The following is a 72,089-nucleotide window of genomic DNA, read 5'->3' as shown; positions in this document are numbered from 1 at the left end:
ATGTCTAGGTGTTCTACAAGTCTTGAGAGCAGCCCATTTGGAGGCCTTTGCCTACAGAGTGAGCCACATTATCAGAGAAGTGTCAGCCTTGGGGCATGGAGGTCATCTCGAGCTCATCAGAATGGAATCTGTCATGGGTGCAGTGTGGATCTGAGTAGTAAATCAACATCTCAGATCATGCTTCTGGGACAGGAGAGGCAGAAGGTGGCACGGCAGGTAAAGCTTGCTCACAGGTATCACAAGAGTGCGAATCTCTCAGGCCCACCTGGAGCGGTTATTGAGTTGGGCTCATGAAAGACTTGTGGGCTCAGGAATCCAAAGCTGGCTTGCTGATGCTTGAAGCATTCTCTATCCCTGGAGTCCCAGGGCTCAGAGCCCTGCTTTCCTCACCAGTGCTCGGGGTCCAATGAAGGTCCTCAATCGTGGGGCGACTACAAAAAAGGATCCATAGTGTCCTTTCCCTTGGTCCTTTGGCCCTGTGCACGGATGGAGGTGTAGGTTCCATGGAACTTACTGCAATGGACCAGACACTGTTAAGGGCTGCTGAGATCTGATGTGTACTGTAGTTCAAGTGGTAGAGCACCAACCTTATGCAAACAAGCTAAAGGATACCACCTAGGCTCTGAGTTCAAGCCCCGGAAAACACACACACACACACACACACACACACACACACACACACACACAATCACACACGCACACACACTCATGCACAAAAAAAGCACACAAACAACATCCTTAGCAGGTCCCAATGGCTCAAACCATCAATCTTAGCTACTTAAGAGGCTGAACTCTTAAGATAGCAGCTTGAAGCCAGCCCAGGCAGGAAAGTCTGTGAGACTCTTCTCTCCAGTAAACTACTAAAAAAAGATGAAAGGTGACCTGTGGTTCAAGTGTTAGAGTGTTAGATTTAAGCAAAGCAAGCTCAGGGACAGTGCCTAGGCCCTAAGTTCCAGCTCTAAGACTTTTTAAAGACACCGTTTGCCTCTACCTAACCCACAATAAGGACATAAATCCAGATTTTGGTCACCCTGGATCTCATTTCCACTCCAGCCACTGAAATTATTGTGTCCCTGTGAGAAATAGTATTCTTTTAATGTTTCATATTAAATAAAATCAGTCTACTGAAATTATGATCTCTAATTTTATAGGAGTAGCATTCATGATCAGCTCATTCAACTGTGACATTGATAACATTCCATCATTATTCCTATGGATGGGAACGAGTCTTTTAGGATCTCCCGCCATCTGGAAGTGGCATGACTGGGATTCCATCTCTAGACCTATGTTCCAGGACCATGGCTTCCCCAATAGGCCGCCAGACTTCAGCAGTGCAAGATGAAGTACCCTTTGGAGCCATGTCATTCAGACCCAAATGGTCACAGTGCAAAGGAAGAAAATGTAAAAACGCAATCATGCCACTTTTTTTTTTGGTTGGTCATAGGGTTTGAACTCTGGGCCTGGGCACTGTCCCTGTGTTCTTCAGCTCAAGGCGAGCACCCTACCACTTGAGTCACATTGCTACTTCCAGGTTTCTAGTGGTTTATTGGAGATAAGATTCTCACGGACTTTCCTGCCTGGAATGGTTTGAACCGAGATCCTCAGATCTCAGCCTCCTATGTAGCTTGGATTACAGTTGTAAGCCACCGGCGCCTGGCTCCTCCACTTTTTTTCAGTGCATATCTTTTCTCCACGCAAGGCCTGGATGTCTAGGATCCAAGGATCGGCTATGGCTCAAGTGGCTGCACCCCAGCCTAGGGTGATGGAAGCTGAGGCAGAGTTGCCATGACCTGAGTTCAAGACCTTGCTTCACAAAAACAAAAACAATAACAAAACAAAAATAATTAGCTCCCCGGCTTGCAATTCACGCCCTTTATTCTACCAGGCTTTGGATTTGATCTCAGGGTCTGGGTAACTCTGTAGCACTGTGGACTAAGGGGAAGCTCACCATATTTGAAGACAAGAAAGTCGGGCCTGGTCCCTAAGCCTGAATTCAAGCTCCAGCCCTGGAAAACATACTATTTATATATGTTGTAAAGATAGGGTTTGTACTTACCTATAGATGTTCAGTCCATATCCTTTTTGTTGTGGTTATTGATTGTATTTTTGTTTTATTCAATTATTTACCCTTTATTGAATGTGATAGCATGCATTCCATTTATTATATTGATGACATCCCATCACATAGTATCTAAACTTGTAGATGTGTTCTCCATCATGTCTGACATCCAGGACACTCAGAGAAAAGGAAAACAGGTGTCACACTTGGTTTCTTATTCCACAATCCAATTGTTTGCAGTGCTGGAATCTGACCTCAGGGCCTAGTAGAGAACCAATTCATGAATGAATGTGTCAACACGGCAACCTCTAGCCAAGGAAGCTGCCAGGCAGTTCCCAGACCCTGACATTGAGCCACAGGGGTGGACAAAATGGCCATACATTGATAGGCAGTTGGCAGTATGCCAATAAATATATATTTGTATAGAATTCCACAGACATCTACCTAGGATTCAATGACATCAACTACATCCCTACCAACTCTTAGGTATTTATTATGACCCCATTGAAGGAATAGTATGGTTTTCATGCTTAATAAACCATTCATTAAGATCAATCAGCGTCCTAGGATCATTGTGTCCCATTTTAGATTAGACCGATGCCTGCAGAAACTTATTATATCATGAGTTTCCAAACATTCCATCATTATTCCCATGCATAGGAACTAGTCTCTTGGGCAATCCCCCCATTGGTATGTGTCAGGACCAGGATTCAAAATCAGGGCCTATGATGACATATGGGCCTGTGGCTTCCGTGAAATCCACTAGACTTGCCCAATGCAAAGTGAAGTACCATTGTAGCTGTGTCATTCAGACCCAGGTTGGTCAACATGCAAAAGAAGAAAATGTAAAATATCCATTCGATGGCTAGTTTTCTGTGAGGGTTTTTTGTTTTTCTCCTGCAAGGCTTCAGGGCCTAGGATCACAGGATCGGCTATTCACCCATTACATCTCACCAGCCTAAAGTGATCGAAGCTGAGGCAGAGTTGCCATGAACTGAATTCAAATCACTTGGTTGGCAAAAAAAAAATAAAATTAAATAAAAAATAATAAATAATAAACCACCCTAGCTCAGAATTTGCACCATTTTTCTGCCACAGCTGGGATTCCAACTCAGATCTGAGTAACACTATAGCACTGTGGGTGAAGGGGAAGCTCACTATCCTTGAAGACTACAAGGTCAGGCCTGCTCCCAGCTGTGGCAAAAATCATATGCCCACCTATTTTAAACATAGGATCTCTATTTACATACATGTGTTTAATGCATCATGATTTCAATGTAGTTATTTTTTTATTGTGTGTCTTAGTCAGGGATGCATTTTGTATTTTATTGATTATGATCACAGATATAACTGTGCTGGCAGGGATGACAACTTATTCCCATGTCTATAGCATTGCTTAAGCCTTCTCCATCTTAGCTGAGACACAGAACTTTCACAGGGCAGGAAAACAAGTAGACAGATTAGATTCTCACATCTGCATTTTTCTTTTGGCTGTGTTGGGGTTGGAACTTAGAGCTTAGCAGACCCAATAGGAGAAAGGGTCAATGTGAGGATACCATGTTGTGGGCAAATAAAGAACTAAGCTGTTCCCAAGACCTCAGATCCAGCCCCTGGAGTGTGAGGGAGAGAGCACAATACTCATCCATTCATAAGCTGAAGGTAGTCTGCATATTTGTATACAGTAGGAGAGATGGTGACCTGTGATGGAATCCAATATACCTCATGACTACCGATTCTTGGATCTTTCCCGATGCTTCAATTTTCATGACTGTGATGATTATGGTCAAGCTTCATCACTCTTCATTAAAGATAACCGATACCCAATGAGTCTTGCCTATCATTTCCTACTTGCATCCTGCAGAAAGTACTCATTCAAAGATGAGATTGATGGAATTCCATGACTCTTCCAAGTGCCAGAAATGAGTATCTCAGGATCTCCTGCCATTCCCTCAATGGAGGGGGACACCGGGATTTGACCTTGAGGTCTCCGATGTCCTGTCTTTCTGGGCTTCTCCGAGAGACAGCAGACATTCAGCCACTCCAAGTCACCTTCACTCTGCAGGCTGCCGATTTCAAACCCAGCATGGTCACCATGGAAATGAAAAAATGAACATAAAAGCGCCAGGTGAACTTCCCGCCACTTTTTTGCCACTCGCGGCTTTTTTTTTTTCATGCAAGTCCTGGGGTCCTAGGATCCGAGGATGGGTTGTAGGTCCAGAGGCTGCAGCCTAGGATGATTGGAACTGAGGCAGAGTTGCCACGACTTGAGTTCAAGCCCTGAGTCTGCTTAAAAAAAATTACGAAGGAAGAATCCTAGCTCAGAATTCACTCCATTTTACTGCCAGAGCTGGGATTTGAACTCAGTTCTGGGTAGCTTTGTTCCACTGTGGGGGAAGGGAAAGCTCACCATCCTTGAAGAATACAAGGTTAGGCCTGGTCCCAGGGCCTGAATTGAAGCCCCAGCACTGGCAAAAATAATATGCCCACCTATTTTACACATAGGATCTCTATTTACATACATGTGTGGATGCATCATGCTTTCAGTGTAGTTATTCATTTTATTGTGTGTCTTAGTCAGAGATGGATTTTGAATTTTATTGAGTATGATGACAGATATAACTGTGTTGACATGGATGGCAACCTATTCCCATGTCTATAGAGTTGCCTATACCTTCTCCATCCTAGATGAGACCCAGGACTTTCACAGGACAGGAAAACAGGTGGAACGATGGGCTTCTCACATCAGGATTCATGTTTCGGTACTGTTAGGATTTGAACTCAGAACCTAGAAGGTCCACTTGGCAAAAGGGTCAAGGTGAGGACACTGGCCTGTGAGCAACTGAGGAGCTAGGCCATTCCCAGGACCTGACATTGAGCACCAGGGAGGGCCAGGATAAGCATAAATTGATCATTTAAACATAGGATATAAATTGATATACATGTGTGGACAGCATCTTGTGTTCAGTGCACTTCTCCTTAATTTGTGTCTAATTCATGGAGGTATTGTGTATTTTACTGAATATGGTGACAGGTATCACTGCTGACATGGATGAGGACCTGTTCCCATGGTTATAAGGTTGCGTATGCATTCATTCTCCATCCTTTCTGAGACCCAGGACTTCCACACGAGAGGAAAACAGGTGCAACAATTGGCTTCTGACATCAGGATGAAATTTTTGTCAGGGCTGTCATTTGAACTCAGGTCTGTTTAACCACATTGCACTGTGAGGGAAGGGGAAGCTCACCATCCTTGAAGACTAGAATGTCTGGCCTGGTCTAACGCCTGATTTGAAGCCCCAGCACTGGATAAAATAACAAACCCACCTTTTTTAAACATAGGATCTCTACTTCCATATAGGTGTGGTATGCATCTTGCATTCAATGTAGTTATATTTTGAGTCTTACTCATGTAGCTTTGCAGATATATTATGTACATCATACCTGACACCTAGTACTTGCACAGAAAAGGAAAACAGGTATCACACATGGAATCTTACACCAGGAAGAAACTTTTTTCAATGATGTGACCTAGACTAAGGGCCAAGGAGGCCCAATTCATGAATGGGTGAGTGTCATCACTGAGACATTAGCCTATTCAACTGCCAAGTGGATCCCAGTACTTGGGATCAAGCCCCAGGTCTGGCCAAAGTAGCAATAACTTTCTATGCAGATGATGGTATGCAAATAAATATAAATTTAGATATTTAGAAAGTGTCAGAAATCTATCTGGTATTCAGTGACATATACTACATTCCCACGGAGTCTCAGGTCTTTAGTGAAGACTCCATTTAATCAATAGTGTTCTTTTAATGAATAATTAACTATGAATTGAAATCAACATGTGTCCTGTGATTATTGGGTCTAATTTTATGCTAGACTGATTGAGGAACTACTCATCCAACCATGACATTGATCACATTCCTCTGGTGTTCCTAGGGACAGGCAATAATTTCGTAGGTTCTCCAGCCCTTTGTAAGTGGCATGACCGGGATTCAAACTCAGGGTCTAGGTGTCCAGGTTGGCCTATGGCTTCAATGTCAGCCCTCCAGCCTTCAGCAATGCCAGGTGACCTACAGGTTGCAGCCTTGCCATTTGGACTGGGGATGGTCACCATGAAAGGAAGGGAAACCCGAGAAACCACTAACCATCCGCAGTTCACAGCTTTTTTTCGATGCCAATTTTATTTTGCTTTCCTGTCATCCCCTGAGGCTTAGGATCCCAAGATGGACTGTGGGTCCCGAGGCTGCACAATCCCAGCCTAGGGTGATGTTAGCTGAGGCAGAGTTGCCACAACCTGAGTTCAAGCCATGTGATTTGCAAAAAAGATAAATAAATAAATAAGAAAAACCTAAAAATATTAAAAGGACTAATTAAGCTCTCTGGATTGGAATGTGTGCCCCTTTTTTTCTGCCAGGCCTGCGGTTGGAACTTTGAGTCTGAGTAACTCTGGTGCACTGTGGGGAAAGGGGAAGTTCGCCCTCCTGGAAGGTAAGAAATTCAGGATAGTTCCTATATAAAGAAGGAGAAGAACAACAGGAATGGTTATATAAAATGCTCCCTACCAGAGAACAAGTTAAGTATATTAAGAGTAGATGAGGCACAGCTCCTAATAGTAGGTGTATAACATAGCAGGAATTATTAGATATCTCACAGTCTTAACTTTCAATATCAATGGACTTTAAGTTCCAATTAGAAAACATAGATTAGATAGTAGTATCAAAAAACAAGACACATCCATCCATTGTCCACAAGAGATACATTTTATTGACAAAAACAAACGTACTCAAACTGAAAGGCTGGAAGGAAAAATTTCAAGCAAATGGACAACATAAACAGGCCATAGTAGAATTACTAACATAAGATAAACTAGAATTCAAATTCAAATTAGTAGGAAGAGACATTATATTTTGATAAAGACAACATCAATTAAGAAGATATAACCAGTCTAAATATCAATGCCCTGAATCCTGGACCACCCCACATCATCAACCAAATACTACATAACCTAAAAACACTCCTTAACCCATTATTGTCATCCATGGATTGGTTATACTGGAAAATCTCAACCAAGAAAGTGAAGACGTAAATAACTACATTGACCACCTAGCCCTAATAGACATCTACAGAATATAAATTCAGTATCAGTTTATACATTCTTCACAGCCGGCCATGGAAGATTCTCCAAAATAGCACCTATCCTATGTCAGACAGAAATTCTGTCCAAGTTGAAAGAAAAATTAATTTAATTCTCATATCTTGTCAGACCACAACAGAATAAAATTAGAATTAAACAGCTAAAGCAAAAAAAAAAATGTCAAACCCATGAAAAGTGAACAACACATTGCTGTATGACCAGTGGGGCACTGAAGAGATTAGAATGGAAATCTGAAAGTTTCTGGAATTTAACAAAAATGAACATACAAAATACCAGCTCCTCTAGGAGATATTAAATGCAGTACTTAGAGGAAAATGTAAAACTTTGAATGCCTACATCAAGCAATTGGGGAAATCTCAAATCAGTATTTTAGTTATGTACCTTAAGCTACTTGAAAAGAGGAACAAGTCCAAAACCAAGTAGAGAGAAATAAATAAAAAAATTAAATCAGAAATAACTAAGACAAAGATCAACAAAACAGAGCTGGTTCTTTCAATAAATTAACAGACTTGACAGACCCTTACCAAAGCTGACTAAAAAGAGACCTTATGTAGATAGAAAGATAAATAGAAAACATACAGATTGGGAGAAGATTTTTAGTTGCTCTGCAACACAACAATGGCCTCATATCTCAAATATTCTTAGAGACTCAAAAGTTAACCCTTCCCCCCAAAAAAAACAAATCCTCAAAGTAACTACAACCCTCATAATATAAGTGGGCTTAAGATTTAAAGAGAGACCTCTCAGAAGAAGAAATATGAATGACCGATAGACACATGAAGAAATATGCAACATTTCTGGCCATAAAAGAAATGCAAATCAAAGCAACATTGAGATTCCACCTCACCCTAGTTAGAATGACCATTATGTAGAAAACTAATAATAACAGATACTGGGCCAGTGTGGAATGTGGCCATAAAGGAACATTACTGCACTATTGGTGGAAATGTAAACTTGTTCAAATACACTGTAAAGAAGTACAGAGTTTCGTCAATAGAGCTCCCCTATGACCCAGCAATGATGGATCAAGAAAATGTCATAGATATTCACAACAAAACTCTGTGCTTCCATCAGAATGAATGATATTGCCCCATTTGTAAGGAAATAGAATCATTTGGAAACATAACAAATCAAATAAGCCAGACACAAAAAATCATTGGCTACATGTTTTCACTCATTTGGAAATGAGCTCCAAGAAATGGATACAAGATGATTGTATATTGAACTGTTTTTAGTTATTTCTATGTAGTTTTTACCCTTTGGTTTATTCCCTGTAGTCACTGATTTTGATTTCTTTACCCTTTGTCTTATACATATTAATCTGATTTGGGGAAGGGAAGGGAAATCACCGAAATGGTGGGACAAAGATTAACCAAAGCAACGATGATATTCACTAGACACTATGTGAGAAATGAACTTTACAAATTTGTGGGAGTGGGGTGTCAGGGTTGGGGGAAGCAGGAACAAATGGGGAAGGGGTAACACTGTTAAAATTGTAGTAATTACTTATGTAACTGTAACCCACCCCTCTGTATATCACCTCCCTAAAAAAATACCAAAACAATAAGAGAACTCATCCAAATAGAGAAAATTAGAGAAAAAATTGAGACAAAACAACAGATATAAGCAAAATTGAGAAGGTTATAAGAGAGAACATTGAAAACCTTATGCCAATCACCTGGAGAATCCTGGAGAAATTGATGCTTTCCTATACTCGATCTGAACTAAGAAGTAACACATAAGAAGAAATGAAAATGAAATGTCAATAAATCACTTCCCATTCCAGAAAAATCTAGGACTCAATGATTTTATTATGAAATTAAGGCCTGCAAAGAACTTACAATACTCAGATCTAACTCTTCAATGGAATAGAAAGGGAAATAGAATAATCAAACACATTCTATGAAGCTAGAATTAGACTCTTCCCCAAATCACATAGGGACTCACCAAAGAAGGAGAACTATGAACCCAACTGTTTGACAAGCAATGATGCAGTACTTCTCAATAAAATTCTCACCAACCACTTTCAGCAGCTAACAAAAGACATATTGTATAATCAAATAAGATTCATCCTAGGATATATTTGGATTCAATATTCTTGTCAATAAACATCATACAAACAATCAGCAGAAGGGACAAGAAACACATGATTGTCTATAGGGATGTAGAAATAGCTTTTAACAAGCTCCAATACCACTTTATGATTAAAAGGTCTTAGAAGCTAGGAATACATGGAACATTCCTCAATATAATACAGAGCATGTATATGACAGAGATAATTAGCATTTACCTATCGGTGGAAGCATGAAGACATAAAAATCAGGAATGACAAAAAGATGTCCATTCTCTCTACTACTCTACAATATGGTAGTGGACTTTCTAGCAAGAGCAATACGCACCAGCAAAACAAAAAGGGGATACAAATAGGAACGAAGTAAAATTATCCCTTTTTACAGATGAAATGATTCTGCATTTAAAGGACCCTATAGCTTCCTCCCTCAAGTTAGTAAATGTGATGTTAAATTTCAGCAATGTAGCAGGGTATAAAACACACAAGAATCAAGATCTGGGCTGAAATCCAAAAAACAACCTCATATGTATTAGCCTCAAAATTAAATTAAATCTAAACAAAACAACAACAACAACAACAAAACTAGAAAGTAATTACTTTAACTAAAAATGTTAAAGACCTCTTGTCTGAAAACTTTAAAAATCTAAAAAGGGAAATTGAAGGAGTTTCAAAGAAATGTAAAAACTTTTAATGCTTCTGGTTGACAGAATTAACATGACAAAACCGCAATACTGCCCCCAGCAATTGACAATGCAATACTCATCAAAATCCCAACAATATTATTCAATGCAGTAGAGAAAGCAATCCAAATTTAATATGGAATTACAAACTTACAGACGAAACAGAAGGCTTTCAAGTGAACTCATGGGCCTTTAGTCATCTTAAACACACACACACACACACACACACACACACACACACACACACACACACACAGAAATTCTATTCACCCATCAGAAAGGATGACTTTTCACCAGTCTTAAGGAAAATGAAATGCTTGGGAAAATTATATTAAGAGCATAGAGAACGAAGTGCAGACTCAGATCAATACAGGTTTCATGGATTCATTCATTTATGATAGCTAGAAGATGCCCACAAATCTACAGGTAAACAAGACAGATTCTACCTAGTCCCAGTTAGAATGGCCATTATCAAGAAAACTAACAATAGCAAATGCTGGCATGGATGTAGCCAATTGGGAATTGTATTACACTGTTAATGGGAAATTAAATTTGCTTAACAACTGTGGAATACAGTACGGAGTTTTCTGAAAAGACTAAATATAGATTTCCCTTAAGACCCAGTAATTTCTTCATGGGCAGTAATCCAATAAATAACAAACAAGCTCACATGAAAGCTACTAGCATAACCATGTTCAGAGCCGAGGCCCAGAGCTCAAGGAATGGAAAAAGTTACCACTGCTGGGTTTGTCTCCACAAATATGAACCTTTTGACATAAGATACCAAATAATTCTATTTGCAGTAGCTAGGATAGGAATTAAATGTAGTGGGTGATAAAATAGCTTCTTTGTTGAATGTTAGGAAAAGATGTAGGTAGTCCACGAAAAGGGAGATTTTTTTTTGTTGGTCAAGGAGCTTGAATTCTGGGCTTGGGCACTGTCCCTGAGCTCTTCAACTCAAGGTGAGTGCTCTTCCTCTTGAGCCACAGTGCCACTTCTGATTTTCTGATTTTTAAATGGAGATACGAGTCACAGGGACTTTCCTGCCCAGGCTGTCTTTGAACCGCAGTTCTTAGATCTCAGCTTCCTGAGTAGCTAGGATTACTGCTGTGATCCACTGGCACCAAGCTAAAAATGGGGGATTTTTAGAAAAGAAAATCCACCTCTTCACCTTTGTGTAAACCTCAGATATCATTATTAAGATACTTCAACCCCAACTCATTTCATCAGACATTTGTAAATTTTCTCTTTTCCTTCATGTAAGAATACTGCAGTCAATATCAACTCAGCTGTGGGACTAGATTAATTGTATGTAAATTGGTAGCACCTAAATCAAGAACTGTTACATCAAAACAAATGAAACCCTCATTTGGAATAATTATTTTCTCTTTTTATTACAAATCTTTGCTTGATTACTTCCTAATGTGATATTGGACCTCCTAACAGAGTGATGACATTTTCTTTCTCTTCAGCAGTTGTCCTTCCACATGTGGTCGATTTCCATTGATAATTCACTAAGCTGACATCTAAGAAATTGTGCATTTCTGGAATTTGGTCTGCTGTCGTGTTCTTTCATACACAGGCTTTCTAAGATTTATTAGTTCTAGAAGAAATTCTACTTTCCAATCTTCTAATGACCAATTTCAGTCTCTCTCATCAGTCTTTATGAACCTCTCTCTGGAGTCTCACTGCAGTCTGCCTCATAAAAAATATATTAGTTATTAGCTAAATGACTCTCAGCTTCTGTTTCTTGCCTGACTTCATTTCATCTGTGATAGCAGCCTGACTGGCTGTGCTTACTGGAGTTTTTTTGTTTGTTTTGTTTGTTTGTTTGTTTTAGAGGTCTAGGATTACTATTCAAAGTAGTAGCTTCGTTGGGCCACAGTGATCCCTTGACCTAGATTCAATGGGTTTTTCTCCTAAAGATACAAAGAACAGCTGACTAAATTCCTGTTTTAATTTTCTAAAAATGAGGCAATCTGGCATCCTTGCCAAGCCATAAATAATCCTCTATAACTACTTACAGAAATGGTCTATCAAATTGGCTTTTCAGGGTTAACTGTGAAAAATGTTCATTTCCAAGTCACCACCATAAAACTGATCACATTCCTCAGAGCAGACTTTTGGAAGGAAGGTTCCACTTCCTTCCTTATCTTATGATAGATAAAACCATAATATTCTACAGTTGTGGTCAGCCTGGAGCACATTTCCCCAAGAATATTCTGTTGTGTAAAAGAGGACCAACTATCAAAATAAAGGTGAAAATACTTGTCTACTACAGAATGATTTATCTTGCTTATATCCATTGTTATTTTCATTACTTCCAACACATGAATAATTTATATTGGAATTAGAAAAGTGGCAAAGGATTAATGGAATAAACATTCAGTTTACTTTCATATATCCAATATATTTAACCTATTATGGAAAATTAAATTCAATTGTAGAAACAATGTTAGAAATATAAAATAAGCCTCAATACGTGTAATCTGGCAAACATACACCATCTACTCAGAAATTCAGTCTCTTTATAAATATTTATTTGGTACAGAATAATAATAATTTAATTAATGCATATGACTTTTATGTGTCATCTGAAATACTCCTCGTGTACATAATTATATGTAATTTTATATATGTCACCTACATAGGAATTTAACATGCATGTAGAAATCAAATTTCCATAATTTAAACTAGATGAGAGGAATCATACCCTCATGTACTGTGTAGTGTAAATTTTCCCACAGTGCTGAACCTTTCCACCTAATACCGAGTCATGTGCAATAATTTATTATTTGATGTTAAGATGAGTGCTAAGTGTAGAATGCACTTTGAATTATTACAATAATTCCCAGAATTAAAGCAGTAATGATACATTATTTGCTTATATTCTAATGTTTGTCAATTTCACTATGCATGAAATATATTATCAAAATTAGTTTCACTTACTCCTTTTCTATAGCTGCTAAAAGTAAAATTATATATTAAGTATTAACATTAAGAAATCAATAATAAGTAATCTATTATTAAAATGATATAGTACTAAACTGTGATTTTAACCATAGTTCTAACAAATTGTGATATAAACAACATTTAATAGAATTATGGGTAATATTTTTACACTTACCAGCTTGTTATTTGTTTCCTAATTGTGTCATTTGTTATTTTTGGTCCAAGTTGTCTCTTAATTGATTAGTTTTCTATTTTTTCTCTATTGGTTTGCTGATTGTGCATGTTGTTTTCCCTTTTTAATGACTGACATGAGACTGAAAATCTGTATGCTAGTTTATTACTTGCTATGTTAAAGTAAAATTACTGCTCTCCACAGCTGTTCTAATCTTTGTATAGTACAGTATTTTCCCCAGTTCCATATCCTATATTGCTGCTCTCATGTATTTTATTTTATTTTTTATTGAAATTTTAGTGTCAATTTAATGTACAAAGGGGTTATAGTTACATAAGTAAGGTAATGGGTTCATTTCTTTTATAACTTTTTCCCCCTTCACCCATTTTTCTCCCTCTTCCCTCCAAACGGCCCCTCCAAGATTATTTCCAACATGTTGTCTTGTGTATATCACTGTTGCATAGGTTCCTCCTTTGTCCTTTGTCTCACCATTTTTTCCCATTCCCTTCCCTAGTTCAGATCAACATATTTACAATACCTAGGGTATTAAAATCAAATACAGTGACTACAGGTGATAAACAATAGTTGGGGAAAACACAAAAGGATGAAAAAGAATCACATAGTACATTAAGAACAACAACGAAGAACATGTGTTGGAGTTCATTTCACATAGAATCACCTTATATGGTCAAATGTACATAGCTATAGAGCTATTCTGCTCATCCACTAAACTTATCCTTGATATACACAATAATGTTTGCCTATTACCTAGTAATCCCACTTGTGGGCATTTAACCAGGTGACCACAAGCAAGGCCACACTAAAGCTACCAGAACAATTATGTTTATCACAGTATTATTTACCATAGGTAAGATAGGGAATCAACCCAGATTCCCCTCAGTAGTTAAATGGATCAAGAAAATGAGATGCACACACGCACACATGGAATACTACGCTTCCATCAGAAAGAAAGATACCACCTCATTTGCAAGGAAATGGAAATTCTTGGGAAAAATCATATTAAGTGAAATAAGCCAGACTTAAAGAAACATAGGTCCCATGGTTTTCCTTATTTGTAATAATTAGTTAACATCAAGGATAATCTCATGTATTTTAATTTGACATTTTATTCTATGTTGAGCATCCAACATTATTGCTATATTGTTTGTTATTATTTCTGCAAATAGGCAGATATATTTTTTTAAAAAATGTTATCCATTACTGAAGGAAGAATATCTAAAAGAGCAAACCCTACTAGGAAGAACAACTCCTACTTACTTAGCTTCATTCCTATGTAAAACCAGTGTTGTCCCCTGTATCCTCATGTCGTACCTTACAACTCTATTCCTCATCATTCTGTATATCTACTATCTTCTACATTGTGATCTAAATACCCCAGAAATTCCACTTTGCTTTACTTTAAAAAAAATTCTCTCTTAATGTTAGAGGTTGGTGTGTGTGTGTGTGTGTGTGTGTGTGTGTGTGTGTGTGTGTGTGTGTGTGTGTGTGTCTGTGTCTGTGTCTGTGTGTGTGTGTACAAAAATCAAAAGACAACATTTTTCCTCATATAGAATACATCTTTGAGGCATTCTAAGTTGTGGCTAAAGGGAGAAGTCTCTTGCTATTTTAAGGATGAAACAGAAAAATATATTTGTGCATGCACACAGTTGCTTTATTAATCTGTAGTTGAACACTGAACTTCGATTTATATCTTAGCTGTTGTTGTGAATAATGTGAATAACAATGAACTACAGATATGTTTATGAGTTACCCAGAGAGAAATAATTGCATGATTGGTGGTTCAGATGATATTTCAACTTTTCCTTAGAAAATGGCATACTACTTTCTACAAGGAGAATACTAACCTGTATTTTGACAACGAGTGTAGAAAATTTCCTTTTCTCCACACTCTCACCAGACAATATTATTATATTTTGAGTTTTTTTTAAAGGGAAGGTTTTTACCGTGTGCAGTACCTAAGACTGGCCTTAGACTCAAATCCTTTTACTCCAAACCCCTAAACGCTTGGAATTACAAGCCTTTACCACCACATCTGGTTCCTTCGTTTTTTTGATAAGAGTTATAATAGTTATGAAGTAGTATCATAGTAATTTTGAATTACATTTCTCTAATGACTTCTGTTCACAAAGCATTAAGCCAGCATAGAAGTTTTTTTAATTTAATTTTATTTTATTTGTGAACATACTGTACAGAGGAGTTACAATTACATGGGCAGGATAATGCGTACATTTCTTACCAAGCATTGCAGCCTCCTCCTTTGTTTACCCTTCACATCCCTTCCCAGCCTCCCCCCTCCCTCCCAATCCCAATCCTTCTCCTTCCCCCCTCTCCCCCCCCCCCCGCACCGACGTTGTAAAGCTCGTTTTGGACATGACAACTTGTACTTCTCATTGTTGCAACAGGTCCAACCTGTTTTATTAAATGCAACTTTGTAAATCGACTGGCGATATTCAGGGCTTTTTGGAAAACATGTCTATTCAGAACTTTTGTCCATTAGTTATCAAGTTTCTTGTTAATCTCATCTTTAATCTATCTATACAAAATCAATAATTAATTCAAGGTAGTAGAAAGAAAAAAAATAAATTGCTAACATTTTTCAATTTCAATAACATGATACTGCTTAAATTATTTTCTGTTTATGCTTGAGACTCAATTTAGTTAGACCTTTTACAAGGCTATATGTGTTTTATTTATTTTACGTTGATGGTTCTTTCTAAACCTGTGTGAATAATTTCCCTTGGTTTCTTTCTGTGTCATGTGGTTCAGATTTCAAAATGAAGAATAAATGGAAAGAAGCAAACAAAAAATACAGTTCCTCTCATCTTATGATGCCTCTACAAAAATGAGGAAAGAGTTCCTCTTTCTAAGGACATATGTTAGAATATCAAAAAGACAATTCATTCTTCTAGGTCTTCCTTATCTTTGTGATGTAATTTAAATGATGTAAAACACAATATACTGTTCAGATATTTTTATGTTTTATCAGGTTTGCACATCTTCATATGGTCTTCAGCTCAGTCTACAACATTCCTTGATGATTCTCTCCGTGATAGTATTACACTACGAAAACATGAGATAACCAGTTTGATTTACAGCATGAGAAGTTATCCACCTGGCTTCCTTGGAAGCAGAGCATGGTCAATAGATAACATTACTTCTGGTTGCTCACTGCATGTAATGGTTTCTCTAATACTTATTGTATTCTATTTAGGATTTAAAAAACCCTTGGCTCAACTCAAAGCTCATTCATAGAAGTTTATTTTAAATATTTCATGAATTTTATGTCTCTTAATTCTAAAGATAACATTTGTTATAAAACTAACGTTATTATCATTTTAGTGTTGGGAAAAATTGTAATTAAAGACAGTAAGTGCATGGCCCAAAGACACACGGTGAGGAAGGAAATGAGTCAAAGTTTCCAAAGGTCTTTCAGCAATACAAAAAAGGTAGGTCAAATCTTTATATTTTCTTACTCTCTCAATTCAATAGTCATATTGTCCAAGAAATAATAGCATACCAAATATTGCCCATGGTGATTGTTTTCTGTCACATTTTGTATTCAACACAGACTGTGTTGGTGACATTGGGTTACCATGCACAGAGCTGAGCCGATAAATTGAGATCCAAATAGAGGTAAATTTCTTCTGTCCCACAGTTCCATTATCCTTTTTAAAAAGTACTGAAACTTTTAAATATCATCCCTTACTGTCTTTTAAGAATCCGAAAACCAAATACATTCACACATAACCACTCCTAAAGGCTTTCAAAGTAGGAGATTATTCTGAAAGCCTTGTATTAGTTGGTCACACCTGTAATCCTATCTACTCGGGATATTTACTCAGGAGCCTGAGATCTGTGGATAACAGTTGAAAGCCATTCAGGGCAAAAAAATCATGAAATTATTTTTCAATTTTTTTTAATGAACTAGCAAAGAGCCAGCAATGGAGTTGTAGCTCATATTGTAGCTCAACAATCTAGAGATGAAAGGCCTAGCAAGACCTTGAAACCCTGATTTCAAACTCTGAGCATGACAACACACATGCATATGTGTGTGGGTGCACAAATGAGGTCACACGCACATACACATTTATTCATATTTGCTCCATTCTTTTACTCTCTCAATTCAATATTCATATTGAATATTGGGGTTATATTTACATGAGCAAGGTAATTAGTACATTTCCTAATAAGCATTGTTATGTCCTCCTTTATATATCCCCTACCATCCCTTCCCTCCCACATCCAGAATTATGCTCCCCTCCCCCTTTCTCCCCACCTAAATTTTAAAGTTCGTTTTTCAACATAGTGTTTTGTGCATCTCATTGTTACAATGGGTCAAACAGTATCCTTATTTGAGCATTTTTTCCCCTTCCCATCCCCAAATTAGAGAAGCGTACATACAAGATGTAGGGGAACCAACTTCAAATACAATGAAAACAGGGGTTATAGCGTGGAGAAGGAACATATAAAGAAACCGAAAAATGACATAGCACATTATAAGTACGTTAGAAACAATAGCAAGAAACAAACAAAAAAAAAAAACTCGTGTCCTTATCTTGGTGTTCATTTCCCTTAACATCATCATATCTGGTCGTATGCACATAGCTTTTGACCTATTCTGCTTATCCTAGACATATATTCATTATTGAAAATAAGGGAAACCATGGGACCTATGTTTCTTTGGGCTTGGCTTACTTCACTTAATATAATTTTTTCCAAGCCTTTCCATTTCCTAAGAAATGGGGCGATGTCATTCTTTCTGATGGAGGCATAGAATTCCATTGTGTATATTTACCACATTTTCTTGATCCATTCATCTACTGAGGGGCATCTGGGTTGGTTCCATATCTTAGCTATGGTATATAATGCGGCAATAAATATAGTTGTGCTGGTAGTATTAGTATGTTCTTGTTTGTGATCATTTGGGTAAATCCCCAAAAATAAGATTGCTGGGTCATATGGGATCTTTATGTGGAGTCTTTTGAGGAACCTCCAGACTGCTTTCCAAAGTGGTTGAACAGTTTACACTCCCACCGACAATGCCGTACGATTCCAGGGTGGGCATATGCCCTCCAGCATCTGTTGTTGTAAACATATGGAACGATCCAGGAATTTACAGGTTATCCATGTGCAGGGGCCATGATAATCTTCTCAGTATCATTCCAATGTTAGTGTATGTGATGCTGAATTGAGTACAGACCATTTTTATATAAAAAGTGTAATTAATTTTATTAAACTAGAAAATTCAACAAAAAATAAGTTCAAAATAATTGTCATGAAATTTTAGAACCAAATATTTCTTACATAAACACACATTTAAATATAAAGTCTAGATTGATATGTCAAAAACAAAATAATTCAAGATATTTGTTGTTCAAGAGATTTGTAGGAGGAGGAATTCAATTATTCTATTCAAGGCACCTGTCATAATGAACACTGCAGCAAGTGTTACGGTTTGTTAAAAGTTTTAATGTTTTACCTATGTTTAATTTTGGGAATTTGCTTATATATGCCAAAATTAGGACTGTTTGGCAAGTATAAACTTTTCTATAAAGTATTTAAGATTTATGGTAGCAAACATATACTACTAATTATGTACATTTCAGAGTTTATAGAAACTTTATTAATGAGAAGTTGCAAAGTCTTTGTGTAAAGAAGCAGAGTGAAGAGTTAAGACTTTAACTACACAGTTTCTTTTATAACTTTAGGGATTCCTAACTTTATTTGTTATCGAGAAACAAATGATGATGTAAGCCATAAACAAATGATGAGATGAGCCATAAATGGTAATCTTAGTGGCTAATTTTAAAGACTACTCATATTCTATAAAACTCTTTTTGAACATCATAAACTGCCAGAGCCTGCAGGCAACGAAAGGGAATCCAGAATTAGGGGGCCAGGACGGAAAAATAAAGACATAAGACAAAGGATGGGGTCGGGAGGTCTGCAGCTCAAGACTAGAGTACCGTTTATTTTTAACTCTCCTTATTATATACTACTAGAATTCAAGAGGTAACCTAAGGTCACCATAGTGCAGAAAAAGAAGGAAAATTTTAATAAAAACAAGGTGCAGATTGAAACAAGACAAGGTCAACTGATAGAAAGTAAAACTAACTCTACAGATAACAAAGCAAACCTGGGCACCCGGTGCTTTTCATGAAAGCCAGTTCCTTGTACGTGCCTTCAAGTGAGCACAAGGGTCAAGATGACCTTGGAGCTTTACTCTCGGCTCCCAACAATAAACTTAGCCAGAGTTAAATTTACAGGAATATGAGAAAATAGTAAAATCTAATATGCCGTACACTTCAAAGACTGAAATTGGTTTGTTTTTTATTTTTTAATCATTAATATTTTATTATTGCTTTCCTTATTTGTAGAAATTTTTTACTTGTTGTAATATAATACAACATTTGTAAGTCATCATTAGGAGGTCATCATGGAGAAGGTTACTGGGATGTCCATACCATTTTTTTATATGTGCATGTGAATTTACAAAGAGGAAAATTAAGAATAAAATATTTATTTAAAAATGAACAAATAGAGTCTGAATCAGGAGTGTTGGTAAATGTAAACACCTAAAATCTTAGCCCTAGGCTGACACAGCATTATTGCAGAATTGAGGCCACAAAAGTGAGATACTGTGTTTTGTTTTGTTTGGTTTTGTTGATTTTGTTGGTCATGGGGCCTGGGTTTTGTCCCTCAGCTCAGGGCTAGCGTTACCACTTGAGGCACAGCACCTCTTCCATCTTTTTCTGCTTATATTGTGCTGAGGAATCAAATCCAGGGCCTCATGCATGCAAGCCAAGCCCTCTAACACTGAGCCACCTTCTCCACACCTGAGAAACTGTGTTTAAAAAAATAATTTAAACAATATTTGCTTTCTGCTTTGGGTCATATAATGAAATATATGAATATCTTTTTATGTATTTGTGAATTGTCATACTTCTAAATTTATACTAACTTCAGCCTCTTTATCCTTTACCAAGTCATGAAATATCTCTAAGAATTTGTTTCTGTGAAGATTGTTTTTCCATTTATAATTTCTTCTGCGTCATTTTTATTTTTATCAAAATAACATTATATTTCATGTTGATGGGTTATCATACATCAAATATAAATATTCTCATACTGCTCTTGTTTATCTGTTATGCACTTTAAATATTATGATATTTCTCTCTCTCTTTCACTCTCTCATTTCCTCTTTCTCTTTCATGCTCCATGTCTGCTACTTAGAATTTCTGCTGGTCTACTATTATCCTTAAGGATCCACTGGTTTTGTGGCAGCATGATAGTGACCATCAGTTACTTTTGCATTCTTTAAAAGTTATAAAAGTGACGTGATATTATTCTTTGCGGTTCTAAATGGCAAAACACCAGATCTCACTTTTACTACTATTTATATAAATCTTATCTCATAGGAATCATTGGGATAAATAAGATACTTTTAACCTATAACCTAAAAGTACTTTTTCTTTTACAAACAATCTTCTTCTTTTATTATCAGTTAGTAAATTCCTGTAATGAAAACAAAGCTATCCTATGGAAAGTAGACAGAAATTGTTCACAGGGATGAAAAACAAAGGAATGGGGGAAGTGAGTACAACGGATGCACATCATACAGCACAGATCCTCAGAGCAATTTATCTTGTACACTTTGTGAGAATGACAATGTGCTGGTAACTATAGAGTAAAACACTGAACAACTGATATATATGCACATATATTTATATGTGTATATTTATTTACATATGCATATATGTGTGTATATGTTCTTATATGTGTACACATGTATGTTACTATTCACAAACATACATATACACATGTATACATGCACACATGGAGAAAGACACATAATTACAGCCAACACAAGTTTCACAAGTTGTTGAATATGCCTTACACGGAATGCTTGGAACAATATATGCTGAAGATGTATTTGTCCCTAAGATTTCTTTACCACTCCTCTTATCTCTTAAATCGGGTGGTTTTAGAGAGATTTGACTGGTAAAATGCAGTACAAGTGATAGCAAGTCACTCAGAAATCTCAGTAAGTATAAGTCATATGGTGTCTCCCTGCTCCTCATGGAATGCTTGCTCTGGTAGACACTCTCAGCAACCAAAGCAGCAGGAGAATATCCTGGTAAAGAATAAAGTTATAGGGCTTTAAATGGCATGCTTCCTTGAGCTCGTTTCCAACAGGCAGCATCAATTCCTAAGCAAAAGAGTGAGTCCTCAGAAGACTGGATTCTATATATATATTTAACCAACCCACGTGAAAAGTCCTATGTGAGAAATGCTGACTGAGGTCTTGCTGATTTCCTGGTCAAGAAAATAAGAAAAAAAGAAAGTATTTTTAATGTATTAAAGTTTGAGAATAATTTGTAACCTGTCAATATATATGTAGAAAAAAATTATAAGAACTGACAAAGAATGATGTTTCATTTATGTGCTCTTAGATTGGTGAGTGATTTTAGGTGTGTCTACACAAGTAGAATCAGCATAAATCAAGCTAGCATTACTTCAATTAAGATATAAGGAAAGAATACAGGTTGACCCATTGTAACAATGAGATGTACAAGACACTCTGTCAGCGGGGGGGGGGAGTGAATGGGGGAGTTGGGGAGGTGTGAAAGAAAGAGATGGTAGGGGAAAAACAAAGGAGGGGGTAACAGTGCTCAAGAAAAATATGCTTGTATCATAGCTATGGTAAATAATGCTGCAATAAATATAGTTGTGCTGGTAGCTGTAATGTGATCTTGTTTGCAATAACAAGTATATGTCTGAGTCAAACAGAAAAGGTCAGACAAGTTGATGTTAGGGAAATGAACCCCAAGATAATTATTTAAATGTATTTTTTTCTTTCACGGGATTGTTTCTAACATATTTATAAGATGATTTCTTTGTTGCTTTGTATGTCCTTCCCCCATGGTATAAACCCTGCTTTCATTGTACTTGATGTTGGTATAATTTGTGGAGGGGAATGGAAAAAAAAACAAATCGTTTAAATAAGGATACAGTTGGACCCATTGCAACAATAAGATAAAGTCTTTACGTCAAAAAACGAACTTTACAAATTTGGTCGGGGGGGGAGGATCAGGTGGGGGGGAGGGTATGGGAAGGGATAGGAAAGGGAAACAAAGGAGGGGGCAACAATGTTTGATAAAAAAATGTACTCATTGTCTTGCTCATGTCATTGTAACTCTTCTATACAGTATTTTCACAATAAAAAGAAGGAAATGTACCCATTACTTTACTTATGTAACTGTCACCCCTCAGTACATTATATTTTATGTATATACACGCACACACACACACATAGATAGATAGATAGATAGATAGATAGATGACAGATAGATAGATAGATAGATAGATAGATAGATAGATAGATGACAGATAGATAGATAGATAGATAGATAGATAGATAGATAGATAGATAGATAGATAGAAGGACAACTTCTGGACTTATAAGAAGTTGTAGGGGGCGGGGGGAGGCTGGGAAGAGATGTGAAGTGTAAACAAAGGAGGAGGCTGCAATGGTTGATAACAAATGCACTTATTATCTTGCCCATGTAATTGTAACCCCTCTGTACAGTATGTTCACAAAAAATAAAAATTAAAATAAAAAAAGAAGTTGTATTTGTCACTCAATATCAGTAAAGTATTGGTTTTAGGACCGGAGGTATATTAAAACTTTGGATACTCAAATTCTCTACATGAACACAGTAAATTATTTACATTAGAATCTGCCCACAAGCTAGTGCAGTATAATTGCTATGATAATTTTTACTGCATTCTATGTTTGTAATGAAAAATAATAGTATATGCACTATCAACAGATACAAAATTTTTCAAATAAATTTTGTCTGCAGTTTGTGGGTGGAATTGGGACAGCAATTTTGAAAAGCACAAATTTCATCACCAAGACCGGTCTGCAAATTATAACAAGGAGCTAATACAGCATCATTGAATAGTATGGAACTCCACGTAGAAGTACTTGAATTGAGACATTATCAGAAAGTGTAACAACCCAGGGACTTTTTTTTTATTATAGTGAAAATAATGTACAGAGGGGTTACAATTACATGGGCAAGATAATGAGTACATTTCTTATCAAGCATTGTAGCCTCCTCTTTTGTTTCCCCTTCCCATCACTTCCCACTCTCCCTCCGCCCCCCTACCCAATCCTCCTGGCTACCAAAGTTGTAAAGTTCATTTTTCGACATAACGACTTGTACATCTCATTGTTGCAATGGGTCCACCTGTATCCCTATTTAAATGATTTGTTTTTCCCCTTCCCCTCCACAAATTATGCGGACATCAAATACAGTAAAAGCAGGGATTATACTGTGGGAGAAGGATATCCAAAGCAACACAGAAATAATCTTATAAATGTGCTAGAAACAATTTTCAATATCTAGTATATGTCTGAGTCAAGCAGAAAAGGTCAGATAAGGTGATGTTAGGGAAATGAACCCTAAGGTATGTATTCAAACCCAGGGACTTTTTAGAAATACAGCTGCTAGTTCTCTGAAGGAGAGTTTTCAGAACACTTATTGAAGCACAAATCAGAACCTCAGTGAAGTGTAGATGGTTTTCCCTCAACTTTCTGACATGATCAGTCATTATTAATCAACATGTAGCTCATCTTGAATAATCCTCTAATAACGAAATGTTGATGGAGTGTTTATATGCCGAAAACGTGGAAGGCTAACTTTTTCCATTTTGGACAGTCTGTATTCTATGATCCAGCAGAGAGAAAACTAAGTATCAATTTACAACCTTCTGAATAATTCTGATTCTGCCCACATCAGTTATTTATCTATACTTGTGCCTGAGTGAGATGATTTTAAAAGAATTTAGTCATTTAAAATTTAAATTTAGATATGGAATGAAATTAGTTCCAATGCATTACATTACGATATTTAGCAACAACTGAAAAACCTAAAGGTCTATACGAATTTTTTAATGGAATGAAGGGATGTTGGAATTTGGTACTCTACAGTTTAAGCAATTTGCAAAAAGAATTGGCAAAATAAAATTTACATTTGCAGAAGACTTGACACATTAAAATTTGTATATTGAAAGGAATACAAGCCTCAACAATATGTTAATGCTATCCTCTTATTTATCTTTAAAGGTTTATGCTTCTGTTCTCTTAATAATAAAACTTCAAAAAATTTATTTTTACCTAGTTGTGCAAAGGGGTTTCGCTTCATCATGTCAGTGTTGTATAAAGTGTATGTGCATTTCAATGTATAGTGCATCTGGGTCATTGTCAAACTTTCCATTTTTCTTCCTTCCCTTTCCCCAACCCCACCTATCCCTATCCCTACTTATAGTCTCACATATGTATATTGAGTGCTATGTGTACATTGACTATATTAGTCCACCATTTCCCTCTCCATTATTCTGCCCTACTCCCTTCAAGCCCAGATCCCCTTCTAAGACTTGTTTGAACTTCATGGTATTTTGTTAAATATCTCTACCTTTGGCATTTGGCTATGGGCTTGCCACATCCACTGTTCCATGTTAGACCTACATAAATGTGTATATTTCTCTACATTTCTTATGTCTGAAAGGCCAAGATAAGTCTCCTTTACTATTCACCTTCTCTCCTAAAGTTAGCATTTGACCTTCAGGGCCATCCAATAGTGCTCTTTTTTTCTCTACACTCTTAAGATGGAAGGGAAATAATTTCCATGCTCTTAGCATTATGGTGCCATCATGAATTTTCATCACTTATTACTTTAGCAGTCTAAATTTAAAGTAATATTTTCTGCATTATATTCACACAGTTTAAGTGAATATCAAGGGTAATTTATGTAGTATTGGATGATCTTCAATTTCTGATGATAGAAGCAGGAGTCAGTTTTAATTATGCAGATAACACTATTTATTGAGCCCTGTAGTCTAAATTTTTAATAAATTTCGAGTTACTTTTTATTAATAATTTAAAAAGTTTTATTTCAGTATTTGAAATGCTGCTCCAACTATTTTAAAAGTTTCACAATAAGTTAGACTGAACTTTTCCCCCATTTTCCCCACTAGTTCAGATTGTCTCCTTTGGCTTTATTGTTTCAGAAGCCAAGGGAAGAGGATAAACAGAGAGATGATCATTACTCGTGTATCCGCTTCCTTTTCTGTTTCTTCTATTCTTGCTCAGAGGAAGACTGGAGCAGAGTGATGCTTGACTTCACCATACAAGGAAGCATTCCTGGCATGTCAATTATTGTTTCTCAGAATCACTTAAACCGCTTACTCTTGCCTTCTCTGTAACAGTAAACTAACTGTGGCTAACTTGCAGCAGGAGGAAGCACACTAACAAGTTGTTACCTGTAAATCGTTATTTTATATCTAAGCTTACTACTACCAAATATAGAAAGCTTTGTCTACATAAATGCAAAGGTACTGATTTTCCAACAATACCTTAGTAAGAAGTAGACAATTCCACTCAGCTACCCCCTCCTCTCGTATCCTCCCTTCCACTCCCTTCACCTCATTTACCCAGCCTTCCCTAATTATTTCTTTGTGTCTCTCTCCTCCATATTCATCTTTATCTTCTTTTTTTTTTCTTTTCCATTAGCAAGTGATTTGGTTTATCACACGACATATAAATAATTGAACAAATATTTCTTTCTCCTCTTTTTGTGATTTATTCTTAAGAAGTGACTTCTAGATCTCTCTGTTCTATTCTAGCTCTCTCTGCTACCTAGCTCTCTCTCTGTTCTTTTCTAGGTCTCTCTGCTCTCTCTCTGCTCTCTCTCACTGCTCTATTTTAGCTCTCTCTGCTACCTAGCTCTCTCACTGCTCTTTCCTAGCTTTCTCTGCTCTCTCTGCTCTTTTCTAGCTATTTCCTCTCTCTTTCCTCTCTTTCCCAGCTCTCTTTCATTCCCAGGCCTTTCCCAGCCACGTGGAGTTCCAATCTTGCCAGGTCCCAGCAGGTCTACTGAATAAACCTACCCCTTACCTGAAAAAAAAGTTAGTTCTAGCAGAAAACCAATGGCTTACATTTAGATACTGGGTAGGTTCAAATTTGACAATTGCAATTCAAAGCTCTTCCAAGTAGACAAACCGAAGAGATTCTTTTCTCAACTTGTGGTAAAAGGAAGAAGTGAAGTCATGGCCCAGGTGGTATAGAGCAAACATTGAGAATTAAAGCCCAGATAGAACTCAAGGCCAGGAGTTCAAAGCCCAGTATCAGCATAATATTAAAAAATGAATCCTTTGTCCTTGAAAAGGGATATTTCTCCAAAAATTCATACTCAGGACAATTTTCAAGGTCCAAGACTATTTGAAAGTCTCTTTCACATATTAAACTGATTCAACTGCTTGATTCACATTATGAAAAATAGGAGTCAGACTTCACATTAGAAAGTATGCCCACTGCTGAACAATTCTTACAATTTTTAATATAAAGGAAGCATGAGAGCAGAATTCACCTCACTTGGTTGAGTTAGGTTTGACTCACTGACATACTTTTCCAAATAAATTAGGGACTGTTTACATGTAAGGAAGTCTATAGAAATGGTTTTCTAGGAGAGAGAACGAGCTAGCTGCTGTCCAAGTTTGAATCAGAGTAGTTTATTCCTATGATATGGTAAAGAGAAGCTCATCTCATAGAACACTATGCAGACAGTAATTCCAAAGGATTAAAAACCCATGTCTATGTTTTGAACGGCCAAGTTTTTACAAACAAGAAAGTTTTCTGAGCCAAGAAAATATAAGTTAGAGCAAAAGGAACTATGTTAAATATAGTTAATGGCTGAGTGACATGTGTAATCACAACCAATCTATAAAATTTTCATCATGCCCTTAACAAGAATCTCCAAGATAGGTCTTGCTAAATCTGTCATAGAGGACTGGGTTTATGCAATTGTCAGTTTTGTTTAGGGACCAATATCTTCTACAGTCACTTGGGTTGCAAACCTCTCACATCACATGCAGTGTTTAGAGACAGGTGCAGTCTTGTAGACATCTACGAGATTTTTGTGCCACTGTGAATATTGATCGTTTCTCTTCTTGTAATTATACATGTCAGTGTGAAGTCCTTTCATGTAAGAAAATGCTTAACATGTTTTATAGAAATAGGTTGACTTTAGACCAACGAGTTACTCTATGCTGCATTTTTATTTACTTTATATCCAGAAAAGCTAAATTCGTACCTTATGATTTCCCTTAGAATTTATACACAGGTTTAAGCTCTGATGGGTGACAGATAAAGATATAAACATTTATTAACAGTGGCTAAATTTTGGCTGAGGAATCTAGGTACAACTATACTCATGCAGATAGGCCTCATAAGTCATGAGACCACGATATCCAAATGTTAACCTATGCTTCCTGAAATCATGCTTATGAGATTTTGTGTATTATAAACAGTGGTTATTCTCATGTTTTATAAACCACATCATTTCATGGGTTAGGAATTGAAATGAGATATTATACTCAGAACAAAATTTAAGGAGGCATCCAAAATTAGTTATCAATATATACATCATTTAACACATTGTTTTTAAAATGCAAGATAAAGGAATTAATTTATGAAAAAATAAACATTTACAATAAATATGGAATCAGTATGACTTATTTTTCTTTTATCCCAGTTGCAATATGGCTTGTATGATGACTTTTATGGTTATATGTTTAGTTAGATCTTGATATTTAGTTGGAGAATTTATGTTCTTTGATTTATTCATTTGTCAGATCCGAGGAAATGAATTCCATGCCAGAGTCAGCATCCATAATACAGTTGTATTCTACTACTTTGCCAAAATTTCAAATCACCTCGAGTAGCTTGGGTCTTTTTTGGATCTAAATAAATAGGTATGCAATTTTGTCAGTACTAGATTTTGACCACCCTTTATTTAAATAATATTTTCCAAAAACTTCTATTCTCTTTTTTCATGAGATTTTTAAATTCATTTATATAATGTGCTGATGTTGTCCTTTAGATAACCCACATTCAGTCTTCTATAAGCAGTGTAATTTAGAGTACTTTTAAATTATGTACACTCATGTGCACTTCTCAGATTCTATTCTTTCCATATTTTGTTGTTGTTAAGTCCGTAGTATTTAGTTCTCATTATGAATATTTTGGACTTACTAAATGCATTTCTGAATTTTTAAGTATTTCATGATCTTTTTGATTTGATACTGTAATATTTTTAATTTAAATATGTGCAGATCTTACTTCATATACAGTTACATTCATTTTAAACAATTTGATCCATTCAAGGGATTTGCTATATTAGGTTCATACAGATGAATTTAATTACAAATTAACAGAACCTTATTTTTGAGAGACAGTTATCCTTATAGCTCTACTCAAATTAACATGTACTTGAATGTTTTGTAGTTTAAAAAATAAACTGGGCACAACATATTTTTGTTTCTGGGCAAGTTTCAATTTGTTTGTTGTTTTTCCAGCTGTGATGACTTCAACATATATGTGCATTTTATTTCAATTGTTTTGTGTCTATATTTTGTTTCCTATAACAGAAAATGCAAAAAGAATCAGTGATTTAGGATTTTTCCCAATTGAATTCTAAGAGAGAAGCTTGAAGTTTTGTGGCACCTGGGAACAGGGAGGTCTTCTTAGTGGAGTGGTTAGCAGAATAACAGAGACGTTGTTTGACGTGATTTGAAGTCTGCCACTTCTTGCCTCACTATTTCCAATGGCATTACTTCAAATTCTTTAGTGGAAAGAAAATAATTTTGTCTGTATGAACTCAGAATTTTTGGTTTAATTGAGACACACTACATATTCATATTTGATTTTAACTCTAAAATATTTTTTCCTTAATTTAAAACCACAGATGTGAATTTATAATGCTAAAATAGCACCTAGAATTTCTATGAAATGGTCCAAACTACTTTCACTTCACACTATATGCAATATACAATGTAATCATAATAGTGTGTGAGATATAGTGTGTAATAATTGACCTTGGGGAAAGTCCATTACAGTGGATTTTTGTGAAATACTGCATAATAGTAAGAATTATAATTCATTCTATTAAAAAATTCAGTTACATCTAAAAATAACTCATAGTTATAAACTAATCTTGAAAATAATAAGATTGTTTACTGGAAAAAGCTAGAAGTTTCAATAAGCTTGCTTTTTTAAACATTGACTTTGACACCAGTAAGGAGGTAAGAATTGACTTAAATTGTTCCACTTATCTGTTTCTGTCCTCAGAAAGTTCGAGTATGTAGGAGATGGTATGAATGTGCCTTAAAAGACAGCTTATGAGTAATGTTGGTATGTAATTTTTGGCTGTGATTTAACATTAAAACTAGCATGTCATTCTCTATTGTCATCTAAAGTCTTGTCTTAAGCAGTCTGTGTATAATTTTTTAAGCAACTAAACAGGAGATTTGATCATCCATCTGAGGGATGCAGTTTAGCCCAGATCCTGCCTGGACCATCCCACCTCCACCACAATACACTGGACTCCTGCCTGACTCCATCACACACAGCTGATTAATGGTAAAAGACTGCTTTACATTTACAAAAACTAAGACTTTTGTGGGACACTCTCTGTAAACTTTACCCAGTCTGACCTGAAAAAAAGCCAGCTATGTTGTTATGCAATTGAAACATGTATAGGCCAGGAGAGCCTCTTATACAGTTTGGTTATCAGGTTTTCCAGGCAGCCAAGCTATGCTCAAACTCTCATCCCATCTATTGAGTTTTGTCATTGCAGAGTTCTGGCAAGTATTTTTTGATCAATTCATGACGGGATGCACCTAAGCTCTACTTGTTCCCATGGATCTCCTTTTTGCTTTAACTGGAAATAATGAAGTGTTTTTGGCCAAGATTGCAGTTCAAAGCCAGGCCAGGCAGAAAAGTCCCTCTGAGATTCTATCTTCCAACTAATCAGCAAATTGTCAGGCTGGAAGCTGGCTCAAAAAATTAACCAGCCAAATGCTAAATGTGGCCTGTGATTCAAAAGAGTAGGAGCAGAATTGCTCAGAGAAATTGCTCAGGCCTTGAGTTCAAAGCCCATATCCCAGCCACAAGAACCTAGATCCCAGGAAAAGGTGGAAAAGAATAAGAGAAAATGATGTCACATCTGCCACTTTGTGCCTGCCCTTTCAAAATTAACCAGAGCCAGGAGGTCAATAGAAACAAGTGAGAAGCTTGTCCATCTAATATCCATATCTGTCTAACTTCTAACTAGACAGGAATTTACATTCTTGCCTTTGTTACCTGCTATTTATAGGAAATGATCGAGGTCTCTCACCAGGCCCTTAACTACTCCAATCCAGTCCTAGTTTCTGACTGGTTTTGGGCTCATGATCCAAATGGAACTTTTCTGACTTGTTCCCAGGGTGTATTTTCCTATGTGACTCATATCAATTAGTCCTGCCACTTTGTCAGTCTTTTGCTTGATCTCAGCGTTTACAAGTATCTCTCTAACAGGATAACAGCCTTCACTAAAGACTTGGGACCAAGTCAAGGCCATCCTATTACTGCAGACAACCAGAGGCTTTGCTTACAGGGCCCTGGACACAGCACAGACCTGGACCTGAAGACCGCAGCACCAGTAACTCCTTGACACCCCCATGCCAGCTGGAAGTAGCCAGAAAAGATCACTATGCCCCTCCACATTTTATACTCCAGAGTTTTAAATGATGGAATCTGCTTTGTTCTCATAACTCCATGATACTGCTCTCTCAGCCCAATTCTTTTTATGAATCCAAAGATCCTATATGAAGAACTTGCCTCTCCTCCCTTGGCCCTATCATTTTATGTATCTAAAGATGGAATATGAAGGATTGACTCCCACCCTACTGTCAAAGGCCCATACAGACTCCAGACAAAATCCCAGGTATGTGTGAACTCCTTTGAAGTGTAGGCAGGGCAATCCACCTAACCTCAGCTGTAAACATCCCATTGTTGCCCCAACTGAAAGGCCCCCACATTCCTTGACTTTGGGGCTTTTCATTAGCCTCTACCGCCTTGCTCAGACCTCCTATAAAAACCCAGATCCTGTCCCAGTTCCCTCACAAAACCTCCAAACCTGCTGGAAGGGCTGTGCCCCTAGCTGTTCATCAATAAACAGTCCTCACCTGTTGATGATCAAATCTGGCCTGTTCATTTTCCATTCTCCTCCATTTTCCTAATACGGACAGTCTGTATTCTATGATCCAGAAGAGAGAAAATTAGGTAAGCATCCATTTAAAACCTTCTGAATAATTTTGATTCAGCCCACATCAGTTATCTGTCCATACATATGTCCAAGTGAGAGCATATTAAAAGAATTTAGGGTTTTAAAATTTAAACTTAAATGTAGAATGAAATTGGCCCCAATGCATTACATTAAGTTGTTTAGAAACAACTGAGAAACCTAAAAGTCTATAAGAATTTTTTTTATTGGAAGTGTAGGGATAGTGGAATTTGCTACTCTATATTTTAAGCAATTTAAGCAATTTTAACAAATTGGCAAAATAAAATATACATTTGCAGCAGACTTAACACATTAATTTTTGTATATTGAAAGGAGCACAAGCCTCAACAATATGTCAAAGATATCCTCTTATTTATCTCTAAAGGTTTATGCTTCTGGTCTCTTAATAATAAAACTTCAAAATGGTTTTCATCTTCAGCAAGTTGTGCAAAGGAGTTTTGCTTCATCATGTCAGTGTTGAATAAAGTGTATGTGCATTTCAGTTGAATAAAGTGTGCATTTCAATGTACAATACATCTGGATTATTGTCAAACTTTCCACATTTCGCCCTTCTCTTACCCCAACCCCACCTATCCCTTCAAGTTTCCTATTTAAATTCTCACATATGCACATTGAGTTTTATGAGTGTATTAGTCCACCATTTCCCTCTCCATTCTTCTGCGCTACTCCCCTTAAGCCCAGCTCTCCCTTTTAAGACTTATTTCAACTTCATGGTATTTTGTGAAATTTCTCTGCCATTTTGGCATTTGGCTTTGGGCTTGCAACATTCTCTCTTCCATGTTTGACCTACATAAATGAGGCTATTTCTCCACTTTTCTAATCTCTGAATAGCTGAGATAGGTTTCCATTACTATTGACCTTCTGTCCTAAATTCAGAATTGGTCCTTCAGGGTCATCAATTAAAGCTTTTTTCTTCTCTACACACAGACGATGGAAGGAAAATAATTTCCATGCTCTCAGCATTATGCTATACATCATGAATTTCTACTACTTATCACTTCAGCAAACTATTTTTTAAATTTATCCATTTTTTATTGTACATAGGGGTTACAGTTACATGAGTAATGTTTTCTGCATCATATTCAAACACTTTAAGTGAATATCGAGGGTAATTTATCTAGTATTGTAAGTTTAGGAGCAGTCTTCAATTTCTGATGATAGAAACATTAGTCAGTTTAATTATGTACATTCCACTATGGAATGAGCCTTTTAGTCTAAATTTTCAATACATTTAGAGGTACTTTTTATTACTAATTACAAACATTTTATTTCAGTATTTGCAACACTACCCCAATTATTATAAATTTTTCACATTAAGCTAGACTGAACTTTTTCCTCCCATTTCCCCCACCAATTCAGGTTAAGTCTCCTTTGACTTTATTATTTGAGAGGCCAAGGGAAGAGGGAAAACAGAGAGATGATCATTACTCAGATATATCCTTCCTCTTCCTTTTGTGTTATTCTTGTTTTTTTTTTTAATTTCATTTTATTTTATTTGTGAACGTACTGTACAGAGGGGTTAAAATTACATGGGCAGGATAATGCTTACATTTCTTACCAAGTATTGCACCTTCCTCTTTGGTTTACCTTTCACATCCCTTCCCAGCCTCCCCGCTCCCCCCCAATCACAATCCTTCTCCTTCCCCCCCGTCATCCCCCCCCTCCCGCACCGACATTGTAAAGCTCGTTTTGGACATGACAACTTGTACTTCTCATTGTTGCAACAGGTCCACCTGTATCATTAAACAACTGGTTTTTCCCCAACTCCTCCACAAGTTATACTGAAATCAAATATAGTGAAAGCAGGGGTTATACTGTGGGGGAGGGACATACAAAGCAACAAAGAGATAATCTTATAAATGCATTAGAAACACATGCATGAAAGAAAAAAACATTAAAATACATATCTAAGGGCTCATTTTCCTAACATCACATTATCTGAACATTTCCGCTTGATTCATACATATACTAGATATTGCAAATAAGGGAAACCATGGGACCTATGTTTCTTTGGGCCTGGCTTACTACACTTAATATAATTTTTTCCAAGTTTTTCCATTTCCTAACAAATGGGGCAATGTCATTCTTTCTGATGGAGGCATAGAATTCCATGTGTATATCTACCACATTTTGTTGATCCATTCATCTGCTGAGGGACATCTGGGTTGGTTCCATATCTTAGCTATGGTAAATAATACTGCAATAAACATTGTTGTGCTGGTAGCTTTAGTGTGGTCTTGTTTGTAAACATTTGGGTAAATGCCCAAAAGTGGGATTGCTGGGTCATAGGGGAGATCTACGTGAAGTTTTTGAGGAACCTCCATACTGCTTTCAAAAGTGGTTGAACAAGTTTACATTCCCACCAACAATGAAGTAAGGTTACTTTCTGTCCACATCCCCTCCAGCATCTGTTGTTGTTAGAGTTCTTGATTTTTCCCTTTCAAATTGGGGTGAGGTGATATCTCAATGTTTTTTTGATTTGCATTACTTTTATGGCTAGGGATGTTGAACATTTCTTCATGTGTCTATTGGCCATCCTTCTTTCTTCTTCAGAGAAGTTTCTCTTTAAGTCTTTCGCCCACTTACTTATTGGGCAGTTGTTTCTTTGAGGATTTGTTTTTGGGGGATTTAATTTTTTGAGTTCCAAGTATATTTTAGATATGAGACCCTTGTCCGTTGTATGACTAGTAAAGATCTTCTCCCAATCCGTGGGTTTTCTATTGATCTTGCTAGCTATGTCTTTTGCCCTGCAAAAGCTCTGCAACATTATGCAATCCCATTTGTCCAACCTTTCTTTGATTTGTTGTGCTTCCGGGTCTCTATTCAGAAAATTTCGGCCTGAGCCAAGGAGACCTAGGGTTTCTCCTATTCCATCCTGTAATGTTTTCAGAGTGTCTGCTTTGACTTCAAGGTCTTTGATCCATTTGGAGTTGATTCTGGTGCAGGGTGATATATAAGGATCTAGCTTAAGTTTTCTCCATGTAGTTAACCAATTTTGCCAGCACCATTTACTGAAGAGGATGTCTTTCTTCCATTATATTGTTTTAGCTCCCTTATCGAAGATTAGATGGCTATAGGTCTGCAGGTTCATTTCTGGGTTTTCAATTCTATTCCATTGGTCCTGCGGTCTGTTCTTATACCAATACCAAGCTATTTTGATTACTATGGCTTCATAGTAGAGTTTGATATTTGGTATTGATATTCCTCCAGCAGTGTTCTTTCCGTTGAGGAGCGTTTTTGATATTCGGGGTCTTTTATTGTTCCATATGAATTTTTGGATTGCCTCTTCTATTTCCTTGAAGAATGAGGTTGGAATTTTGATAGGTATTGCGTTGAATTTGTATATAGCCTTGGGAAGTATTGCCATTTTCACGGTGTTACTCTTGCCAATCCAGGAGCATGGACAGTTTTGCCATTTTTTTAGTTCTGTGTTGATTTCCTTTTTTAAGATTTTAAAGTTTTCATCATAGAAGTCCTTCACTTCTTTAGTTAAGTTAATTCCTAGTTATTTTATTTTTTGTGGGGCTATTACAAATGGAGTTGCTTTCCTAATTTCAGCCACACTTTTCTCATTGTTGGCATACAGAAAGGCCATTGATTTTGGGGGGTTAATTTTATAACCTGCTACTTTCCAAAAGTTTTGAATCAGCTTGAGTAATTTGGGAGTGGAGTCTATGGGATTCTTTAAATACAAGATCATGTCATCTGCAAAGAGGGAAAGTTTTATTTCTTCTTTCCCTATTTGGATCCCCTTATGTCTGCATCTTGTCTAATTGCTGTAGCTAGACATTCTAATACTAGATTGAAGAGGAGTGGATAGAGTGGGCATCCTTGTCTTGTTCCTGAGTCAAGAGGAAATGGCTTTATTTTTTCACCATTGAGTATAATGCTGGCTGTAGGTTTGTCATATACAGCCTTTATTGTATTGAGGAATGTTCCTTGAGATTCCTAATTTATCCAAAACCTTCATCATGAAGGGGTGTTGAATCTTGTCGAATGCTTTTTCTGTATCTATTGAGATAACCATGTGGTTCTTATTCTTGCTCCTGTTGATGTGATAAATAATACTAATTGATTTGCGTATATTGAACCAGCTTTGCATCCCTGAAATGAATCCAGTTTGATCGTGATGTATGAATTTTTGGATGAATTGTTGAAGTCGATTGGCCAAAATTTTGTTGAGAAGTTTTGCAACAATATTCATCAAATAAATGGGTCTATAGTTCTCTTTCTTTGATGTGTCCATGCCTGGTTTTGGGATGAGGGTTATGATGGTTTCATAGAATGTGTTCCGTAGTGAGCTTTCTCTTTCAATTTCATTGATGAGTTGGAGGAGTATTGTTGTGAGCTCTGCTTTGAAGGCCTTGTAAAATTCCGCTGTAAAACCATCTGGTCCTGGACTTTTCTTAGCTGGGAGGTCTCTTATTGCTGTTTCTATTTCAGTGCTTGATATGGGCCTGATAAGATAGTTCAACTCATCTTGGTTTAGTTTTGGCATGTCAATATTTGCTAGGAAAAGGTCCATTTCTGTCAAGTTCTCAAACTTATTAGCATAAAGTTTTGAGAAGTATTCCCTTATAATGTTCTGAATCTTGGTTGTTTCCGTGGTGATGTTTCCATTCTCTTCTCTGAGTTTAATAATTTGAGTATGTTCTCTTCTTTTTCTGATAAGATTTGCTAAGTGTCTGTCAATTTTGTTAAGTTTTTCGAAGAACCACCTCTTTGTTTTGTTGATTCTTTCTACAGTTTTTTTGGATTCTACTTCATTTAATTCTGATTTAATTTTGATTATTTCTTTCCGTCTACTGGATTGGGGTTTATCTTGCTGCTCTTTTTCAAGAAGGTTTAGATGTGTCATTAAATTGTTAGTTTCAGATCTCTCCAATTTGTTGATGTAGGAGCTCAGAGGTATAAACTTGCCTCTGAGTACTGCCTTTGTTGTGTCCCAGAGGAGCTGGTAATTTGTGTGTTCATTTTTGTTGAATAGCATGAACATGTTAATTTCCTTTCCAATCTCTTCCATGACCCACTCATGAATCAGCAGTGGGTTGTTCAGCCTTCATGTGATACCGGACCTTCTTTGGTGGCTTTTGGTGTTGAGTTCTAATTTTATTCCCTTGTGGTCAGAGAGAATGCAAGGTATAACTTCAATGTTTCTGAATTTAGACAAATTTGCTTTGTGGCCTAAAATGTAGTCTATTTTAGAAAACGTTCCATGTGCTGCTGAGAAAAACGTGTATTCTGATGCTGCTGGGTGAAATGTTTGGTAGATGTCTGTTAAGTCTAGTTGATCTATGCAGCTGTTTAGATCTGCAGTTTCTCTGTTGAGTTTTTGCCGAGTTGATCTATCCAGTGGGGAGAGTGGTGTGTTAAAATCCCCAACAATTAATGTGTTTGTATCTATACGGGATTTGATGGAAAGTAATGTTTCTTTGATAAATTTGGGTGCTCCATTGTTTGGCGAATTGATATTTAGAAATGTAATATCCTCCTGAAGGAGAGATACTTTAATTAGTATGTAGTGACCTTCTTTATCTCTTCTCACGATTTTTAATTTGAAGTCTATTTTATCTGATATTAGCATTGCAACTCCCACCTGTTTATGGGGGCCGTTTGCTTGGTAGATTTATTCCAGCCTTTAACATTGAAAATGTGTTTGTTTTTACGGGCAAGATGTGACTCCTGCAGGCAGCAGATAGAAGGGTCTTATTTTTTACTCCAACTAGACAGTCTATGTCGCTTAATTGGAGAGTTAAGTCCGTTAACGTTAAGAGATAGGACTGAGAGGTATTTGGGAGTTCCTGCCATGTTATCCACCTTCTTGGGGGTTGCTAAAACTGGGTTCTTCCTAAGGATCTTGGATTCTCAGTTCGGGTGCAGTTTCTTGGCCTTTACTGTGGTATTGTTGGTTTTCTATGTGTAAGACATTTTTAAGAATCTTTTGTAGGGCTGATTTGGTGGAGATGTATTGGTTGAATTTTTCTTTGCTATGGAAGGTTTTTATTTGGCCTTCAGTTATAAAGGAGAGTTTCGCTGGGTACAGTATTCTTGTTTGATAGTTGTTTGTTTTTAGGTCATGGCGTAAGTCATTCCAGGCTCTTCTTGCTTTGATTGTCTCTGCTGAGAAATCTGAGGTGATTCTAATTGGTTTCCCTTTATAGGTGATTACTCTATTCTCCTTGACAGTGTTAAGGATCTTTATCTTGGTCTGAGTTGATCCTGTGTGGATTATAATGTGATCGTGGGATGTCCTATTCTGGTCTGGTCTAGTTGATGTTCCAAAAGCTTCTTGTATCTGAATAGGCCTATCTTTTTGTATGTTTGGGAAGTTCTCTGCTAGGATCTTGTTAAACAAATTTCCTAGACCATTAACTTCTGTTTCTATGTGTTCCTCTACACCCATTATCCTTAGATTAGTCCTTCTGATGGTGTCTTCCAGGTGTTGCATAGATCTATCACATTTCTTGGACTTGTCTTGGATGGTTGTATGTTCTTTCTCTATAATATCTAGGCTGCTTCAATCCCTGAGATTCGATCTTCTGCATGGTCTAACCTGCTGTCAAGATTCTCTACTTTGTTTTTTATCTCTTTTCCTTCTAATTGGACAGGTTTGATGGCTTCAAGTTCTTTGTTGAAGCTCTGTTTTAGGTCTTGTATGAATTTCTTTACTTCCTTAATTTGGTGTTCAGTGTTTGTTCTCAAATCACTTAGTTGATTGGTTATGGTTTCTTTGGACTCCCATTCCTTCTGTTGGGTTCCATTCAGCATTCCCTTTGTGGTCTCCCTGACTTCCTTCAGCTCTTTGTTAATGCATTCCATGAATGCCTTTAGTGATCTTTCTGTATTGTCTACCTGGTCTCTTTATTCCTGTATTACTCTTTGATTAGCTTCCTCCCGTTCATGGGATTCCTGTAGTTCTCTTTACTCCCGTTCGTGGGATTCCTGCAAGTTCTTTTTGAGTGTTCTCAGCCTGCTCACGCCATTCCTCTCTTTCTCTTTGAGTATTCTCAAGTTGTTCACACAAATCCTGTATCAGATTTTGAGTAGCTTCCTCACGCTTATGATATTCCTGTATAAGCTTTTGGGATGCCACTTCTCTCTCCCTTTCACGCTCATACAGAGTCATTTGTAAGTTGTCAAACTTCTCATTTATCATGTTTGCCAGCAGTGTTTTTCGAGCTATTTGGGAACTCTCCTCTGGATTATTCATTATCTGTTCTGACCCCTGATTATCAAGATTGGGAATTGAGATATCCAGATTTGCCATTTTTCTTGTGTTTTTTCCAGCTTACTCTGCCCATTTGAGATGAAAATAGCACCAGTTTTGTGCTAGAACACTATCTTAAGGCAACCATCAATCATAGTTTGCATTTGTACAGTCAATAATCTACAAATACAATCTAGTTCAACAGATACATCTATTCAACATCAAACAACTATATGTTAATCGGCTTCGAACCGCAGAGAAGAATTTGGAAAACCAGAAATTATTAGGATTAGGGAGAGATGTGGGTAAAAATTAGGAATAGATTGGTGTGGGGAGGCACAGGGAGAGTTAACTATGTCCTAATTTCAATGCAGGAAATAGGTTGGGTAGGATGCAAGTAGAGAGAGAGAGAAAAAGAAGAAAGGGAAAGGGAAATGAAAAGAGACCAGAAAAAAATAGAAACGTAAAAATTAATATTATTATGGTGATTAAAAGACCATCTATTTAGAGAGGAATGTGAGTAAAGAGAAGGGATGGGATATAGAGAAGTGAAAACCTTAAAAAAATGCTTATAATATTATATAGGTATAAAGAGTTAGTACTGCTATTAAGGAACTTAAGTCTCAGAGGTTTTGATTTCAGTAATAAATTTCTGGATTAAGTGTGTACACAATGGGGGATAGGGTCTACTAGTTAACTACGGGTTTATCTGAGGATGTGCAAGACAAGAGTTAAGTCACCTAAAAAAGATCAAAAGAGAGGATAAGGTGCAAAGGATAAGAAAGGGAGAAAAAAGATCAGAAGTGCAGTAGAGCTAGACAAAAAACAAAAAAAAAGATAGTTAAGAAAGAAAGAAAAACAGAAAGAAGACCAGAAAAGAAAGGAAAACACACATTCACGTATTCCTAAAATAAAATTTATAAGAGGAAAAAAAAGTTACTGGAAAACAATTATTTTTTCAAAAAAGCAAGAATTAAAGATTAATAAAATTTTTAGAAAAGGAAAAAATTTATATATATAAGGTACCAAAAAATAGAGAACAAAAAAAAAAAGAAAAGAAAACAAGAAGAAAAAAGAAGTTCTTTGATTGTTTTTTAAATGTTTTTGGGTGGGGTGGGAAGAATCCTGTATCTCCCTTTTGTCTGTAACCAGCCTCTTGTTGGAGTCTCTGGTCAGCTTGAGGTCCTGTGGCTACATTGGTTTCTTAAGTCAGTTTGTTCGAACAGGCAGAAAAATGCTCTGCTTTACCCAAGATTTTGAGATCCCCCTCCCAGATTAGTTTAATGGAGGGTGATCTGCTTTGAGAGTCACAAAAGAGGGGGATGCAGTGGGGAGGCCTTTCAACAATCAGTAGCTTTTCCCTGGGGCTATTTTGTGAAAAAACTCACAGAGCCCAGCCTGGAGCCATTCTCAGGGTTTCTGTTTTTCAATTGATTGTGGAGGCTGCGAGAGGGAGGGGCAGCCTCTGGCTCTGGTTACCCTGTGAGGAATGCCACTCTAATGGCTGGCGCCTGAGCTGGGTGACTTTTCTTTGGATGGAGCTGAGTCTGGCAGGTTACTTCGCAGTTAAGTTCTTATGACCTGCTAAATGACTTGTTTTATTCCAAGGCCTAAGTTGGACCTGGCAGCTCCTCTTAGCTTTGTCGTTATCCAAGATGGAGATCACTGGTGCTGCCGGGGAGGGGTGGCCTTCCCTTCTCTGCTCCCTGAGAAGGAGTTAGGACGTTGGGCTTCTACTCATGCCGAGTCTTGGATCCTGGGTCGTCTCTGGTCTGCAAACTGCAGAATGAAGATGTCCGCTCCTTGTCGGTTCTTGCTGGTGTTGAGTAGGATCCGCTTGCCCGCTGCATCTTTCTCCTTTGTCCAGGACTCTCTGTGTGAGTGCTCAGGTATGGCTCCAGCTGCAGTGGGCGCCGAGACCCTGCTGCCGCCGTTGCAGCAGGTGCTGGCAAGCGCTCAGATGTGTCTTCTTGCCTTGGTTTCCCCTCTCTTGTCTAACTCTTTGTCCTGTGATGGCACACTTGGTGTGATTCTCTGGCTTAGGGCTGTTTACTGGAACTCTAAAACTGCTTTCTATGTGAGAGCTTGTTCAGATTCCAGCTTCTCCTCCGCCATTTTCCCGGAACCTCTGTGTGCTATTCTTGTTGAGAGGAAGACTAGATTAGAGAACAAGAGTGATGCTTGACTTCACAATACAAGGGGGGCATTCCTGGCATGTAAATAATAGTTTCTCAGAATCATTTAAACTGCTTCCTCTTGCCTTCTTTGTAACAGTACTTCACGGTGTTACCCTTGGTGCAGAAGGAAGCACACTAACAGGTTACTATGTGTAAATTGGTATTTTATATTTCATCTTATTACTACCAAAAGTATAAAGCTTTGGCTACATAAATGCAAAGGCACTGATTGTCCAATAACACCTTATAGACAATTCTTCTCAGCACGCTTCTCCTCTCACATCCTCCCTTCCCCTCCCCTCATTTGCCCTCCTTTCCTTTTTCTTTCTTTGTGTTTCCATCCTCCATATTCATCTTTAACTTCATGCTTTCTATCTTCCAGTAGCAAGTGATTTGATTTATCAGACAACACACAAATAATTGAATTTTTTTTCTCTTTTTTGTGATGATTTATTTTTAAGAATTGAGTTCTAGCAGAGCACCAGTGGCTTACAACTAGCTACTATGTAGGTTCAAATTTGACAATTGCAATTCAAAGGTATTCCAAGTAGACAAACCTAAGAGATTCTTTTCTCCATTTGTGGTAAAAGGAAGAAGTAAAGTTGGGGGTGAGGTGATATAGTCCAAACATTGAGAATTAAATCCCAGATATAACTCAAGGCCAGGAGTTCAAACACAAGTAACAGGACAATATAAAAAATGTGTCCTACCTGTTTGAATGGGGAAATTTCTCCAAAAATTCATACCCAGGAAAATTTTCAAGGTCAAAGACTCTTTCAAAGGCTCTTTCACTTCTTAACCTGATTCCTCTGCTTAATTCACATTATGGAAAATAGGAACCACACTTTCCATTAAAAAGTATGTGCATGGCTAAACATGCACATGTTTACCATTTTTAATGTAAGGGAAACATGGGAGAGGAATTCACCTCACTTGGGTGAGTTAGGTTTGAATCACTGGCAGACTTTTGCAAGTAAATGAGCATTTGTTGACATATAAAGAAGACTGGACAGATGGTTTTCTAGGGGAGGGAATAAACTAGCTACAGTCCAAGTTGGAACTAGAGTAAGTTTATTCCTATGATACTGTAAAGAAAATTTCATCTCATAGAACACTATGCAGACAGTAATTTCAAAAGGATTAAAAACTAGAAGATGGCTGAGGAGAAGCTGGAGGCTAAACAAGGTCTTGCATAAAAAGCAGTTTTAGAGTTCCATTGAACAGTCCTAAGCCAGAGAAGCACAAAAAATCCCTTAGGTGTCTAGCTAGACAGCAATTGTTTCTAGACACTGCATATGGTGTGAGCAGTTTGCAACCCAAGCGACTGTGAAAGATATTGGACCCTAAAAAAACTGACAATAGCATAAACCCAGTCCTCTATGACAGATTTAGCAAGGCCTATCTTGAAGATTGTTGTTAGGGATATGATGAAAAACTTATAGTTTATTTGTGATTACAGAATTCATTTACACATATCCCTCAGCCATTAACTCTATTTAACATAGTTCCTTTTGCTCTAACTTATTTTTTTGGTTCAGAAAACTGTTTTTTGTTTGTAAAAACTTGTCTGTTCAAATTTATAGACATGGGGAAGTGGCGTTGTAGCTCAAGTGGTAGAGAGCTTGCTTTGATCTGAAAAGCTGAGGGACAGCGCCCAGGCCCAGAGTTCAAGCCCCACGACCGACCAAAACAAAAAACAAAAAAAACAAAAAACAAAAATATAGACATGGGTTTTTAATCCTTTTGAAATTACTGCCTGCAAAGTGTTCTATGAGATGAGCTTCTCTTTACCCTATCATAGGAATAAACTTACTCTGATTCAAACTTGGACAACAGCTAGCTCGTTCTCTCTCCTAGAAAACCATATATATATATAGAGAGAGAGAGACTTCTTTACATGTAAACAGACCCTCATTTACTTGTAAAAGTCTGTCAATGAGTCAAATCTAACTCAACCAAGTGTGGTGAATTCCTCTCTCATGCATCCTTTACATTAAAAATGGTAAGAACTGTTCAGTAATGTGCATACTTTATACTATGAAGTCTGACTCCTATTTTCCATAATATGAATCAAGCAGAAGAATCAGTTTAAGATGTGAAAGAGCCTTAAAAATAGTCTTGGACCTTAAAAATTGTCCTGGGTATGAATTTTTGGAAAAATACCAATTTTCAAAGAGAAAGGACTAATTTTTTTTAAATATTGTACTGGTAATGGGGTTTGAACTCCTGGCCTTGAGCTCTATCTGGTCTTTAATGCTCAATGTTTGCTCTATACCACCTGAGCCACACCTTCACTTCTTCCTTTTACCACAGTAGAGAAAAGAATCTCTTAGGTTTATCTACTTGGAATAGCTTCTAATTGCAATTGTCAAATTTGAACCTACCTACTATCTAGGTGTAAGCCACTGGTGATGTGCTAGAATTCATTTCTTAAGAATAAATAATCACAAAAAGAGTAGAAAGAAATATTTGTTCAATTATTTATGTGTTGTCTGATAAACCAAAGCACTTGCTACTGGAAGGGAAAAGGAGAGAAGATAAAGATGAATATGGAGGAGAGAGACACAAAGAAAGAAGAAAGGAAGGGAGGGTAAATGAAGGTAGGGAAGTCGAAGACAGGATACGAGAGGAGGGGGTTGCTGAGTAGAATTGTCTACTCCTCACTAAGGTATTGTTGGACAATCAGTACATTTACATTTATGTAGACAAAGCTTTCTATATTTGGTAGTAGTATGCTGAGATATAAAATACCAATTTGCAGCTAATAACCTGTTAGTATGCTTCCTCCTGAACCAAGGAAGCCACTGTGAGGTTACTGTTACAGAGAAGGCAAGAGTAAGCACTTTAATTGATTCTGAGAAACAATAATGGACATGCCAGGAATACTCCCTTGTATGGTGAAGTCAAGCATCACTCTTGTTCCCTGCTCCAGTCTTCCTCTCAACAAGAACAGCAGAAACAGAAGAGAAGGAGATACTTGAGTAATGATCATCTCTCTGTTTGCCCACATCCCTTGGCCTCTCAAAAAATAAAGACAAAGGAGCCTTAACCTGAACTAGTGGGGAACATGGGGAACATGGAGCAGCATTTCAAATACTGAAATAAAACTTTTTAAATTATTAATAAAAACTAACTCGAAATTTATTGAAAATTTAGAAGACTACAGGGGTCACTACATAGTGGAATCTGAAAATTAAAACTGACCCCTGCTTCTATCATCAGAAATTGAAGATTGTCCCTAAACTTCCAATACTACGAAAATTACCCTTGATATTCACTTAAACTGTGTGAATATAATGCAGAAAATATGACTTTAAATTTAGACTGCTGAAGTGATAAGCGATGAAAATTCATGATAGATAACATAAAGCTGAGAGCATGGAAATTCTCTTCAGTGTGTAGAGAATAAAAATGCTCTAATGGATGGCCCTGAAAGTACAATTTTAAATTTAGGACAGAAGGTGAATAGTAAAGGAGACATATCTCAGCCATTCACAGATTAGAAATGTGGAGAAATATACTCACTTGTATAGGTCAAACATGGAAGAAAGGATGGGGCAAGCCCATAGCCAAATGCCAAATTAGAGATATTTAACAAAAAACTATGAAGTTGAAACAAGTCTTTTTTTTAATTCTATTTTATTTTATTTGAGAACATACTGTACAGAGGGGCTACAATTACATGGGCAGGATAATGCATACATTTCTTACCAAGCATTGCAGCCTCCTCCTTTGTTTACCCTTCACCTCCCTTCCCAGCCTCCCCACTCCCCCCACCCAATTATACCCCCCTCTCCCCCCACACCGACATTGTAAAGCTGGTTTTGACATGACATTTTGTACTTCTCATTGTTGCAACAGGTCCACCTGAATCCTTAAACGACTTGTTTGTCCCCATCTCCTCCACATGTTATACTGACATCAAATATAGTGAAAGCGGGGGTTACACTGTGGTTGAGGGACATACAAAGCAACAAAGAAATAATCTTATAAATGCGTTAGAAACACATGCATGAAAGAAACGAAAACATTAAAATACATATTTAAGGGTTCATTTTCCTAACATCACATTATCTGACCTTTTCCGCTTGACTCATACCTATACTAGATATTGCAAGTCTTAAAAGGGGATCTGGGCTAAAAGTGAGTACTGTAGAAGAATGGAGAAGGAAATGGTGGATTAATACAGTCATAGTACTTAATGTACACATGTGACAATATAAGTTGGAAACTTGAAGGGATAAGTGGGGTTAGGGTAAGGGGCGGAAGAAAAATGGAAAGTTTGACAATGATCCAGAGGCACTGCATATTCAAATGCATATACACTCTATTCAACACTGACATGATGAAGTAAAACCCCTTTGCACAACTAGATAAAGATAATTTTTGGAAGTTATGATATTAAGAGACCAGAAGCATAAACCTTTAGAAATAAATGAGAAGAGAGCATTGACATATTGTTGAGGCTTGTGTCCCTTTCAACATACAACATTTAATGTGCAAGTCTGCTGTAAAATGAAATTTTGTTTTGCCTATTGCTTTTGCAAATTGCTTAAACTAGAGAACCAAATTCCTATATCCCTTCACTCCCAAAAAAATCTTATAGACCTTTAATTTTCTCACTTGTTTCTAAACATCTTAATGCAATGCATTATTGGAACTAATTTCATTCCATATTTAAATTTAATATTTTTTTGTTGTTGTGAAAATACTGTACAGAGGGGTTACAGTTACATGGGTAAGATAATGAGTACATTTCTTATCAAACATTGTAGCCTCTAACTTTGTTTCCCCTTCCCATACCTACACATTCTCACCCAGTTTTCCCCACTTAATCCCCCCCCACAAAAATTGTACAGTTCGTTTTCGACATAACATCTTGTACATCTCATTGTTACAATGAGTCCATCTGTATCCCTATTTAAATGATTTGTTTTTTCCCTTACCCTCCACAAATTATACCGACATAAAGTACAAGGAAAGCAAGGGTTATACCGTGGGGGAGGGACATACAAAACAACAAAGAAATAATCTTTTAAATGTGTTAGATACAATCACATGAAAGAAAAAATTCATTTGAATACATATCTTAGGGTTCATTTCTCTAACATCAACTTATCTGACCTTTTCTGCTTGACTCAGATATATACTAGTTATTGCAAATAAGGGAAACCATGGGACCTACGTTTCTTTGGGCCTGGCTTATTCACTTAATATAATTTTTTCCAACACTTTCCATTTCCTAACAAATGGTGCAATATCATTGTTCCTGATGGGGACATAGAATTCCATTGTGTAAATATAACACATTTTCTTGATCCATTCATCTACTAAGGAGCATCTGGGTTAGTTCCATATCTTAGCTATGTTGAACAATGCTGCAATAAACATAGTCGTGCTGGTAGCTTTAGTGTGGTCTTGTTTGTGAACATTTCCGTAAATACCCAAAAGTGGAATTGCTGGGTCATAAGGGAGCTCTATGTGGAGTCTTTTAAGGAACGTCCATACCGCTTTACAAAGTGGTTGAACAAGATTACACTTCCACCAACAGTGCATTAGGGCTGCCTTCTGTCCACATCCCCTCCAGCATCTGTTATTAGAGTTCTTGATTATAGCCGATCCAACTGGAGTGCGTTGGTATCTCAATGTTGTTTTGATTTGCATTTCTTTTATGGCTAGGGAGGTTGGGCATTTCTTCCTGTGTCTACTGGCCATCCTCCTTTCCCCTTCAGAGAATTTTCTCTTTAAGTCTTTAGCCTACTTATTTATTGGGCAGTTGTTTCTTTGAAGATTTGTGGTTGGGGGATTTAATTTTTTGAGTTCAAGCTATATTTTAGATATGAGACCCTTTTCCGTTGTATGGCTTGTGAAGATCTCCCAATCTGTGGGCTTTCTATTGATCTTGCTAGTTATGTCCTTTGCCATGCAGAAGCTCTGCAATTTCATGCAATCCCATTTGTCCAAACATTCTTTGATTTGTTGTGTTTCTGGGTCTCTATTAAGAAAATTTCAGCCTGTGCCAAGGAGACCTAGGGTTTCTCCTATTCCATCCTGTAATGTTTTCAGAGTGTCTAATTTGACTATGAGGTCTTTGATCCATTTGGATTTGATTCTGGTGCAGGGTGTTCTATATGGATCTACTTTTGTTTTCTACAACTAGTTAACCAATTTTGCCAGCACCATTTGCTGAAGAGGCTGTCTTTCTTCCATTCTATTTTTTAGCTCCCTTATCGAAGATTAGATAGTTATAGGTATGTAGGTTCATTTCCGTGTTTTCAATTCTATTCCATTGTTCATGTACCAAGCTGTTTTGATAACTATGGATTTGTAGTAGAGTTTGAAACTCAGTATTGAAATTCCTCCAGCACTGTTCTTTCTGTTAAGGATCATTTTTGCTATTCGGGGCCTTTTATTGTTCCATATAAATTTTTGGATTGACTTATCTAATTCCTTGAAGAATGAGGCTAGAATATTGATAGGTATTGCATTGAATTTGTAGATAGCTTCGGAAGTGTTGTCATTTTCACGATATTTATCTTTCCAAACCAGGAACATCGGAGTTTTTGGCACTTTCTAAGTTCTGTTTTGATTTCCTTTTTCAAGTTTTTAAAGTTTCCATCATAGAGGTCCTTCACTTCATTGGTTAAGTGGATTACTAGGTATTTTATTTTTTGTGGGGCTGTTTCGAATGGAGTTGCTTTCCTAATTTCAGTCACACTTTTCTCATTGTTGGCATACAGAAAAGTCATTGATTTTGGGAGGTTAATTTTATATCCTTCTCCTTTGCCAAAGATTTGAATCAGCTTGACTAATTTGGGAGTGGAGTCTATGGGATTCTTTAAATACAAGATCATGTCATCTGCAAAGAGGGAGAGTTTTATTTCTTCTTTCCCTATTTGGATACAATTTATGTTTGCATCTTAACTTATTGCTTTATCTAGGCATTCTCATACAAAATTGAAAAGAAGTGGAGAGAATGGGCATCCTTGTCTCATTCCTGATTTAAGAAGAAATGGCTTTTGTTTCTTACAATTAAGTATAATGCTGGCTGTATGTTTGTCACATATAGCCTTTATTGTATTGAGGAATATTCCATCAATTCCTAATTTTTCCATAACCTTCATCATAAAGGCGTGTTGGATCTTGTCAAATGCTTTTTCTGCATCTATTGAGATAACCATGTGGTTCTTATCCTTGTTCCTGATGATGTGATTAATTATACTAATTGATTTATGTATATTGAACCAGCTTTGCATCCCTGGAATGAATCCTGTTTGATGATGGTGTATGGTTTTTTGGATGAATTGTTGAAGTCAATTGGCCATAATTTTTTTAGAAGTTTTGCATCAATGTTGATCAAAGAAATGGGTCTATGGTTCTCTTTCCTTGATGAGTCCCTCCCTGGTTTTGGGATGTGTGTTATGATGGCTTCATAGAATGAGTTCGATAGTGAACTTTCTCTTTCAATTTCATTGAAGCATTGGAGGATTATTGGTGTGAGCTCTGCTTTGAAGGCCTTGTAGAATTCTGCTGTAAAACCATCTGTCCCTGGGCTTTTCTTAGATGAGATGTCTCATTGCTGTTTCTATTTCAATGCTTGATCTGGGCCTATTAACATAGTTTCACTCATCTTGGTTTAGTTTTGTCATGTCAATATTTGATAGGAAAAAGTCCATTTCTGTCAAGTTCTCAAACTTATTAGCATAAAGTTTCCCTGATGATATTCTGAATCTTGGTTGTTTCTGCGGCGATGTTTCCATTCTCCTCTCTGAGTTTATTTATTTGGGTGTGTTCTATTATTTTTCTGACAAGATTTGTTAGGGGTCTGTCAATTTTGTTAATTTTTTCGAACAAACTCTTTGTTTTATTGATTCATTCTATGGTTTTTTGTATTCTAATTCATTTAATTCTGATTGACTTGTAATAATTTCTTACTGTCTACTGGATTGGAGTTTATCTTACTGCTCTTTCTCAAGGAGGCTCAGATGTCTCATTAATTTGTTGGTTTCAGATCTCTCTAATTTGTTGGTGTAGAAACTGAGAGCTATAAACTTGCCTCTGAGTACTGCCTTTGCTGTGTCCCAGAGAAGCTGCTATTTTGTGTGTTCATTTTTGTTGAATATTTGAAGATTTGAATTTCCTTTCTAATCTCTTCCATGATCCAATCATGATTCAATAGTGTGTTGATCAGCCTCCATGTGTTACAGGACTTTCTTTGGGTGCTTTTTGTGTTGAGTTCTAATTTTATTCCCCTGTGGTCTGAGTGAATGCAAGGTATAACTTCAGTGTTTCTGAATTTGGACAAGTTTGCTTTGTGGCCTAAAATGTTGTTTATTTTGGAAAATGTATCCATGTGCTGTTGAAAGAAACGTATAGTCTCATGCTGCTGGGTGAAATATATGGTATATGTCTGTTAAATCTAGTTGATCTATGCATTTGTTTAGATCTGCGTTTTCTCTGTTGAGTTTTTGCCGAGTTGATCTATCTAGTGGGGACAGTGATGTGTTAAAATCCCCAGCAATTATTGTCTTTGGATCTATGTGGGATTTGAGGGAGAGTAGTGTTTCTTGGATAAATTTGGGTACTTCGTTTTTGGGATCATAGATATTTAGAATTGTAATGTCCTCCTGAATGAGAGATCCCTTAATGAGTATGTAGCAAACTTCTTTATCTCTTCTCACTAATTTTAATATGAAGTCTATTAATCTGATATTAGAATTGCAACACCGCCTGTTTATGGCGGCTGCTTGCTTGGTAGATTTTGTTCCAGACTTTCACATTGAAAATGTGTTTGTTTTTATGGGTAAGATGTGAATCTTGAAGGCAGCAGATAGAAGGATCTTTCTTTATAATCTAGAGACTCTATGTCCCTTAATTGTATTGTTAAGTCCGTTAATGTTGAGAGATAGGACTGAGAGGTATTTGGGATTTCTAGAACCCAGTTGCTGTGGCAACTGGGTTCTTCCTATGGTTCTTGGATTCTCAGTTTGGGTGAGGTTTTTGGCCTTTATTGTAGCCTTGTTGGTTTTCTCTGTTTAGGACATTTTAAAGAATCTTTTGTAGGGCTGGTTTTGTGGAGATATATTGCTTCCATTTTTCTTTGCTATGGAAGGGTTTTATTTGACCTTCGATTATGAAGGAGAGTTTAGCTGGGTACATTATTCTTGGTTGATAGTTGTTTGTCTTTAGGGCCGGGCATACACCATTCCAGGTTCTTCTTGTTTTGATTGTCTCTGATGAGAAATCTGAGGTGATTCTAATTGGTTTCCTTTATAGAGAAACTTTAAGGATCATTTCCTTGGTCTGAATTGATCCTTTGTGAATTATAAACTGACGATGTCATAGCCTGTTCTGTTCTGGTCTATTTGGGTGCCTAAAAGCTTCTTGTATGGGAATAGGTCTTTCTTTTTGCATGTTTGGGATGTTCTCTGCTAGGATCCTGTTAAACACATTTCCTAGACCATTACCTTCTGTGTCTAGGTTCTCCTCTACACCCATTATCCTCAGATTAGGCCTTCTGATGGTGTCTTCCAAGTTTTTATTAAATCTATCATATTTCTTGGATTTGTCCTGGATGGTTGTATGTTCTTTTTCTATATATCTACGTTGTCTTCAATGCCCGAAATTTGATCTTCTGCATGGTCTAACCTACTATAAAGACTTTCTTTTTTTTTCTTTTCCCCATAGTTGGTCGGTTTTTATGGCTTCACATTCTTTGTTGGAGCTTTGTTTTAGATCTTGTATGAACTTCTTTACTTCCTTAATTTGGTGTTGTGTTTAATCTCAAATCATTTAGTTGATTGGTTATGGTTTCCTTGGACTTCCATTCCTTCTGTTGTGCTCTATTTTCTTTGTGGTCTCCCTGACTTCTTTCAGCTCTCTGTTTGTGGATTCCATGAATGCCTCTAGTAATCTTTGTCTATTCTCCTCCCACTCTCTGAATTCTTGTAATATTCCTTTTTTAGCTTCCTCACTTTCATGCAATATCTGTAGTTCTCTTTGAGTGTTCTCATCCTGCTCATGCCATTCCTGATTTTCTCTTTGTCTGTTCTCAGCCATCTCACGCAATTCCTTTATTTCTCTTTGAGATTTATCAAGCTGCTCATGAAATTGCTGTATCAGTCTTTGAATAGCTTCTTCATGCTCAGGATATTCTCGTATAGACCTTTGCTTTGCATCCTCTCTCTCCCTGTCATGCTCACACAGAGTCCTTTGCAGATTTTCAATATTTTCATTTACCCTGTTTACCAGTAGTGTTTAGAGAGCTTTTTGGGAGCTCTCCTCTGGATTATTCATTATCTGTCCTGTCCCCTGATTACCATGAGTGGGAGTTGACATACCCGGACTTGCCATTTTTGTTATGTTTTTCTGGCTTGATCTGCTCATTTGGGATGAGAGTAACACCAGTTTTGTTCTAGAACACTATCTTTAGGCAAGCATCAACAAAAGTCTTTAGTTTCACAGTCAAAAGTGTGCAGATACAATGTTGTTCAACAGAAATATCAATTAAACCTCAAACTACTATGTATTAATGGGCTACGAAACACAAAGAAGAATTTGGCAAACCAGAAATTTTAATGTTTAGGGAGCGATGTGGGTAAAAATAGGAATAGAGGGATGTGGAAAAGTAGAAGGAGAGTTAACTAAGTCCTAATCTCAAAGCGGGGAATAGCCTGGATAAATGATATTAGAGAGAAAATGAAGGAGAAAGAAAAAAAGAGACAAGAAATAATAGAAAAACAAAAATTAAAATTAAAAAGTGAAACACTTCAAAATTATGCAAATTTAAAAATGCAATATTCAGAGAAGAACATGGATAGGATAAGAGGAGAGGGATGGAAAGGAGACATGAAAAACTTAGAAATAAAAATGCTTAAAATATTATATAGATATAAAGAGGTTGTACTGCTATTAAGGAATTTAAGTTTAAGAGGTTTTGAATTGAGTAATAAATTTCTGCATTAAGTGTGTACACATTGGGGGGTAAGGTCTATTAATTGACTACGGGTATATTTGAAGAGCAGAACAGCATTTCAGTCACATAAAGAAGAATGAAAGAGAAGAAAAAGTCAAAAGAATGAGAAAGGAAGAAAAAAAGGATCAAAAGGTGAGTAGAGATAAAAAAAAAAAAGAAAGAAAAAAGCACACACACATATACCCCTAAAATAAAAATATTAGAAGAAAAAGAAGTTAATAGAAAAAATTTTAAGTTAAAAATTAAAAAGTATTTTAAAAAATTTAATAAAAGTTATAAAAAAAAGAGTTCTTTCCTTTTTTTGGGGGGGGGATGGGAAGATCCTGTATCTCCCTTGTGTCCATAACAGTCTCTTGCTGGAGTCTATGGTCTGCTTATGGTGTTTGATTTTCCTGTTGCTTTGCTGGTTTCTTAAATCAGTTTGTTTGAGCAGGTAGAAAAATGGTATGCTTTACACAGGATTTTCTGATCCTCCTCCCAGGCTAGTTCAATGGGAGGGAGATCTGCTTTGAGTATCACAAAAGAGGGAGATGGCTGTTTTCTCTAGTTTGGAGATGCTGTGATGAGTCTAGGTTCTGGGTAGAGTTGAGGCCTTTCAGTGAACAGTAGCTTTTCCCTGAGGGGCTAGCTTCTGAGACACTCACAGAGCACAACCTGGAGACATTCTCCAGATTTATGTTTACCGAATTTCAATTGATTGTCAAGGCTGCTAGTGGGAGGGGCAACCTCTGGCTCTGTTTACCCAGTGAAGAAAGACACTGCTTTGGATGGTGTCGCAGGCTGGGTGATTTTCCTGGGTGAAGCTGAGCCTGGCAGGTCAGGTTAGCTTCCTGTGACCTACTCAATGACTGTATTGTTTTCTTCCAAGGCCTGAGTTGGAGCTAGATGCTCAGCCAGGCCTTTGTCAGTATCAAAGATGGAGATCTTCGGTAGTGGGGGGGAGGGGTGGCCTTCTCTCCTCTGCTCCATGAGGAGGAGTGAGGATTTCAGCCTTCTACTAATGCCATAGTCTTGGTTCCTGGGTCATCTCTGTTCTGTGATCTACAGGATGAAGATGACTGCTTCTTGTCAGTTCTTGCTTGAGTTGAGTAGAATCTACTCACCCGCTGCATCTGGCACGTTTGTCTCAGCCTCTCTGTCTTTCAGGTATGGTGGGGATGGATGCTGCAGCTCCCGTGGCAGCGGCAGTTGCTGGCAAGTGCTCAGATTTGTCTCCTTGCCTGGATTTTCCCTCTCTGACATAACTCTCTGAACTGTGATGGCACACTTGGTGTGATTCTCTGGCTTAGGACTGTTCACTGGAGCACTAAAACTGCTTTCTATGCAAGAGCTTGTTTAGCCTCCAGGTTCTTTGCCGCCATCTTCCCGGAACCCTAAATATAAATTTTAAATAACTAAATTCTTTTAAAATCCTCTCACTCAGTCACAGGTATGGATAGATATGTGATGAGGGCAGAATCACAATTATTCAGAAGGTTATAAATGGATGCTTACCTAGCTTTCTTTCAGCTGGATCATAGAATAGACTGTCCTAATTGGAAAAAGTTAGCCTTCCCAGCCTTTCTGCATATAAACACTCCATCAACATTTTATTAAAGGATTATTGAAGACTAGCTATATGTTCATTAATAATGACTGAACATGACAGAAAGTTGAGGGAAAACCATCTACACTTCAGTGAGGTTCTGACTTGTGCTTCACAAAGTGTTATGAAAGCTCTCCATGAGAATTCTAGCAGCTGCATTTCTAAAAAGTCTTTGAGTTGATACACTTTCTGATATTGTCTCAATGGAAGTACTTCTCTTGGAGTTCCATATTATTCAATGATGTTGTATTAGCTCCTTGTTACAATTTTCAGACTAGTCTTTTTTATGAAATTTGTTTTTCAAAATTGCTTTCCCAATTCCATCCACAAACTGCAGACAAAATTTATCTGAATAAAATTTGTATCTGTTGATAGTGCATATACTTTTATTTTTCATTATAAACATAGAACGTAGTAAAAATTCTCATAGCAAGTTCACTGCACTAGCTTGTGGGCAGATTCTAACTTAAATAATATATTGTGTTCACGTAGAGATTTTGATTATCCAAAGTGATAAGCCTGTGGTCCTAAAACCAATACTTTACTGATATTGAGTGACAAATACAACTTCATATAAGTGTAGAAGTTTTCCTTGTATCTTTTTAATATATATTTTTGTTGTAAATATACTGTACAGAAGGGTTACAGTTACATAATGTAATGAGTACATTTCTTATTGAGCATTGTTGCCCCCTCCTTTGTTTTTCCACTACCATCCTTTCCCTTCACACCTCCCCACCTCCCCCCTTCACCTCCCACTCTGGTCGAGTGTCTTGTACATCTCATTGTTCCAATGGGTAAACCTGTATCCTTTCTTTATATCTTAAATGAAGAAATGCTGGCTTGATTTATGCTTATTCTGCTCGTGTAGACACACCTAAGGTCACTCGCCAACTCCAAGAGCACATAAATGAAACGCCATCATTTTTATGTCAGTTGGTATAATTGTGTTCTACATATTTATTGACAGATTACAAATTATTCTCAAACTTTAAAACATTAAAAAGTACTTTCTTTTTTTCTTATTTTCTTGGCCAGCAAATCAGCAGGACCTCAGTCAGCATTTCTGTCATAGAACTTTTCATATAGGTTGGTTAAATGTATATGTAGAGTCCAGTTCTCTGAGGACTCACTTTAGGAATTCATGCTGGCTGTTGGAAAAGAGCTCAAGTAAGGATGCCATTTAAAGCCTTATACTTTATTCTTTACCTGGGTATTCTCCAGCTACTGTGGTTGTTTAGAGTGTTTACAAGAGCAAACATCCCGTAGGGAGCATGGAGACAACACATGACCTATACTTACTGAGACTTCTGAGTGATTTGCTGTCACTTGTACTGCATTTTGTAAGTCGAATCTCTCTAAAACTACCAGTTTTAAGAGATAAGAGGAGTGGTAAAAAAAACTCTTAGAGACAAATACATCTTCAATATATATTGTTCCAAGCATTCTGTCTAAGGCATATTCAGCAAGTAATGAAACTTGTATTGGCTGTAATTATGTGTCTTTCTCCATGTGTGCATGTATACATGTGTATATGTATGTGAGTATAGTAACATACATGTGTACATGTATAAGGAAATATACACACATATATGCATATGTAAATAAATATACATATATAAATATATGTGCATATATATATATATATATATATATATATATATATCAGTTGTTCAGTGATTTAATCTATAGATCCCAGCATATTGTCATTCTCACAAAGTGTACATGATAAATGGGCATCCTTTGTACTCACTTCCCCCATTCCTTTGTTTTCATCCTTGGGAACATCTTTAGTCTACTTTCCATAGTATAGCTTTGTTTTCATTGCATGTACTTACTGATAATAAAAGAAAAAGATTGTTTGTAAAAGAAAAAGAACTTTTTAGGACACAGGTCACAGTATCTTATCCATCCCAATGATTGCTATGTGATAAAAGTTATAATAGTAGTAAAATTGAAAAGGAATTAATAGATTTGGTGTTTTGCCATTTAAATGTTAGAGAATAATATCACATCACTGTTATAACTCTTAAAGAATGCAAGGGTAAGTGATGGTCACTATCATGTTCCCACAAAACCCATGGATCCTGAATGATAATAGTAGAGCAGCAGAAATTCTAAGTAGCAGACATGGAGCATGTAAGTGAAAGAGAGGAAATGAGAGAGTGTGAGAGTGAGAGAGAAATATCATAATACTGAAAGTGCATAACAGATAAACAAGAGCTGTATGAGAATATTCATACTGCTATCTTTAGACTCTAATTGCACATTTGAAGATATTTGATGTATGACAACATATCAACATGAAATATAAAGTTATTTTGATAAAAATAAATGTGACTCAGAAGAAATTATAAATGCAAAAACAATCTTCACAAAAACAAACTCTCAGAGATATTTCATAACTTTGAAAAGGATAAAGTGGCTAAAGTTAGTATAAATTTAGAAGTATTACAATTCACAAAAATATAAAAAGATATTCATATATTTCATAACATAACCCAAATCAGAAATCAAATGTTGTTTAAATGATTTTTGAAAACATAGTCTCTCAGGTGCTGGGAAGGTGGATCGTGGTAGAGTGCTTGCCTTGCATTCATGAAGCCCTTGGTTTCATTCCTCGGCACCACATAAGCAGAAAAAGATGGAAGTGGTACTGCGCCTCAGTGTACTGCTAGCCTTGAGCTGAGGTATAGCACTCAGGCCCCAGAGTTCAAGCCCCATGACCACCAAAGTCAAAATAAAAAATACAACAAAAAGTTTCTCACTTTTATGGCTTTAACTCAGTAATACTGCTGCTTCAGCCTAGGGCTAAGCATTTATCAACACTCCTGATTCAGACTCTACTTGATCATTTTTTAATAAATATTTTGTTTTTAATTTTCCTCTTTGTAAATTCACATTCACCTATAAAACCTGGTTTGGCGATCCCAGTAAGCTTCTCAAAGTACCTCCTAATGATGACTTACCAAATGTTGTATTATATTACAACAAGGAAAACAATTCTACAAATAAAGAAACCCAATAATTAAATATTAATGATTAATAAAATAAAAAACAAAACAATTATCAGTATTTTCAGTATTTGAAGTGTAGACATATTAGATTTTATTATGTTTTCATATTTCTGTACATTTAACACTGGCTAAGGTATTGATGTTCAACCAGAGTTTTATAGAATATGCATAGTCTTAAAGTTTCCCACTAAGATGACTATTTATGGCTCATCTCATCATTTGTTTATGACTTACATCATCATTTTTTCCTCACTAACATATAAAGGAAGTTAGCCCTAATGTTTTAACAGAAACTGTGTAGTTAACATAGTCTTAACTCTTCACTCTACATCTTTACACAAAGACTTTGCAACTTCTCATTAATAAGGTTTCTATAAACTCTGAAATGTAAATATTTAGTAGTTAATATCTGCTACCATAAATCTTAAATACTTTATAGAAAAGTTTTATACTTGCCAAACAATCCTAATTTTGGCATATATAAGCAAAATCCCAAAATTAAACATGTGTAAAACATTAAAACTTTTAACAAACCTTAACACTTGCTAGAGTGTTCATTATGACAGGTGCCTTTTATAGAATAATTGAATTCCTCCTCCTACACATTTCTTGAACAACAAATATCTGGAATTACTTTGTTTTGACATGTCAGTCTTGATTTTATTCTTAAATGTGTGCTTATGTAAGAAATACATGGTTCTAAAATTTCACAACAATTCTTTTGAACTTACTAGTTTTGAACTTACTAGTTTAATAAAAAATTATTAGTTTAATAAAATCAATAAACTATACTTTATATAAAAAATGTTCTTTGCTCAATTCAGCATCACATACACTAACATTGGAACGATACAGAGAAGATTAGCATAGCCCCTGTGCAAGGATGACATGCAAATTCGTGAAGCATTCCATATTTTTACAAAAAGAGATGCTAGAAGGGATGTGGCCCCAAGGGAACCGTATGCATTCTTGGTGGGAGTGTAAACTTGTTCAATTACTTTGGAAAGCAGTATGGAGGTTCCTCAAAAGACTCTACATAAAGCTCCCCTATGACAGCAATCCCACTTTTGGGGATTTACCCAAATGATCACAAACAAGACCATACTAAAACTACCAGCACAACTATGGTTATTGCAGCATTACTTACGATAGCTAAGATATGGAACTAACCCAGATGCCCCCATTAGATGAATAGATCAAGAAAATGTGGTATATATACACAATGGAATTCTATGCCTCTATCAGCAAGAATGACATCTCCCAATTTGTTAGGAAGTAGAAAGACTTGTAAAAAAAAATTATTGAGTGAAGTAAGCCAAGTCCCAAAAAACATAAGTCCCATGGTTTCCCTTATTTTCAATAACGAATATATGTCTGGAATAAGCTGAAAAGCTCAAACGTTATGTGCATAATACCAGACAAGATGATGTTAAGGGAATTGAACCCCAAGATAGGGACACAAGTGGTTCTATGTTTCTTGCTATTGTTTCTAACTTACTTATAATGTACGATGTCATTTATTTTTGTTTCATTGTATGTTCCTCCCCCACGCTATAACCCTTGTTTTCTCTCTATTTGAAGTTGGTGCATCTACATCTTGTAGGAAATTTGGGGAGAGGAAGGGAAAAATGCTCAAATAGGGATGCAGTTTAACCAATTGTAACCATGAGATGCACAAGACACTATGTTGAAAAATGAACTTTACAATTTAGGATGGGGGATAGAAAATGGGGAGGGGAGTGTATTTGTGGAGGTAGGAGGGAAAGGATAGTAGGGGAAATATAAAGGAGGAGGTAACAATGCTTGTTAGAAAAATGTACTAATTTCCTTCCTCATGTAAATGTGATCCCTCTGCACAGTATTATTAAAATAAAAAACATATAAAAATGTTCTGAGATGGAAGAGTTCATTTCCACTGTTTTACCCATATATTATCATTAACAAAGAAATTAATGTAGAACACTGATATGAAGGTAATTTGAAAGTGCTGTGTTTGTGTGTGTGTGTGTGTGATCTCGGCAGCGCACCAGTAAACTTGCGTGAGCATGCAAACGCACCCAATGCATGTGTGTTGGAGTACTCAGAGTTAAAATCAGAGCTTCAAGGTCTTGCGAGGCCTTTCCTATCTAGCTTGGTAAGCTACTATATGAGCTACATCTCCATTCCTGGCTTTTTGTTAGTTCATTAAAAATTTTGAAAAATAATTTCATGAAGTTGTTTTTTTGTTTTTGTTTTTGTTTTTGTTTTTTGGCCCTGATTGGCTCCGGAATGTTATCCACAGATCTCAGGCTCCTGAGTAGATATCCCGAGTAGATAGGATTACAGGTGTGACCAGCCAGCACAAGGCTTTCAGAATAATTTTTAAAATAGAAGAAAATTTACTTCATGGGGGCCTGTTTTATTATCTCCTACTTTTAAAGCATTTTAGAGTGATTATATGTGAATTTATTTCGTTTGGGGATTCTTAAAAGACAGTAAGTGATGATATTTAAACGTTTTAGGACTTTTTAAAAAGGAAACTGGAACTGTGGGACAGAAAAAATTTGGCTCTGTTTGGACCTCAATTTATAAGCTCTGCTCTGTGCATGATAACCCAATATCACAAACATAGTCTGTGTTGAAGAAAAAATGTGATAGAAAACAATCACCATAATAACATAGCAAGTATTGCTATGCTATTATTTCTTGGTCAATATGAATATTGAATTGAAAGTGTAAGAGAATGGAGAGATTTTACCCACCTTTTTGATATTTCTGAAAGACTTTTGGAAACTTTGACTCATTTCCTTCCTCACTATGTGTGTTTTTGGGACATGCACTTACTGTCTTTAATTACAATTTTTCCCAACCATAAAATGGCAATAACATTAGCATTATAGCAAATGTTATCTTAAGAATTAAGAGAAATAAAACTTATGAAACACTTAACATAAACTTCTATGAATGAACTTTTAGTTTAGCCATGTCTTTTTAAAATACTAAACAGAATGTGAATGTGTACAGAATGTGTACAGAATGTGTACAGAAACCATTACATGTAATGAGCAACCAGAAGTAATATCTATTGACCATACTCTGCTTCCAAGGAAGCCAGGTAGATAACTTCTCATGCTGTAAATCAAACTGGTTATCTCATGCCTTGATAGTGTAAAAATATCAGGGACAGAACGATGAAGGAATGTTGTAGACTGAGGTGAAATCCCTATGAAAATGTGCAAAACTGAAAAAACATGAAAGTATCTGAGCAGTATATTGTGTTTACATCATTCAATTTACAAAGATAAGGAAGACATAGAAAATGAATTCTCTTTTTGATATGCTATCATAGGTCCTTAGAAGGATGAACACTTTCCTCATTCTTGTAGAGGAATCATCAGAGGAGGGGAACTGTATAATTTTTTTTTTGCATCCTTACATTTGTTCTTCACTTTCAAATCTGAACAACATGAGACAGAAAGAAACCATAGGAAATTAGTCACACAGACTTTGGAAAGAAAAATCAAAGTAAAATAAATAAAATACATATAGCCTTGTAAAAGGTCTAACTAAATTGAGTTATAGAGTCTCAAGTGTTAACAGAAAATGATTTAAGCAATATCATGTTATAAAAAATTGAAAAATGTTAGGAGTTGCTTAATGTTTTCCTTTCTACTACCTTGAACTAATTATTGATTTTGTATAGAGAGATTAAAGATGAGGTTAACAAGAAACTTGATTAAAAATGGACAAAAGTTCTGAATAGACATGTTTTCCAAAAAGCCCTGAAAATCGCGTGTGGGTTTACAAATTTGTATTTAATACAACTTCTATGCTGGCTTAATTCTTTGTAAAGAGAAGTCATTAGAGAAATGCAATTCAAAATTACTAAGATACTTACTGCTTCATAACTATCATAACTCTTATAAAAAATATCCAAGGAACCAGGTAATTCCAAGCGATTAGTAGGTTGGGGTAAAAGGATTTGAGTCTTAGGCCAGTCTTGGGTACTTCACACGATAAAAACCTGCCCTTTAAAAAAACTCAAACGGTAATAATGTTGGATGGCAAGACTGTGGAGAAAAGGAAATTTTCTACACTCTTGTTCAAAATACAGGTTAGTGTTCTCGTTGTAGAAAGTAGTATGCAGTTTTCTAAAGATATCCAAAGTTGAAATATCATCTGATACACCAATCATGTGATTATTTCTCTCTGGGTATCTTGTAAATACATCTGTAGTTCATTGTTATTCATATTATTTACAACAACAGCCAAGATATAGATCGAAGTTCAGTGTTCAACTACAGACTAATAAAGCAACTGTGGTACATGCACAAATATCTTTTTCTGTTGATCCCAAAGTAAATTTTTTTATTATTTTCCTGTTTCCATGTGAGTAACCTCTAAATTAGAAATCCAGATATATGGTTTAATTTAACCAAAACTATTTATTGAGTTTAAGGACCTTCTACTCTCTACATTCTTCACAGTAAGATCACCAAATATGATGAGTCTGAAATAGTCTCTTTTTGGCCTATGTTAATATTATTTACAATGTGTGTGAAAAGTTTAAAAAGTAGTATTTATTTTAGCTTAATTGCTCTGAAGAGATAGTAAATGATATTATCAAAGCCTAAAAATGATTAGATTTAAAATTTAGAATTCAGGAAACGGCTTTGACCTCGTTGCTTACTGGAGCCTTCACTACAACCTCATGAGACAATATATTGATGAAGCAAAAATCTGAGGTTAGACGTTTATGAATAAAAAATATCATGTCATTCTGAATATGTAGAGCTATACATATAACATAGAAAATTTAGCTTTTAAATACCTTAATATGCTAGTATATTTAATTTCAGTGTAAGTACTTGTTCTGAAAGGAGAAAAAATTGCATTTATTTTGAAATGCAGTATGCATTTGAACAAAATAAAATGTTTAAAATATCACTCATTCAAGAAAGAAGATGTACAGTTAGTTGTTTTTCATGCCAATTATGTTCTCTAAACTTATGACAAATACTAGATGAGTAAACCTAATTCATTGCTTAAGGGAAATAAAAATTCAGTTTCCTAAAACTCAGGACAATAACTTTTTCTCAAACAATTGTTAAGTAACTGTTTTATATTTTTTGTCATGGAATCTTATTCAATAAATTTATATTCATTAAGTTAAATAATTGGCCAATAACAATATAAATTATGCACAAACAAAGTTTATCTAACAAAAGTATTTCTTTCATAAGACATATCATGTCTCTCGTAAAGAACATTAGAAAGCAGTGTGTCATTTATTTATTTTTAGTTTATTTTGTTAATGGTTATTACTTGTCAGAAGTGATATATTTAACGTATGTGATTATATTCCATTTCCTTCTCATTACTCCTTCTTCCAAAGATCTTCTGTTTTTCACATAAAATTACATTTTTATAAATGTGCATATAAACAAATTTGGAAGATTTAAGCTAAACTGCAACTTAAATCATGATGTACATTGGATTAACAGGATGAACAAAAAATTGAGTAGTTTTTATTAACTTCTGAATTGAGTTATCATTATTATTATGGTTAGGGTTAGGATTCCAGACAGAATTAGAATTGGGGTTAGAGAAATAGAAAATTTAGGTTCAACACAGGATGACCAATTGCAACAAAGATACTCACAAGACACTGTGTGGAAAATGAAGTTTACACCATGGGAAGGGAGGAGTAAGGGAAGAGTGGAGGGATGGAATAGTGGCTGAACAAAAAAGAAGGGGGTAACAATACTCAGCAAGAAATGAACTCCTTAACTTACACATGTAACTAATCCCTCTTTAAAGCATCTTTACAACAAAATAATTTTTGTTAAATAATGAAAATAAAACGTAACAGGAAATAGAAAAACAATTTAAAAATGTAGGTTCAAAATGCAAGTAAAATTTAGGCCTATATGCTGAGCAAGAGTTACGATAAATGTGAAAAAAAGAGGTTTATATTAACATGATGGTTCGGTTATATGTAGGCTTAGGATTAGGCAAGGTGTTCCAGTTAGAGCTGGGGTTAGGATGAGAAAAAGATGTAAGATATTGTGTAAAACTGCCACACATTTTAAGAAGAATGAATGGCAAGAATGAATGAAAACCAATCTGTGTTACTTTAAACATTCAGATATAATTTGGTTTAAAGAGTGAGATACATTTTTGTTCTGGTTAGGGTTAGGGAAGGATAAGTTTTAAGGTAAATTTTAGTTTTCCTCTAAGAAGTAGAAGCCAAAAAATGTGTGATTGAATAGAATCTAGACAATTTTCTTTACATTAACCATTTGGTGTTAAATCAATCTGTGATTAGGATTAGGTTTCTGGTTATCCAGAGTTGAGGATAAAGAAATGGGTTAAACTGGTGGCTCGTACCTCTTATCCTAGCTACTCAGGAAGCTGATTTCTGAGGATCACAGTTGAAAGATAGCCCCAGTAACAGTGCTGTTGCTCAAGTGGTTACACCTTGAGCTATAGAACTCGATGATTGTGCCCAGGCCCGGAGTTCAAGCCCCACGGCCGACAAAAAGAAAAAAAAAAAGAAATGTGTCAAATGTTAAGTAAAGCTGAACTTTTTTTAGGTTCCAGGAATTCAGGAAAAGTTGGGAAAATGGAAGTACAATGTATTTCATAATATCAGGAGATATTTGAGATCTATGGGTCTAATGATTCCTATTATAGAACAAGATACACTCAGTGTTAAGAGTGAGAAAGTCTGTAGAGTTTACAGAAAACCTGTAATTTATTTCGAGAATGAGGGTCAAATTGAAGTTAAATTTTAATATAAGTCTAGTAAGTATTCGAATGAATGTGAACTAGAGAATTGCTATTAATATTAGAATCTACTTACAATTAGGCTGATGGTTATACTCAATGTTCCAGTTAAGAAATATGAAGTTTAGGGTTAGAAAATGACTAAGATATTGGAAAAAAATTGAAACCTATGTTTGGAAGGCTTATTTGAAACAAGTTAGGATGAGTGAAAACTAGTGTACTTGTGTTAGTGTTAGTATTGTCATATAATTTGGATTAAGATTAGGGTCAGTATTTTCTAATGATTATATTTCTGTTATGAATAAGAAATTTTTTAGTATAAAATTAGGTTCTCACTAACAAGGAGAAGCAAATATGTGAGAATGAATAGTAACTAGAGGTTTATCATTATGTTTATTCCTCAGTGACCATTCTTGTAATGATTAATGAGAGTTTTCCAACCAGGTTTAGGTTGAGAGTTATCTTTAAGTAAAGTACTAGATGATAAGTAAATCTGAAACAGTTTTAGGATACAGTGGTTCAGGAAAAGGTAGGATCAATGGAAACTACAGTATTTTTCCTGGTAAGACAATTTGAGGACAAATAATATAATGGTTCATGTTAGGGAACAAGATAACTTCAGGGGTAGAGTCAGATAATTTGTGGGAATTAGGGCAAACTGAAACTCATTTCCAGAGCAAAAATTGGAATATTCATGAGAATGATTAAAAACTAGACTTTTTCATTAACATTAGAATTGGATTATAAATTAGGGTGAAAGTTAGGTTTCAGTTCCAGATGAGGTTAGTGTAAGCATAAGAGAAATGGAAAATTTAGGTGCGGGGAGCCGGGACGAACGCCATTACAAGATGGCGCCCACTTCCTTGCAGCTTTGAGGTAAACAACTCCATATTAGGCAGTGCTTGGCGGGACTGTGGGTCCAGGGCTTTGCGCATGCATGAGCCACGTAGAGTCCCCAGCCAATCCCGTGGCACCTGGTGATGGTGAAAGGCAGACGACCAATGATAGAACAACCCGTGTTCCTATTCCATATATAAGCGGCCACGTTTCTGTACACAGGGTCTCTCGCTCAAGCTCTCCTATCAACAAGAAGGCTCTCCAATAAAGTGTGATCTGAGAAGACTCCTGGTGTGGTGGTCGTTCTTCCTCGCTGGCCGAGAAGGCGCTCGCCGCATTTAGGGTCAAACTGAATGTAAATCTTTGAATGAGAAGTCAAGTTAGAATTAGAATGAATGTGAAATAGGAAACGGCTAATAAAATTAAGATTAGGGTATGATTAGTGTGAGGGTTAACCTCAATATTCCAGTTAGGTTAGGATTACAATAAGGACAAGATAATGAGTGAAACTACAAACTATGTTAAGAAAGATGAGTTGAATAGAATTTGGATGAATAAAACTAATGTATTTGTGTGGTTTTTAGAAACCAAAGGCCATTAGTTCTAGGTTTAGGTTTACTTTTCTAATTCAGTTTAGGCTTAGGGTTAGGGAACGGTAACCTTTAAGGTAAAACTGAGTTTTCTGCTGACACTTTCAAGTAAACTAAGTATGAAATTTAACAAAAACTACAGTTTCCCTAAGTTTACTATTCAGGGTTCAATAGGGTTAAATTTAGAGTTATGTTTCTAGTAAGGTTTAGGTATATAGTTATGGTTTAGAAGTAGAGTAGATTTTAAGTAAACCTGCAAATTGTTTTTGGAGATACAGGAGTTCAGAAAAAGTTAAAATCTGTGAAAACTATGGTATTTTTTATGATATGAAGATTTGAGATTAATGATTTCTAATAGGGAACAAGATAGATTTCAGTGTCCAAGTCAGCAAATCTGTAGGATTTGGTGCAAAGTGCAAATCATTTCAAAGACAATGCATATCTAAAAGGAAGTAATCTAAACTTGAGTAATTTCCATTAATTTCAGATGTGGTTACTATTATCATCAAGGTTACTCTTAGGGTTCTGACCAGAATAGGAGTTAGGATTAGGGAAATGGATGGTTGAAAACTTGAGTGACTTACTTCCTTTCTGTATGTATATGCACTATTCCAGGACTTCAACTCAATGCTTGGGTTCTGTCCCTGAGCTTTTTGTTGTAGGCTGGCATTCTACCACTTGAGCCATAAGTCCATTTGCAGCTTTCTTTGGCAGTAATTGGAGATAAGAGTGTCACAGACGTTCCTATCTCAGCTGACAATGAACTGAGATCAAATTGAAAAAAGTAGTACTCAGAGAAGTATTTGGAGGGTAAGGGAAAGATGTCTGTATAGATTTACAAAATTCTACACTGCTTTTATTAATGTTCAGTATGGAACTGAATAAAAATAACTGCTTTCATTAAAAAAAATAAGTCACTGTCTTGGACCTGGGGCAAGTATTTCCATCATTGCTGGGATTTGATCTCATCATCCAGGTAAATCTTTTGCACCATGGGTGAAGGCAAAGCTCACAGTCCTTGAGGAAAAGAAATTCAGGCTAGAGACAACAGGGTCTCAATGAAGGCCCTGCAATGGAAAATATTTCTATCTAGGTAGAATATATGATATATATTTACATATGTAAGTTTACATATTATGATTTTTATTATTGATTTTGCATTTATTTTATTTTTTACTTGATTCATTTATTGCTTATTGTATTTAGTATTATTATACACATAATATTTAGTACATGTTGTACATCTATTATAAAATTATACACAATAATTTAGGACATTGACTCGTTTTTCATTAATACTTTTTAAGTGTTGAACATGATACATAATTAAATGGAAGCATTTGTCACAGTCTTCACATGTTTTGATCTCTCCCAAGTATGAGCTTTGTATCATTTATCTTTGGAAACCTTCCTATAGAGATTTTTTTAGATTATTTATACTTAGAAGCCTTTTCTTGAAGATAGGCAAGTTGAGGGATAAAATTGTAAGGGTGGGGCTAGAAATTTGGCTTACTGGTAGAGGGCATGCTCAGGATTCATGGATGCCAGGGTTAGAATCCTCAGTGCCACAACTCAGAAAAGCCAAAAGCTGTGGAGTGGCTAAAGTGGTAGAGTGCTAACCTTGAGAAAAAGAAGCTCAGAGACAGTACCCAGGCCCTAAAATCAAGCCCTAGGACTGTCAGAAAAAATACGCCATGTGCCGGTGGCTCAAACTGGAACATTAGCTTCTCAGGAGGCTGAAATCTGAAGACCACAGTTCAAAGACAGCCTAGGCAAGGAAAGCCTGTTAGACTCTTCTCTCCAATGCACCACAAAGAGACCCCATGTGATGCTATGCCTCAAGTGATAGAGTGTTCGCCTTAAGCTGAAGGGCTCAGGTATAGTGCCTAGGTTTGAGTTTAAGACACACATCAGGAGAAAAAGTGAGGGTTAATCAAAGTATTTTTCCTATTTGCTAATTAGGAGAACATTCTCTGGAAAATGAATGCTGATATACACCAGAATTGGAGTCAGAGCTCCAGGTTAAAGTGTAGAACACTCATATGCCCAGCCTTTCAGGCTCTAGCAATATAACCGTGTGTCCTACAGAGTTCTGAAAGGTCCAACGTTGAAAAGCTTTATACATTCCCCAAGCCCTTTGTGATATGCAGTTGACTTATATTGTTAATGTCATTATATTTCTGAACCTAGCAGAGCACCAGTAGCTCATGCCTGTCACCCTAGCTCAGGAGACTGAGGTCTGAGGATCACAAGGTGAAGCCAACCAGGGCCGGAAAATCTATGACACTCTGACTTCCACTTCTGAAAGGTCAGATGTTCAAGAGCTTCCTGGGTTTCCCTTGGTGATGAGAAATTACTTGCACTCTAAATGTTCTTAGAATTCTTGAGCTAGAGGAGTTCCGGGAAGATGGCGGAGGAGAAGCTGGAATCTGAACAAGCTCTCGCATAGAAAGAAGTTTTAGAGTTCCAGTGAACAGTCCTAAGCCAGAGAATCACACCAAGTGTGCCATCACAGGACAGAGAGTTAGACAAGAGAGGGGAAGCCAAGTAAACACATCAGCTGCCGCTGCGGCGGCAGGGTCGCGGTGGCGACCACCGCCGCGGGGTCATACCTGAGACACAGAGAGTCCAGGACGAAGGAGCCAGATGCAGCGGTCAAGTGGATTCTATTCAACACCAACAAGAACCAACAAGGAGCGGACATCTTCATCCTGCTGTTTGCAGAACAGAGACGACCCAGGATCCAAGACTCGGCATGAGTACAAGCCCGACGTCCTCACTCCTCAGGGAGCAGAGGAGGGAAGGCCACCCCTCACCCCCCAGCACCGGAGATCTCCATCTTGGATACCGACAAAGCTCGGAGGAGCTGCTAGTTCCAACTCAGGCCTTGGAATAAAATGAGTCATTTAGCAGGTCACAAGAACTTAACAGCGAAGTGACCTGCCAGACTCAGCTCCATCCAGGGAAAAGTCACCTAGCTCAGGCGCCAGCCATTGGAGTGCATTGCCTCACTGGGTAACCAGAGCCAGAGGCTGCCCCTCCCTCTAGCAGCCACCACAATCAATTGAAAAACAGAAACCCTGAGAATGGCTCCAGGCTGGGCGCTGTGAGCTTTATCACAAAATAGCCACAGGGAAAAGCTACTGTTTGTTAAAAGGCCTCAACTCTACCCAGAACCTAGCCTCATCACCACATCCCCCTCTTTTGTGATTCTCAAAGCAGATCACCCTCCAAGAAAACTAAACTGGGAGGGGGATCTCAAAATCTTGGGTAAAGCAGAGCATTTTTCTGCCTCTTCCAACCAACCGACTTAAGAAACCAATCAAGCCACAGGACCTCAAGCTGACCAGAGACTCCAACAAGAGACTGGTTGCAGACAAAAGGGAGATACAGAATTCTTCCCACTCCTCCCCCCCCAAAAAAAAATCAAAAGACTTTCTTTTCTTTTTTTTTCTTCTTCTTCTTTTCTTTTTTTTGTTTGTTTTTTGTTTTTTGTTACCATATATATATATATATATATATATATATATATATATATATATGTATATATATACATTTTCCCTTCTAAAACTTTTATTAATCTTTAAATTTTGCCTCTTCTGAAAAAATAATTGTTTTCCAGTAACTTTTTTTTTTCTCATCTTATAATTTTTATTTTAGGAATATGTGAATGAGCGTTTTCCTTTCTTTTCTTGTCTTCTTTCTCTTTTTCATTCTTTCTTAATTATCTTTTTGTTTTTTGTCTAGCTCTACTGAACTTCTGATCTTTTCTTCTCCCTTTACCATCCTTAAAGTTTTTCACATCTCCTCTATGTCCCTCCCCTTCTCTGAACATATTCACATTCCTCTCTAAATAGACAATCTTTTAACCTCTATAATAACATTAATTTTTACGTTTCTATTTTTTTTCTGGTCTCTCTTCATTCCCCTTTCCGTCTCTTCTTTTTCTCTCTCTCTCTACTTGCATCCTACCCAACCCATTTCCTGCATTGTGATTAGGACATAGTTAACTCTCCCTGTGCCTCCCCACACCAATCTATTCCTATTTTTACACACATCTCTCCCTAATCCAAATAATTTCTGGTTTTCCAAATTCTTTTCTGCGGTTCGAAGTCCTTTAACATATAGTTGTTTGATATTGAATAGATGTATCTGTTGAACTAGATTGGATCTGTAGACTATTGACTGTACAAATGAAAACTTTGGTTGATGGTTGCCTTAAGATAGTGTTCTTGCACAAAACTGGTGCAATCTTCATCTCAAATGGGCTGAGTAAGCCGGAAAAACACAAGAAAAATGGCAAATTCGGGTATCTCAATTCCCAATCTTGATAATCAGGGATTAGAACAGATAAAGAATAATCCAGAGGAGAGTTCCCAAATAGCTCTACAAACGCTAATAGCAAACATGATAAATGAGAAGTTTGACAACGTAGAAAGGACTCTGTATGAGCGTGATAGGGAGAGAGAGGAGGAATCCCAGAAGTTTATACAGGAATATCATAAGCGTGAGGAAGCTACTCAAAATCTGATACAGGATTTGCGTGAACAACTTGAGAATACTCAAAGAGAAAGGGAGGAATGGCGTGAGCAGGCAGAGAACACTCAAAGAGAACTGCTGGAATCCCACGAACGGGAAGAAAGAGAACTGCAGGAATCCCACAGACGGGAGGAAGCTAATCAAAGAGTAATTCAGGAATTGAGAGACCAGGTAGAGAATACACAAAGATCACTAAAGGAATGGAATCCATTAACAAAGAGCTGAAGGAAGTCAGGGAGACCACAAAGGGAATGCTGAATGGAACCCAACAGAAGGAATGGGAGTCCAAAGAAACCATAACCAATCAACTAAGTGATTTGAGAACAAAAACTGAACACCAAATTAAGGAAGTAAAGAAATTCATACAAGACCTAAAACAGAGCTTCAACAAAGAACTTGAAGCCATCAAAGCTGACCCATTAGAAGGAAAAGAGATAAAAAACAAAGTAGAGTGTCTTCACAGCAGGTTAGACCATGCAGAAGATCGAATCTCAGGGATTGAAGACAGCCTAGATATTATAGAGAAAGAACATACAACCATCCAAGACAAGTCCAAGAAATATGATAGGTCTATCCAACACCTGGAAGACACCATCAGAAGGCCCAATCTAAGGATAATGGGTGTAGAGGGGCACCTAGAAACAGAAGTTAATGGTCTAGGAAATTTGTTTAACAGGATCCTAGCAGAGAACTTCCCAAACATACAAAAAGATAGGCCTATTCAGATACAAGAAGCTTTTAGAACCCCAAACAGACCAGACCAGAATAGGACATCCCACCGTCACATTATAATCCACACAGGATCAACCCAGACCAAGGAAAAGATCCTTAAAGCTCTCAAGGAGAAAAGACTAATCACCTATAAAGGAAAACCAATTAGAATCACCTCAGATTCTCAGCAGAGACAATCAAAGCATGAAGAGCATGGAATGACGTCTGCCATGCCCTAAAAACAAACAACTATCAAACAAGAATACTATACCCAGCTAAACTCTCCTTCATAACTGAAGGCCAAATAAAAACCTTCCATAGCAAAGAAAAATTGAAACAATACATCTCCACCAAACCAGCCCTACAAAAGTTTCTTAAAGATGTCCTACACATAGAAAACCAACATTACCGCAACAAAGGCCAAGAAACTGCACACAAACTGAGAATCCAAGAACCTTAGGAAGAACCCAGTTTTCACAGCCCCCAAGAAGGTGGGTAACATGGCAGGAACTCCCAAATACCTCTCAGTACTATCTCTTAACGTTAACGGACTGAACTCTCCAATTAAGCGACATAGACTGTGTAGTTGGATTAAAAAACAAGACGCTTCAATCTGCTGCCTGCAGGAGTCACATCTTGCCCGTAAAAACAAACATATTTTCAAGGTTAAAGGCTGGAACAAAATCTACCAAGCAAACGGCCCTCATAAACAGTCGGGAGTTGCAATCCTAATATCAGATAAAATAGACTTCAAATTAAAATTCGTGAGAAGAGGTAAAGAAGGTCGCTACATACTAATTAAAGGATCTCTCCTTCAGGAGGATATTACAATTCTAAATATCTATTCGCCAAACAATGGAGCACCCAAATTTATCAAAGAAACACTAATTTCCCTCAAATCCCATATAGATCCAAAGACATTAATTGTTGGGGATTTTAACACACCACTCTCCCCACTAGATAGATCAACTCGGCAAAAACTCAACAGAGAAACTGCAGATCTAAACAGCTGCATAGATCAACTAGACTTAACAGACATTTACCGAACATTTCACCCAGCAGCATCAGAATACACGTTCTTCTCAGCAGCACATGGAACGTTTTCTAAAAGAGACCACATTTTAGGCCACAAAGCAAACTTGTCTAAATTCAGAAACATTGAAGGTATACCTTGCATTCTCTCTGACCACAAGGGAATAAAATTAGTTCTCAACACCAAAAGCCACCAAAGAAAGTCCGGTATCACATGGAGGCTGAACAACACACTGTTGAATCATGAGTGGGTCATGGAAGAGATTAGAAAGGAAATTCAAATGTTCATGCTATTCAAGAAAAATGAACACACAAATTACCAGCTACTCTGGGACACACCAAAGGCACTACTCAGAGGCAAGTTTATAGCTCTGAGCTCCTACATCAACAAATTGGAGAGATCTGAAACTAACAATTTAATGACACATCTAATCCTCCTTGAAAAAGAGCAGCAAGGTAAACTCAAATCCAGTAGACGGAAAGAAATAATCAAAATTAAATCAGAATTAAATGAATTAGAATAAAAAAAACTATAGAAAGAATCAACAAAACAAAGAGTTGGTTCTTCGAAAAACTTAACAAAATTGACAGAACCGTAGCAAACCGTATCAGAAAAAGGAGAGAACACACCCAAATTAATAAACTCAGAGATGAGAATGGAAACATCACCACGGAAACAACCAAGATTCAGAACATTATAAGGGAATACTTCTCAAAACTTTATGCTAAGAAGTTTGAGAACTTGACAGAAATGGACATTTTCCTAGCAAATATTGTCATGCCAAAACTAAACCAAGATGATTTATACCAGCTTAACAGGCCCATATCAAGCATTGAAATAGAAACAGCAATAAGAGACCTCCCAGCTAAGAAAAGTCCAGGACCAGATGGTTTTACAGCGGAATTTTACAAAGCCTTCAAAGCAGAGCTCACACCAATACTCCTCCAACTCTTCAATGAAATTGAAAGAGAAAGCTCACTACCGAACATATTCTATGAAGCCATCATAACCCTCATCCCAAAACCAGGCAGGGACTCATCAAAGAAAGAGAACTACAGACCCATTTCTTTGATGAACATTGATGCAAAACTTCTCAACATAATTTTGGCCAATCGACTTCAACAATTCATCCAAAAAATCATACACCATGATCAAACAGGATTCATTTCAGGGATGCAAAGCTGGTTCAATATACGCAAATCAATTAATATTGTTCATCACATCAACAGGAGCAAGAATAAGAACCACATGGTTATCTCAATAGATGCAGAAAAAGCATTTGACAAGATCCAACACCCCTTTATGATGAAGGTTCTGGAAAAATTAGGAATCCATGGAACATACCTCAA

The 72,089-nt window shown here is 36.6% G+C and overlaps 2 non-coding genes across 2 annotated transcripts; one reads left to right on the top strand and one right to left on the bottom strand.

Moving 5' to 3' along the window:
* Positions 1-18,199: 18,199 nt before the first annotated feature.
* Positions 18,200-18,306, bottom strand: LOC138810622 (U6 spliceosomal RNA). The gene has a single exon (XR_011367203.1). It is a non-coding gene; the product is annotated as a U6 spliceosomal RNA (small nuclear RNA).
* Positions 18,307-57,073: 38,767 nt separating this feature from the next.
* Positions 57,074-57,180, top strand: LOC138810620 (U6 spliceosomal RNA). The gene has a single exon (XR_011367201.1). It is a non-coding gene; the product is annotated as a U6 spliceosomal RNA (small nuclear RNA).
* The last annotated feature ends 14,909 nt before the right edge of the window (positions 57,181-72,089 follow it).

This window comes from Dipodomys merriami, unplaced genomic scaffold (assembly GCF_024711535.1).
Source record: "Dipodomys merriami isolate MVZ:Mamm:240054 unplaced genomic scaffold, mDipMer1.0.p SCAF_500, whole genome shotgun sequence".
Classification (NCBI taxonomy): Eukaryota; Metazoa; Chordata; class Mammalia; order Rodentia; family Heteromyidae; genus Dipodomys; species Dipodomys merriami.
Note: the sequence above shows the minus strand (reverse complement) of the source record. Positions and strands in the feature narration are given on the sequence as shown.